Below are 72,089 nucleotides of genomic sequence, written 5' to 3' on the forward strand. Positions count from 1 at the left end.
CTCCATGTTGCAACCTCCATGTTGCAACCTCCATGATCCAACCTCCATGTTGCTACCTCCATGTTGCTACCTCCATGTTGCTACCTCCATGTTGCAACCTCCATGTTGCAACCTCCATGTTGCAACCTCTATGCTGCAACCTCCATGTTGCTACCTCCATGTTGGTACCTCCATGTTGCAACCTCCATGTTGCTACCTCCACGTGGCTACCTCCACGTTGCTACCTCCATGTTGCAACCTCCATGTTGCTACCTCCATGTTGCAACCTCCAAGTTGCAACCTCCATGTTGCTACCTCCATGTTGCAACCTCCATGTTGCTACCTCCACGTGGCTACCTCCACGTTGCTACATCCACGTGGCTACCTCCACGTTGCTACCTCCACGTTGCTACCTCCATGTTGCAACCTCCATGTTGCTACCTCCATGTTGCTACCTCCATGTTGCAACCTCCATGCTCCAACCTCCATGTTGCTACCTCCATGTTGCTACCTCCATGTTGCTACCTCCATGTTGCAACCTCCATGATCCTACCTCCATGTTGCAACCTCCACGTGGCTACCTCCATGTTGCTACCTCCATGTTGCTACCTCCATGTTGCTACCTCCATGTTGCTACCTCCCTGTTGCAACCTCCGTGTTGCAACCTCCATGTTGCTACCTCCATGTTGCAACCTCCATGCTCCAACCTCCATGTTGCTACCTCCATGTTGCAGCCTCCATGATCCAACCTCCATGTTGCTACCTCCATGCTCCAACCTCCATGTTGCAACCTCCATGTTGCAACCCCCACGTTGCTACCTCCATGTTGCAGCCTCCATGTTGCAGCCTCCATGTTGCAACCTCCATGTTGCAACCTCCATGTTGCTACCTCCATGTTGCAACCTCCATGTTGCAACCTCCATGATCCAACCTCCATGTTGCAACCTCCATGATCCAACCTCCATGTTGCAACCTCCATGTTGCTACCTCCATGCTGCTACCTCCATGTTGCTACCTCCATGTTGCAACCTCCATGTTGCTACCTCCATGTTGCAACCTCCATGTTGCAACCTCCATGTTGCTACCTCCATGTTGCTACCTCCATGTTGCAACCTCCATGTTGCAACATCTACGTGGCTAGCTCCACGTTACTACCTCCATGTTGCTACCTCCATGTTGCTACCTCCATGTTGCTACCTCCATGTTGCAACCTCCATGTTGCAACCTCTATGCTGCAACCTCCATGTTGCTACCTCCATGTTGCAACCTCCATGTTGCAACCTCTATGTTGCTACCTCCATGTTGCAACCTCCATGTTTTTACCATCGCTCTGCCAACGTCTACTCCAACACCTCGTCTGTCCTATCCAGACTATCATCCACCCCGGATGAAGACTTGGTCAGAACCGATCAATTGATAATGTTCTTTTTCAAATGATTAAGTCCTGACTTTTAAAGAGTGAGTGAGTTGGATTTTACGTCGCTATTAGCAGTATTCCAGCATTGTCACGGCGGGGAACACCAGAATTGAACTTTACACATCGTGCCCATGTGGGAAGTCGAGCCCTGGTCTTCGGCGTGATGAGTGAACACTTTACCCGCTTGTTCACGCCCATTTCCGGTGTAACAAACGTGATATTGTTGAATACTGCTAGAAGCGGCGTAAAACTAAACTCATACACTACACTTCGCTACACGGGGCAATAGGGTTAAAGCGTCTGCTCGTCACGTAGAAGACAAGGTTGATTCCTCACATGAGTTCTGTGTGTGAAGACCTTTTCTAGTATCCCCCGTCGTAATTTTGCTGAATAATGGTAAAAGCGGCGTAGATCTAAGCTCATTCACTTCATCAGAAAAACATCTAAGAAGCGCTGCTAAGGGAATACCTCCTCACGATTTGCGTCCGAATCGGATGTGGAGCTCTACATAAGGACAGCCTCGGTTGTCGCGCGTCTAACACTTAAAAGTGGTTTGAAAAACGATAGCACTCAGAAGACATTGAAACCTTTTGTAAGTACGTTAGATATGACATGGCCACAACACAATACGAAACATAAATAAATGAAGACTCTTCTTTCAAAATCTGATTCTGTGTAGAGTGAGCGTGGTGAAATAAAGCGTCGGTGTGGCATTATTTCCGTCGGATAGCAAAGAATAATCAGACAACCCAGTGATCAACACCATATTCATGCATCTACGCAATTGGGATTACGTTCACGCATGGAGACACGTGCATACAATTAGAAAGATACATTTACAAACAAATTTGTCCTACATATTTCAACATGTCAGTATGAATTCCCACAAAGACGTGTACACAAAGGTACAAGTATGGCAGTTGTTATACATGGTCGGGCATTAAACCTGCAAAGACGTTCACACAAATTTTCTTGAACGGAAACCTAACAATTCATCCACTGACGAAAAATATCGAGTTTCAAAGCAGTAACTGTGGAGTACCTGAGACAGTCACAGATAAGGAATATCTTACCTTAGGAAGGTAACGTCAGTGCAAGTGCATACTCTGAAATATAATAGGAGGCATACTTGGACCTCTGTACTACAGCTGTCCTTTCACACACAAAATCTAGACTGCATATTTGTGTCTCCATCGTTAGGTATTACCTTGTGGTTCCAAACATGAAGCAACTTGCACTAGTCCGCACTCATGCTTGTTTGCTTGTGTTAGACGAGGCAGTAGGGAAGCCTTGCTGGTAACATGAGTATCATGGGTGAAGCGCATTTCTGGTGTCGCTGTGATATCCTTTTAATATTGCTAAAATCAGTGTAAAACCCCAGCTCACTCACTCACTGAGATACCATGCCTCAGGTAAACATGGATTCCCCAGTCACCACACTGTTAACAAGGATTCCCAAGTCACCACACTGTTAACAAGGATTCCCGAGTCACCACACTGTTAACATGGATTCCCGAGTCAGCACACTGTTAACAAGGATTCCCGAGTCACCACACTGTTAACAAGGATTCCCGAGTCAGCACACTGTTAACAAGGATTCCCGAGTCAGCACACTGTTAACAAGGATTCCCGAGTCACCACACTGTTAACAGGGATTCCCGAGTCACCACACTGTTAACTTGGATTCCCGAGTCACCACACTGTTAACAAGGATTCCCAAGTCACCACACTGTTAACAAGGATTCCCGAGTCAGCACACTGTCAACAAGGATTCCCGAGTCAACACAATGTTAACATTGATTCCACAGTCAGCACACTGTTAACATGGATTCCACAGTCGGCTTAGTGTTATCATGGATTCCCCAGTCAACACAATGTTAACATGGATTCCCCAGTCAACACAATGTTAACATGGATTCTCCAGTCAACACACTGTTAACATGGATTCTCCAGTCGGCAAAATGTTAACAAGTATTCCACAGTCAGCACTCTGTTAACATGGATTCCACAGTCAGCACACTGGTAACAAGGATTCCCGAGTCACCACACTGTTAACAAGGATTCCTGAGTCACCACACTGTTAACATGGATTCCCGAGTCAGCACACTGTTAACATGGATTCCCGAGTCACCACACTGTTAACAAGGATTCCCGAGTCACCACACTGTTAACAAGGATTCCTGAGTCACCACACTGTTAACATGGATTCCCGAGTCACCACACTGTTAACAAGGATTCCCGAGTCACCACACTGTTAACAAGGATTCCCGAGTCACCACACTGTTAACTTGGATTCCCGAGTCACCACACTGTTAACAAGGATTCCCCAGTCACCACACTGTCAACAAGGATTCCCGAGTCAACACAATGTTAACATTGATTCCACAGTCAGCACACTGTTAACATGGATTCCACAGTCGGCTTAGTGTTATCATGGATTCCCCAGTCAACACAATGTTAACATGGATTCCCCAGTCAACACAATGTTAACATGGATTCTCCAGTCAACACACTGTTAACATGGATTCTCCAGTCGGCAAAATGTTAACAAGTATTCCACAGTCAGCACCCTGTTTACATGGATTCCACAGTCAGCACCCTGTTAACATGGATTCCACAGTCAGCACCCTGTTAACATGGATTCCACAGTCAGCACACTGTTAACATGGATTCCACAGTCAGCACACTGTTAACATGGATTCTCCAGTCGGCAAAATGTTAACAAGTATTCCACAGTCAGCACACTGTTAACATGGATTCCACAGTCAGCTTAGTGTTATCATGGATTCCACAGTCAGCACACTGTTAACATGGATTCCACAGTCAGCTTAGTGTTATCATGGATTCCACAGTCAGCACCCTGTTAACATGGATTCTCCAGTCAGCTTAGTGTTATCATGGATTCCACAGTCAGCACCCTGTTAACATGGATTCTCCAGTCAGCACACTGTTAACGTAGATGCAGAGGTTGACTGTTCTTGTTGAAAAGGCGAAATATTCGAAAAATATCATGGCGGGGAATAACGGTTGTTTCAACTGTTTATTGTTCAGTCAGTCCTGTCACCTTGAGGTATGGATCTTTATGATGCATTGTGTAAATGATATTGTCGGTTCATCAGCACTGGGTTTCAGATCAATCATAGTGGGGCAGAGCAAAGGCAAACAGCGCAGAGCAAAACAGACTAGAGTACACCAGAGCAGAAAGGGACAGAGCAGTACACACGAGGCTTCAACAGGACAGAGATGAGCAGAGCAGAACAGAACATATTCACGTGCACAACAGAGAACAGAAGAGAAAGGAGCTAAACACAGTAGGGTACGTCAGAATACAGACGAATAGAACAGATCAGGGAATAACAGTCTGAGAATAGAGTAGAGCAAAACCCAACGAAGGGCATAGAAGAGAAGAACGGAATTGTCTGTTCTCCCCTGTTCTGTAAACATGAGAGAGATTTAGCCAACATTTGAAGTGTTAATAGTATGTTTTATGACATGTGGTTTTGGAAGGTAGTTTGATACGCTGTGCGATCAAACACGAAGTATGATGTGTCTGAATTAAAGTGCAGGACCGTACCGTGTTCAGACAGTTGAGGCAGTGTGTGGACGTCCTGTGCAGTGCTTTGCGATGTTTTTGAATATTTATGGAGGAATGTGCCGTGTTCAGTGCTCTGGTGCAGTGATCCGTGTTGTACAGTGGAGCACGGAGTTCGGATGCGTATAGGGGTTATCGTAGTATATAGAAGTGTATGTGGTGACCTGTGATGTATAGAAAGGTCATGCAGTGTTAACCGAGCTTTGTTCAGGAATATTATGTGATTTAGGAGTTCGGGTGTACCCTGTGGCGTAAGTCCAGTGTGTACTGCAGAATTCCTGTCTAAACATAACACATGTAACTGAACATAGAATGAAACTGATTATTTTGCTCCTTTCCTACGCCATTACCATCCTTTAACAATCTCTCAGAGTCCTCTGTGTCCGAATATTACATAAAACATCACTTGTGACGCTTGTTTTCACTGAGGGAAGGTGGGGTAGCCTTGTGTTCGAGTCATTCGGTCTTCACGTCCAAACCCGAGTTCGATTCCCCACATGGGTGCAATGTGTGAAGCTCATGTTTGGTGTCCCCAGGCGGGATATTACTGGAATATTGCTAAAAGCAGCGCAATACTCACTCATTCATCAATGGAAATACGTTGAAGAACCGCATCACTCCAGGGCCCACTTGCACAAAGCGATCTTAGCGCTACGACTGTCTTAAGCCTATGTTGAAGATTGGGAGTTACAATCATTGTAGCGCTAAGATCGCTTTGTGCAAGTCAGCCCAGGTTCTTCTACCACTGTAAACCGACGTGTTGTGGTTGCCATGCCGTTTAATGCGCGGTTCCACATTTCCAAATATCTCATTAATGTTAGCATTACTAACTGAAAGATTTAAATCCATTTGGATCTATTTCATCTACTATAACACGTAGGTTCATACAATACTTGTAGACTCCCAAATCACCATTAGTGCTTGGGGAGAGACAGCACGTCCATTCCAGGGAGATAACTATACCGGCCGTGCTTTCCCGCAATCAAAGGATATTTTTCTGTTGGTTCAGAGACTGAACGTAGGAAATACAATTACAAAGAAACTGTTAAATTAACTTCGAAAAGAAGTTAGTCGGCGTTTGTAACAACTTTCATTATTTTAATATCCGCAAATTTTCAAATTTCACTTTAACACTGATAGCTAACAAGAGTTCATTAAAGTGCTGGGCTGTAATGCATCTTGTCAGTGCACATACTGCTTTTAAGTACATTTTTGTAATTTGTGTGGATCACTGAAGTATGCAGTTTGGAAATGCAATGATATTGATCTCCAAGTCATCAACATTCACAGTTCTGATAAAACGAGCCAAATGTTGATATGCACATTCCTATACGTTGTAGGACCCGTGAAAACGACTAATGTGCCACGGTTACTTATGGAATCCGAGAAGGGACATTGTCGCGTTGTTGCATTGTCGCGTTGTCGCCCTCTCAAAAACAAGCAAAATGAGGTGAAAATTTATCAAAGCGCGACAATGCGACAACGCGACATTTCGCCCATTTGTCGCATTGTCGCGTTTTGAGTAACATTTTCTCTGTTCCTCCAAAGTGCGACACGCGACAATGCGACACTTTCAAGGTCAAAATATGTCGCGTTGTCGCATTGTCGCCCTATCTAAGATGTGTAAAGAAAAACTAAACATTTACTAAAACGCGACACGCGACAATGCGACATATTGAAATGTCGCATTGTCGCGTTGTCGCCCTTTTCAATTACCGGTGCGTATGCGTAGAAAGTCAATTATAGTACGCATGCGCCTGAAAAGTTAAACTCTATTTCATACTTCAATGGTCTTTTTGCTACATCCAATGGTTTTTAAAATGAAGTAGTGTTCGAAATGGCAGTTGGGCTGCTTTTCTTGAACTTAATGCAAATCTTCATTGTTGGTTTGAAAATTATTTCATATATAAATGTAATTACCCAATGAAGTGTGTTTTAGCAGCAAGACAATTATTTGCGCAACTTTTCATTGTAATCACGGCACACGGTTGCCCTGTCATTCAAGGCGGGGCATTTGCTGTGTAGAGTTAGTCTTTTAATCACACCAGACAACTATTATCATAAGTTCGAATACCAGCACCATACACATTAATCACTTTGAACATTTCGCCGATATCCAGATGACAGCCTGTGAGAAACTGAAATATTGTTAAAATTCAAGCCACATCGGCAGAAACATCAGGTGATGTCCTCGAATGAGTCACTATGTTCCATAATGTGGCTCCTGTCACAGTTTCATGGTACAGTCCTGTCCGACGCTGATGAATTTGTCTGGGATCTGCCTCTGTTCAGCCAGCAGTGGATGGATACCACGTAGAATTAGATATCACTTAACCATCCGTCACCTCAATGACAGTTTTGGTCCACTTTGAACGTGATAATGGGAAAACGCCTTACAAATGGACTGTTAGCAGTAGGATATTAGAAACAAATGACATCACTTGGTAGAGTTGCGTACACTTGTAGTGCCAGAAACCAGCTTTCCCTCCCTCACTCCTCTTACTCTTCTCGCCGCTCCACTCCACTCACCCAAGGTGTATTGCTATAAATAGCACGGTATTTCATTACAATGATGTATTGTGATGCCCGTTTGAATCCTATATTATTAATCCTGCACATAGCCTGATTCACAATATGCCTCAAAATTTTTTCATACGGATACTAGATCCAGCGATATACATGTACTTGTATCGTTTTAAACCTACGGCTGTTATATGAAATAAAATTCAGCAAAAGGGTCAGTCTCAATAGAACCATTCCGTTAAGACGTCTTGTTTTTTGGTTCTCAAACGAATTTCTTTCAGCCTGTTCCGTACAGTTTGACCTGACATCCTCTGAAGCCCAGGTGCCCTGGCTGCTGTGCTCTCACCCGTGGGAGTACCATCACGCAACTGTAGTACCCGCATGTACCTATTTGAGCTGCAGTGGTAACTCTAGGTCTGCCTGAAAAGGGGCGGTGATTTCTTACATCTGTTTGGCTGCAACGAGCTGCAAGTCATTATATCTTGCACAGACTAACATTCAGACGCCTGGCAACAGAAGAGTTGTAAAAATACAAATCGCCTATGCGTTTCTTTTGGAGGGATGATTTATTAGAAACGATGAAATAGCTTGGTAGTATTGCGTACCCTTGAAGTGCCAGAAACCAAGTCTCCCTCCCTCCCTCCTCCTACTCTGCGACGCTCCAATCCATTCCACACGACACCTCTCCTCTACCCTCCTCCTCCTTCACTCCTCCGGCGCTCCATTCTACTCCACTCCACCCTAGCCCACTCCTCTCCGCTTCGCTCCACACCACTCCTCACTCCTCCGCCGCTGCACTCTCTCAAGGTTTGGGAAGCTTCGCAAATTGGCAAGGTATTTCAATACAATAATGTGTTGTCATGTCTGTTTTTAGTTCTATTTGAATCCTGTCTTATTAACCCTGCATATGAGATAATTCACAATATATCTCATACTTTTGGATGCTTGATCAAGTGATACTTATATACTTGTATCGTTTCAAACAGGCACCTACTGAATCATAATATTCTTCAGCAAAATGGACAGTTTGAATACGGCATTCCATTAACCACGCACCCTTAACCCACACACTAACACGGCAACATGGATGTTCATTTATCATTGTTCTGAGTTCGAATCACGGGTATCTCAGCTCTTAAAAAGCATATAAAAATATTCATGCTTGTGATAGTTTTTTGGATTCCGCCGTAACTAATAAAACGCGACACCCGACAATGCGACATTTTCACGAAATGTCGCATTGTCGCATTGTCACGCGTCGCGCTTTGTTAAAAGATTGATCACAGTATGGATTATAACATATTGACTAAAACGCGACAATGCGACAACGCGACATTTTCATGAAATGTCGCGTTGTCGCATTGTCGCGCTTTGTTAAAATTTTGACCAATGTATGTATTGTAGTTTAATGAATAAAACGCGACAATGCGACAACGCGACATTTCATCAAAATGTCACATTGTCGCATTGTCGCATTGTCGCGTGTCGCGTTTTAGTAAATATCTTATAATACATACTGTAGTCAACATTTCATCAAAATGTCGCGTTGTCGCATTGTCGTGTGTCGCGTTTTAGTAAATATCTTATAATACATACTGCAGTCAATATTTTAACAAAACGCGACGCTCGACAATGCGACATTTCATCAAAATGTCGCATTGTCGCGTGTCGCGTTTTAGTTAATATCTTATAATACATACTGTAGTCAACATTTTAACAAAGCGCGACGCGCGGTAATGCGTGAATACGACATTTCATCAAAATTTTATTAGTTACGGCGGAATGTAAAAAAAAATATTTTTAAAGGGTTCAGATAGCCAGGGATCGACATCAGAACAATGATAAATGAACGTACATCTAGTCGTGAAGTCCAGAGTGGTTGAGTGTCGTTGCTTAACGGAATGGTTCTATTGAGACTGACCCTTTTGCTGAATTTTATTTCATATAACAGCCGTAGGTTTAAAACGATACAAGTACATGTATATCGCTGGATCTAGTATCCGTATGAAAAAATGTTGAGGCATATTGTGAATCAGGCTATGTGCAGGATTAATAATATAGGATTCAAACGGGCATCACAATACATCATTGTAATGAAATACCGTGCTATTTATAGCAATACACCTTGGGTGAGTGGAGTGGAGCGGCGAGAAGAGTAAGAGGAGTGAGGGAGGGAAAGCTGGTTTCTGGCACTACAAGTGTACGCAACTCTACCAAGTGAAGTCATTTGTTTCTAACATCCTACTGCTAACAGTCCATTTGTAAGGCGTTTTCCCATTATCACGTTCAAAGTGGACCAAAACTGTCATTGAGGTGACGGATGGTTAAGTGATATCTAATTCTACGTGGTATCCATCCACTGCTGGCTGAACAGAGGCAGATCCCAGACAAATTCATCAGCGTCGGACAGGACTGTACCACGAAACTGTCAGGAGCCACATTATGGAACATAGTGACCCATTCGAGGACATCACCTGATGAATTTGAGGAACATGAAGTTAGGAACGGATTCAGGATTCGGGATTCGAATCCCTAATCTGAATATTTTCTTCTTCATATGTATGTATGTATGCATGTATGTATGTATGTATGTATGTATGTATGTATGTGTGTATGTGTGTATGTGTGTATGTATGTATGCATCTCTGTAGCTCTATCTATGTATCTATGTACCTATGTACCTATGTACCTATGTATCTGTGTATCATGTATGTATATATTTTGTATCATGTATGTGTCTATGTATCTATGTGTTCACCTATTTATGTATTTATGTATCTATGCATCTATGTATGTATATATGTATGTATCTATCTTTGCATCTCTGTATGTATCTATTTATCTATATGTCTGTCTATGGGTCAATGCATCTATGTATGTATGTATGTATGTATGTATGTATGTATGTGTGTGTGCGTGTGTACGTGCGTGTGTGCGCGCGTGCGTGCGTGCGTGCGTATGTATTTATGTATCTGTGTATGTATGTATCTATGTATGCACCTATGCATCTATGTATCTTTATCTGTATCTATGTACGTATCTATGCCTCTATGTATCTATGTATCTGTGTATCATGTATGTATGTATCATGTATCGTGTATGTATTCTATGTGTGCATCTATGCATGCATCTATGTATCTCTGTATGTATCTATGTATGTATCTCTGTATCTGTGTATCTATGCATGTGTCTATGTATCTATTTATGTATCTATGTATCTATTTATCTATATATCTGTCTATTTATCAATGCATCTATGTATGTGTGCGTGCGTGCGTGCGTGCGTGTGTGTGTATGTAGATATGTATGTATGTATCTATGTATGTATCTATGCATCTATCTGTGTATCCATGACTCTATGTATCTATGTATGTATATGTATATCCATGAATGTTTTAATTTTAGATTCGGGAATAAAATCTTAAAAACATGAACACCCAAACCTACATTTTTCCATATTTCAGCCTCAATATTGACTTTTCTTCAAAATATTCAGATTCGGGATTCGAATCCCGAATCCGAACAAAATATTCAGATTCGGGATTGAAATGCCGAAACCAGAATATGAAGAAAAACCAAACTTGAGGCTGAAATATGGGAAAATGTGGGTCCGGGTGTTCATGTGTTTACGAAAGCCAGGTTTACTAGCGGTCCCTAGTACCTTAGAATGGGTGAGATAATGTATGTTGACACTGATGTTCATAACTCCGAATCTGAACAAAATATTCAGATTCGGGATTCAAATGCCGAAACCCGAATATGAAGAAAAAACAAACTTGAGGCTGAAATAAGGAAAAATGTAGGTTTGGGTGTTCATATTTGTAAGAGTATAATCCCGAATCTGATAATAAAATATTGATAGATACATAGATAGATACACAGATACATAGATACATAGATACACAGATAAATGGATAGATACATAGATAAATAGACAGATACATAGATAGATTTGGCTTGAATTTTAACAATATTTTAGTTTTTCACAACCTGTAATCACAACCTGTCAAAAATCTCCAAATTGATTAATGTGTATGGTGCTGGTATTCGAACGTATGGTAATAACTATATGGTGTGACTAAGAGACTAACTGCTCAGCAAATTGCCCTGCCTTGAATGACAGGGGAACAGTGCGCCGTGATTACAATTAGTAGTTGCGCTACTAATTCGTTTTGCTGCTAGAACACACTTGACTGGCTAAATACATTTGCAGTATGTAAAACAATAAAGAAAGATTTGCATTAAGTTCAAGAAGAGAAGGCCCATTGCCATTTCGAGCAATACTTCATTTCAAAAACCATTGGAGGTAACGAAAGACCAGTGAAGTATGGAATAGTGTATAACATTTTCTGCGCATGCGTAGATTAATTGACTTTCTACTCATGCGCACCGGTAACAAAAAGGGCGACAACGCGACAATGCGACATACATTTTGTCGCATTGTCGCGTGTCGCGTTTCAGTTAATTTGTTAAATGCATACTATGGTCAATATTTTAATAAAGCGCGACACGTGACAGTGCGACATCGCGACATTTTGATGAAATGTCGCGTTGTCGTATTGTCGCGTCTCGCGTTTTAGTGAATTCTTACATATCTTAGATAGGGCGACAATGCGACAACGCGACATATTTTGACCTTGAAAAGTGTCGCTATGTCGCGTGTGGCACTTACGAGGAACAGAGTAAATGTTATTCGAAACGCGACATCGCGACAATGCGACAAACAGGCGAAATGTCGCGTTGTCGCATTGTCGCATTGTCGCGCTTTGGTTAATGTTCACCTCATTTTGCTTGTTTTTGAGAGGGCGACAACGCGACAATGCGACAATGTCCCTTCTCCGATTCCATAGTTACTCACTACCACGGCTATTATACCACAGCTATTCACAGTTTGCACCCATGTGGGAAGTAGAATCCTGGTTTTAGGCGTGACGAGCGAGTGACTGAAGGTTACTCCTCTGGTGATGGTATGTAGCATCCATTGTTTGTTGGTTTGAGGCAGCGGATTTCGGCGGCTTCCAGTAGTTTTCTCTTTGTGAAGTCTCGATTCTTTGTTGACAGGATTTCGACGTATTCTCCTTTAACAGTCCCTCAGAGTCCCCTATGACCTAATCTGGAAACAAAGGGAAAAAAACCAAATACTCATGACGCTTGTTTTCACTGAGGAGCGTGGGCTAGCCTTGTAGTCGAGTCATTCGCTTGTCACGCCGAAACCCGAATTCGATTCCCCACATGGGTGCAGTGTGTGAAACTCATTTTTGGTGTCTCCCGCCATGATATTGTTTGAATATTGCTAAAAGCAGTGCAATACTCACTCACTCATCAATGGATATACGTTGAAGAACCGCTTCACTTCAGGCTCTTCTACCACTGTAAGCTGTCTCGAGGTGATGTGGTTGACATACCGTTTAATGTGGCATTCCATATTTCAAAATATCTCATAATAACGAAATATTATCTACCATAACACGTCTGTTCATACAATACATTTAGACCCCAATATTGTCATCGTGCCTGTTGAGAGACAGCACATCCATTCCAGGGAGATAACTCTACCAGCCATGTTTTCACGTAAACACCTACCATGATTTTTTACGTTAGGACTAAAAGTAGGAGGTACAATTACAAAGAAATTGTTTAGGTGAACAGGTGTTAGTCTGTGTTTGTAACAACTTTCATTCTTTTAATATCCATCAATTTTCAAATTTCACTTTAACACTGATAGGCATCCGTGGCGAGCCACCTCCTCGTGGTGGGTGCTGGGTAACGCCAAGAGCTCGCCAACACTCCCGTTGTGGACCCGGGGGGATATTTGGTCCACCAACCCGTTTGCCGTGGGTTGCGGCCCTGTGTCGGTGGAGGAGGGGATCCTGGTGGTTGAGGGCATGGGAGCAGGACCAGTGTTCCTAATGCCCAATACACCACTTTGGCCCTGACTTCACCTAGACGGTTCAACCAATCGGCTGGTCATGCCAAGCCCTGTGCATAGATAATATGTAATTGCACAAAATTTGATTTGGAATTGTTTAAACTTTAGTCTTGGCACCCTTTGTTCAGAATTTTATTTGACTGGAATTTTGTTTACATGAATTCTGCCTAGAGTCTTATGCCCAGAAAGCGGTGGCTCATTGGCCAATCTGGTGGAAGAATCAATCTTTTGGTTTTTCTGCTGGAGAATATCATCTGAGTATCCTTGGTGCTGCAAGTTGGAGACCCGCTTGTGTTTAGCATAGTCCTTTGTGATACTCCGTGGTGGGTGGGGAGCTCGGATGATGAAACATATATACTACCTATGGAGTACCAAACCCCCAAAAAACGCAATAAACGTCAACTTGACAACGATGATGACGACCAACGACCTCCAACTGAATCGACTGTTGGCCACGATTTTTAGTCCTAGAAACTGTAGACAAGACGCCACTGATTCTTAACCCTTTTGCCATTTCCAAGGATATACGTGGCCTTGCAGGTGAGGTTAAAAACGTTAGACGCTTGCGTTCAGGCTCTCTGTTGGTTGAATGCAGCAGAAAACAGCAAGCAAAGAACCTCATGTCAACAGAATTATTTGTTGGAATTCCCGTCTCTATCACTGCCCACAGGACTCTGAATACCAGTGACCATAAAAAGTGTACAAATTGTTCGGGAAATCATTCGTCTTTCGCCAAAGAGTGTCCAGTCTGGAAAAAACAAATGGAAATCAATAAAATTAAATTCACCCAGAACGTCAGCTTTTCTGACGCCAAACAACTTGTGGAATCTGCTGCACATACTGAATCATTTGCATCAGTTGTAAGAACTCCTGAATATACCTCAAAAGTAAGTACCTCGTCGATACATTGCCAGACAGATTTGACGTGGGTTAAAACAAATAATGCTCGGTTTGTTGCACCCGAACAGTCTACCCAAACCTTGACATCTTCTGTCAACACTGAGGTGGTATCTAAAGCCGGGTCACAGTCCTGTAGTCAGACTTCATCTGTATCTGGAGAACAATCTTTGTCTCAGCCAACTCACAAATCACGATCAAAAACAAGCTCGAAGAATATTGTTCAAAGTAAAACTGACTCCAGAACAAAATCTTCAAAAAAGAGTGGCAGACCCCAGATGGGTTCAGAAAATCCCGTAAAATTATTCATTAAATACGGATCGCTTGAGGCCATGGAAGTGTCAGAAAACTTCCATCCCAGGGCACATAGCTTGTCGCCCTCGAAAAAGGTGAGGGGTAGATCCCCTATTAACCCACCAAAAAAGTTTATTCCAATAATATTGTACAGTGGAACTGCAGAGGATTGAGGACTAATTTACAATGAATTACAGCTATTAGTCCAAGATTTTACACCTTCAGCGTTATGTCTCCAAGAGGCATATTTAAAACAAACAGATACATTTGACCTTCGTTATTTTAATGCATATCATTGTTTTTCACCTCCGGGTGATAGGGCCACTGGAGGATCATCCATTCTAGTCAGACAAAACGTTATGCAAAGCCCTGTTCCACTTATTACTAATATGCAGGCTGTTGCAGTGAGAATTACTTTACATGTAGCGTTTACATTATGCTCTCTTTATATTTCACCGTCTTCGGCGTTTGCCAAAACCGATCTTCAAGCTCTATATGATCAGCTCCCGAAGCCCTGTATTATAATGGGAGATTTAAATGGCCACAACCCACTCTGGGGTAGTGTAACTACAAACGCTAAAGGTAAATTGTTGGAGGACTTTTGTTCTGATACTGATTTATGTATTTATAATGATGGTTCCAACACATATTTACACCCTGGTACAAGGACCTATTCTGCTCTCCACTTGTCACTCACAAATTCCGAACTACTAAATGAATTCGAATGGTCAGTCCACGATGATCTCTGTGGAAGTGACCATTTTCCTACTGTATTAAAAGCTGTAACTCCATCTGATGTTCCTCCATCATCATGGTGGAATTTTAAAAAGGCTAACTGGCCTTTATATGAAACTCTGTGTGCTGCCAAACTTAAACCTGAACGTTTTATTGACGTTCCTGATGCTATTAAGTGCTTTTCTGATGAATTGAACTCCATAGCTGATGAGTGTATACCAAATTCCTCTGCAGTTCCACATATTCGAAAACCATGGTTCAACGATGAATGCAAACAAGCTAGGAAGGCAAGGAAAAAAACAGAACATTATTTCCGTCACCATCCTATGGTGCATAATTTAAATAAATTTAAATTTTTAAATGCTAAAGCACGGCGTACTTTTAAACAGAACAAACGCCAATCTTGGCAAAATTATGTATCTAAAATAAATTCTCGGACACCCATGTCCAAGGTATGGAACATGGTCCAGAAAATTAAAGGTAAAGGTACTAAATCTAGTGTCCATCATCTTAAACATGGAGATCAATTACTTACTGATAATTCAGATATTGCTAATAAACTGGGTGAAACCCTTGCTAAACACTCTTCCTCATCAAATTATGTACCAAAATTCCAGCAATATCAAAAACAGGAAGAAAAGAAAACTATTAATTTCAATTCTGATAATGGGGAAGATTATAATGAAACTTTTTTCTATTCATGAACTCCATACTGCTCTTGATCAAGCTCATGACACTGCTGCAGGAGATGATAACATACATTATCAACTCCTGAAGCACTTACCAGAATCCTGTTTAGAGACGCTCTTATATATTTTTGATGATATTTGGACTTCAGGTAAATTTCCTTCTTCATGGCGTGACGCTATAGTAGTACCAATACCTAAACCTGGACGTGATCATACGGACCTATCCAATTATCGTCCGATTTCATTAACTAGCTGTGTTTGCAAGACCATGGAACACATGATAAATAATCGACTTGTTTGGTACTTGGAAACAAATAACCTCATTACAGATATACAATGTGGTTTCCGGCAAAACAGAAGTACAGTCGATCACTTAGTGCGTTTAGAATCATTTGTTAAAAATGCACTGATCAATAAACAACACGCTGTATCTGTCTTTTTTTATCTTGAGAAGGCATATGATACAACATGGAAATATGTCATTTTAAGGGATTTACATGCCTTCGGTTTGCGAGGTCGTTTGCCTGAATTCATAGCCAACTTTTTGAATGACAGACAGTTCCAGTTCCCTGTAGGTTCTACTGTCTGATCATTACAATCAGGATCAGGCTGTTCCTCAAGGCAGTATTTTGTCTGTCACTCTTTTTAGCATCAAGATCAACAGTTTATCTAAAGTTTTAAACGATTCAAGTGATGGATCGTTATTTGTGGATGATTTTAATATTTCTTGTCGTGGAAAAAATATGCATACTATTGAACGGCAACTGCAGCTGTGTTTAAATAGATAAATGGTGTCTTGAAAATGGCTTTAAATTTTCTAAATCAAAAACCAATTGTGTACACTTCTGCCGTAAATATAAACCGCATAAAGGCCCAGAACTATTTCTAAGTGGCACCCCTATCAAAGTTGGCAAGGAGGCTAAGTTCTTGGGACTTATTTTTGATTCACATTTGACCTTTTGGCCGCATATTAAATCCCTAAAAGCCAAATGCTTGAGGGCTCTCGATTTATTAAAGGTTGTTTCTAATTCAAAATGGGGAGGGGATCAAACTACCCTTCTTCACTTATATAGATCACTCGTGCGATCGAAACTTGATTACGGCTCCATCGTATATGGTGGAGCTTGTCAAAGCAACCTAAAACTACTTGATCCTGTGCACCACCAAGGCCTAAGACTTTGTCTCGGTTCTTTTAGAACTTCTCCTATCGACAGTCTGTACGTCGAGGCTGATGAGCCTTCTCTCAACCATCGCCGTATAAAACTATCTTTACAAGTCTTCCCTTGTTCCGCCTCTTGGGCTCAGAATAAAGCCATTTATTGCTGCTTCTAGTATTGAGCTGGAAAATATAGCTCCTTCCCGTCTTCTTTCTTCTCCTCCTTGGCAGTTGGTTAGGCCACAAGTTGACCTAACATTAACTACATTTAAAAAATCAGAAACTAATGACAAGAATATAATCAATTAAAACATAAATATAGCAAATATAAATCCTTATTTACAGATGGGTCCAAGGACGGTGGCGCAGTGGCTTGTGCCACTGTCATTGGAACCAGAACAATATCTTCTAGATTACCAGACAACAGTTCTATTTTTACAGCTGAAGCTAATGTCATACTAACGGCTCTTAAATATATTCAAAGACATCCTAAACATAAACAGTATATAATCTATTCCGACTCTCTTTCTTGCCTTCAGGCTATTAAAAATATTTCTTGTAAACATCCACTTTTAATTGATATTATTGAATTGCATAATGATCTTGCTACTGGCCAATATGACATCGTCTTTTGTTGGTTACCAAGCCACGTAGGCATTTCTAGTAACACAATGGCCGATCTTGCTGCTAAGGCAGCGCTCAACAAATGTGTGACACCACTTCTTGTTCCATACAGTGATTATAAAGGTAACATTAGATCTTATATCCATGATCTGATGCAGAAGAAGTGGGACACCCAGGTAGGCATGAATAAATTACATGAAAAAAAACCCCTATACTGGTTATTCCTACTTGGGTTGTCAGTCGCGATTTGAAGAGGTCATCTTGCGGCGATGACGTATTGGCCATACTAGATACACTCATTCACACCTATTGAAAGGTGAGGATCCTCCGTTTTGCATTTCTTGTGATGAGAGAACCACGGTCAAGCATATCCTGCTTGACTGTGTTGAATTCTCCATCATAAGGGATAAATATTTCAATGTAAAAACAGTGACGGACCTTTTTAACAGCGTAAGTTCTCATTTAATTCTTGAATTTTTAAAAGAAATTGATTTCATCGTTGAATTTTGATTATTATGTTCTGTAGATAGCTGCATTTTAATTAATGGTAGTTTAGATTAGTAACTTGAATTGTTAGTGGCTGTACCCTCAAAGGGGGTTGAAGTACCGTAAAATTATTGTCCTCCTGAGAGGGTACGTAAGTCCCAAAACATTTCATGTACATTTAGACTTCCACTGTTTTTAATTGTAGCATATGTGTATTTTTAATTTTTGACTAGATGGGACTAAATTGCTAACGGCTGAGGGGACGATGTAAATCCAACTAGGGTCCATGCAGGTAGCAAAGGTACTGTAAGTCCCCATGGTCCCTAGTATGGTGATCTACCTTCAGGTGTTGGCAATCTATAGCCTGATTTTATGTTGTATTGTCCGAATAGTGATATTAGTTTTAACTTTCCACGCTAGTTTTAATTCAAATTGTGATATCCTAGTTGTTTTACTGTCCTTCGCCGACGGATTTTATAATATACACATAGTCCTTTTCTTTGTTAAATGTTCTCGTCACAATATGGCTGTGATATTGCCGATGTGACGTTAAATATTAACTCACTCACTCTCTCACTCACTTTAACACTGATAGCTAGCAAGAGTTCGTTAAAGTGATGGACTGTAATGCAACTTGTCAGTGCATATATAGCTTTTTAGTATAGTTTCGTAATTTGTGTGGATCACTGGAGTATGCAGTTTGGAAATACATGTACAAAGATATTGATCTCCAAGTCATCAATATTCACAGTACTGATAAAACGAGGCAAATGCTGGTATGTACATTCGTACACGTTGGAGGACCCGTGGAAATCAGATAGCATTGGTCTTCAGCTACCCGTACATGTCGTGAGAGGCGACTTACGGCATCGGGTGGTCAGACTCGCTGACTTGGTTCACTCATGTCATCGTGTCCCAACTGCGTAGATGAATGCTCATGATGTTGATCACTCGATTGTCTGTTCCAGACGCGGTTATTTACAGAACGCCGCCTCATACCCGGTTTATTGGTGAGTTAGGCGTTTAACAACAAACAAACCAAAAAACCAAACCTCGTTGCAACCATTCGGGTCTTTCCGTCACTTTCATTCGGGTGGTCTCGAACTAACAAAAGGCAACAAGTGCATTCAACAGTGTTCAGATGAAGCGCCCCAGGACATGCACGTTTTGTCACATACGTCACAATGTATGCTTATTGGGCTCGAGGGAGTTATGAGAGCATGGACTATTTTGAAACATGCTACCATGCTGAGGTCATGTGTGTCAACGAATAAAGTCTTTACCTCAGGCAAGAAAGACCTATTATTCATAACCTTGTTATATTAAGGTGGTATTCAAGAACTATGGTGTTTAGTTGGTGTAGTATGCAGCACATCTGATGTGTGATAATAGCTGTGGTAGTCAGTAGCAGTGGTGTTTAGTAACCGCGGTAGTCAGTAGCTGTAGTGTTTAATAACCCTGGTAGTCAGTAGCTGTAGTGTTTAATAACCGTGGTAGTCAGTAGCTGTGGTGTTTAATAGTCGTGGTAGTCAGTAGCTGTGGTGTTTAATAACCGTGGTAGTCAGTAGCAGTGGTGTTTAATAACCGTCGTAATCAGTAACTGTGGTGTTTAATAGCCGTGGTAGTCAGTAACTGTGGTGTTTAATAGCCGTGGTAGGCAGTAGCAGTGGTGTTTAGTATCCGCTGTAGTCAGTAGCTGTGGTGTGTAATAACCCTGGTAGTGAGTAGCTGTGGTGTTTTATAACCGCGGTAGTCAGTAGCTTTGGTGTTTAATAACCGTGGTAGTCAGTAGCTGTGGTGTTTAATAACCGCGGTAGTGAGTAGCTGTGGTGTTTAATAGCTGTGGTAGTCAGTAGCTGTGATGTTAAATACCCGTGGTGTCAGTAGCTATGATGTTAAATTGCTCCGGTGTGTACCTAATAGCTGCAGTACTCTGTACCTGGGGTGTTTGATAGTCGTGGCAGTCAGTGGCTTTTATGTTTAGTAGGTGTGTAATTCTGCAGCTGTGTTTTTTAGTAAATGTTGTATTTGGTAACTTCGGTGTTAAACTGATGTGGAAGTCAGTAGTTGTGGCATTCGGTAGCTGCAGTGTTTAACAGTTGTAGTAGTCTGTCGCCATGGTGTGTAATAGCTGTGAAAGTCAGTGGATGTGGTGTTGATTAATATGCGCGTGGTATTCGGTAGCTGTCACCTGTTGTTTAATATCTGTAGACTACCCGTCGCGCTGTGCACTATCATAAAAAGTACCATTGCCACACTAATATTTCAATTTCCAAGATTTGTTTCCAAAACATTGTCAGAGTTAAGAATCTTTTTCCTCATACATGACATTAAAATCACCCCCAATAGTCTGTGCTACAAAAGAAGAATATCTCTCGTGGACTTTGAGTTTATGTCACTGTATGACATCGTAGGGATTACCAGTTGGATAAGAATCTGAGGCAATTAAGCGGCGTAAAACTGCATTCATATTCTAAGTTATCACCTTAAACATGGCTACACAGCCCTTGCCATGTTACTCACATGTGGCGACTTAGGGGACGCATGTCATCAGGTTACCATTGCCTTAGCGTAAGAAAGGGGAAAATATTATATGTTCAGTTACGTGCTATTTGTTGGCAGAAGTTCTGCAGTAAACACTGCACTTAACGCCACATGCCACATCAAACACTCCTCGGTATCATATAATATTAATGAAAAAACTCGGTTAACACTGCAACACCTCTCTATTTCTCTCAGATCACCAGATACACTTCTAAACACCACAATAACCCTGATACGTCACATCCATACTTCGTACTCTACTGTACACTACCTTTAACAACTCAGGCCAGAGCACCATAACACTGAACACGACGCATCGCTGCAAAATATCGCACAGCACTGCACAAAAACTGCCTCAACAGCCTGAACACCGCGGCCGTACGGTCCTGCACTTCAATTCAGACATATCATAGTTCTTGTTTAACCGCACAACTTCTCAAAGAACCACATGTCACCAAACATAGTACAAACATTTCAAATGTTGGCTAAATCACTCTCAGATTGTGACAGAAGAGAATAGGGGAGAACAGCGCAGAATAGACAATTCTTCTCTTCTATGGCCTCCGTTGTGTTCTGCTCTTCTCTGTTCTGTTATAGGCTGCTCTTTTCTGTTCGTCTGTGTTCTGACCTACCTTACTGTGTTCTGCTCCTGTTTCTTCTGTTCTCTGCTCTGAACCTGAATATGCTCTGCTCTGTTCTGGTATACTCGAGTCTGTTCATCTTTGCACTGATCCACTCTGTTCAGTTTGTCTCAACTCTGCCCCAACTATGCTCTGTTCTGCACTGCCTCTCCCTGTTCTTTCCTATTCCACTTTGTTCTGCTTTAATGTGTGAGGCCCATTTTCTGCTCTCCCCCGCCGTGATATTGCTGGAATATTGCTAAAAGCGGCGTAAAACCAAACTCATTCACTCACCTTGTTCCGCTTTATTCTATTGCTATTTTCTGCTACTGTGCTCTTCTGTTCTATTTTGCTCTGCTTCTCTCATCTCGGCCAACTCCATTCGTTCTCGTGCCCTGCGCATTATGCTAGTTAGTACATACAAGACATAATTAAACACAGCAGCACCCTTCTTTTCCGAGCCATTTACCTAATAGTACATATTCTGTTTTCTCGTTGTGACTACATGAAATATACAGAAAGGTAAAACGTGTCACAGAAAACATTGATCTGAAACCCATTACTGATGAACCGACAAGATATTTTATACAATGCATCATGAAGATCCGTAGCTCTAGGCGACAGGACTGACTGAACAATTAACAGGTGAAACAACCGTTATCTGAGGCAATCTACAACTACCTGTCCCCCCTGCAACACACTTGGAAGCGCCCAATTTTATCGACCGCTGTGTTGACATGGAACGTGAAAACAGAGGACAGGCATATACACTGGGCGAGTGAAAATGGCGGCACGTTACTGTGTTCGCTTCCTATCCACACTTGTCATCACGAACAGACTGTTTCTGGTTTCTACTGAAACTGTACTCGGAGAAAAAGTGGACGATGAATTTGATTTCGATGGCTTGCCTGGTGTTCAACACGAGTTTAAATTTGAAATAGCTGCAGGGAGAGAGGAGTGTTTTTTTCAGATGGCAGCGAAGGGGGCTAAACTCCACGTGTCTTATGAGGTAAGTTGACATATGGCGTCTCTCATTCCCACGTGGTGATTGTTTACAATGACAGGAAATGTTCGTCAATGTTTATCCTCTGACGAGTTAAATGCATTTGTCTGCCGGGAGTTGATTTTGTGGATTCATATGTTGAAAACTGGTGCATTTGGTTTCATGGAAAGTATTTACTTAAAACTTTTTGTTATGAACAAACTTTATAGCATCTAAATCCTTGGCACGCTGTGTCTTCAATATTAGAAATGCCGAAAGCGTACACTGCCGTCTGTTTGGATTTAAAGGACTCAAATAACTTTATTACCGGGAGTGAACAGGGTTGAGGGTGAATTTTTTAAAATGATTCCCGTTATACGGATTAAACCAATTCCGTTATACGGATACGGCTAAATGACGGAACGGATAAAACTTATTACAAGTGTTATACCCTGATTTAAGCAAGTGAGTGAATATTCCCTTCCGCCGCAGACAGCAGCACTCCAAATATTCCATTATCACGCGACTGCCTGTATTTGCAAATTTCTTCCTATATCGGTTTTAGTTTGCAGGGTATTGCCAGCTGTTTAACTGTAATTATTGTCCAAACCAACGAATGATTGAAATCATGAGCATCACCGTGCTCCACGTGGGCTCGGTAGCACGCAGTCAAGTGAGTGAGTTGGGTTTTACATAGCTTTTAGCTATATTCCAGCAATATCCAAGCAATATCATGGCGAGAGACACGAGAAATGGGCTTCACACATTTTATCCATGTGGGGAATCGAACCCGGGTGTCCAGCATGACATGTGAACGCCTTCACAACTACCCTACCGAAGTCAAAGACACTGACACGATGTATGATTGTCGCGACACCACATAGATCCCATGAGAACGCCAGGAGCCTTATTGTAGGCCTGCGTGATATATATTAACATAATATCTAGTTGGCTTTAGTCTCAAATATACTTGCACAATGAAAATACCCACAGTTATGGAGAGTGACATTTGGCAACCTTCTACTTTACCGTTTTTAGCAAACTCCCAAACTCCCATAAACGCTGACAAAACCCCACAAATGTCAATAAAGATATACAGGGGTACAGACGGTTCCAGGTCCGTAGCCTCAAGGTCTTACTGACCCACAATGATTATTTTATGTACGTCGTAAAACCCACTGAAATCATTAAAACCGTTAGTTGTCACAAACAGTACACCCAATAAATGCCCAATTGAAGGGGGCCAAATATTGAAAACCACCCCGCCATTGTCACCCATAGCAACGCGCGTACATAAAATCAAATATAATCAACAACAACACAGTTTAGCAATACTTTCTGGTGAGTATAGTTAAAAAACTGGGAACTTGCTCCCTGTGGGGATTCTGGTTGTAATTTCGCCATGGCAACATGTGCTCAATATTCGTGAAGTTCCGGGGTAGAATATGCCTTCAGCAACCCATGCTTGCCATAAAAAGCAACTATGTCGAAGAGGCAACTAACGGGATCGGGTAGTCAGGCTCGCTGATTTGGTTGACACATGTCATCGGTTCCCAGTTTCGCAGATCGATGCTCATACTGTTCATCACTGCATTGTCTGGTCCAGACTCGATTATTTACAAACTGCCGCCATACAGCTAAAATATTGCTGAGTGCGGTGTAAAACTAAACTCACTCACTCACTAGTGCTCAGATGGGTGGGTCGCTCTGTCACTTTATTGATGGTGTAGTCTCTGTAGCAGCACAACGGAATTAACTCAAAAGCGTAGCTGAACAATGAACACACACAAACAACTAAATCACGCACTTAAGCATGCATTTACATGCACATAGTGAGTGAATTACGATGAACGCCTCTTTTTGCAATATTCCTGCAATGTCACTGCGGAAATTGGCTTTGAACCGGGGTCTTCGGCGTCACAAGCTAACGCTTTAACCATTAGGCAACCTCACCATCCCTGTAATTGGTTTAACAAGACACGGAACATGAAGCGACATATCAGTGACAGCGATAGCTATCCTTTGGGTTAGGCTTCTACGGTTACACAACTTGTAGCGAGTGAGTGAGTGAGTGAAAGTTGTTTTACGCCGCATCAGCAGTTTTGTAGCGACTCGCGGCAAAAGCAGATTCTGTGATGGAGAACCATTACTTTCCTATCTGTTATCTAAGACTGTGGATCCTACAGCAAACAATTACAACTAGTGGATAGCGGGTAGTGTATAGTCAGTCCGGAGAAAAGGTCGCTAGCCATAATCAAAAGACGTTAAAAGAAGGTGCTTATTGTTTCCCTGCCTGGCGAAGTCAAGTATGTATGGTAGGGTGGTCGTGGATTGAAATTCAAATTACGTTACCATTTCTTCACTGCGATGTAATGGTACAGTTATATATGTACTGAGGTGTTCAGCAGTATTGAAGGGATAACGTTAATGTATGTGTGTGTGTCTGTGAGTGAGAGAGAAACAGATTCACTAGATGTCATATCAAGTCATTTTGAGTTAGTTACGACAGTAATTGCATTCAGTATTGGAGACCTCAGTGAATATCATCCATCACCTAGTCCACAGAAACCATACACTGGTTATGATTAAAATATGATTTATTTTACAAGTGCGACCTGACACTTCCTGTCCGGACGTCGTTGAATCTGTATTTGTAAGTTCCACTCTCACAGACATCGTTATCGATATGTCTAAGCTTAAACAGTCCAGACTGACGTAGATATATGCGATATCATTGGGCGGATACAGCGTTTGAAGGGGAGAGGGGAGGGGGGTGGGGGGTGTCACACTTCACGGGTCATATGATAAACGTAGCGGACAAAAGGGGACGTGTACGCAGCCCTGCACCAGGTATATCTCAGCTATAACTTGGGGTCATAAAATCGTGTCCAGTCTGACGTACATACAAGTTTATGCAATACCTCAGGGTTTACGGGTGTCCATGGAAGTGGGTCTAGACTGATATTGATATATGCAATATTCCAACCTTTGCAGGTGCCCATGGAAGTGGGTCTAGACTGATATTGATATATGCAATACCCCAACCTTTGCAGGTGCCCATGAAAGTGTGTCTAGACTGATATTGATATATGCAACACCTCAACTTTTGCAGGTGCCCATGAAAGTGTGTCTAGACTGATACTGATATATGCAATACCCCAACCTTTGCAGGTGCCCATGAAAGTGTGTCTAGACTGATATTGAGATATGCAATACCCCAACCTTTGCAGGTGCCCATGAAAGTGTGTCTAGACTGATACTAATATATGCAATACCCCAACCTTTGCAGGTGTCCATGAAAGTGTGTCTAGACTGATATTGATATATGCAATACCCCAACCTTTGCAGGTGCTCATGAAAGTGTGTCTAGACTGATATCGATACATGCAATACCCCAACCTTTGCAGGTGCTCATGAAAGTGTGTCTAGACTGATATCGGTACATGCAATATCTCATTTATAACGTGGGTTTATAACAGTGGACCTAGACCGATGTCGAATTATGTAACATTGATATTTCAGCTATAACAAATGGACATGAAAATGACTGTAAACTAATACGGAGATATGCAATATCTCAGGTCGAAAATTGTATTTTAGGTATACATTTTCCAAATGAGCCGAATTTATGAGACCCCCCGAAACATAGACCTTCTCTGAGTAAATACAGGTAACTTCATTGTTTGAGTGATCAGATCCCCATGTCTCACACTCTACATATCGTCAGCGTTGTTTGGTATGACCTTTCCCGACGTACCTTTTTTTTTTAACATTTCGAAACCGTGTACAAGTCATCTCACAACTCTTACTAAAAATATTACGGTGGGTCTCTGCGCATCGCGAAGGTATTTCCTAGATTGTTGCAGTGGTAACCTTCAAATCGACCCAACCTGTGACATTTGAAAAAAACACTTATGTTCGCCTCATCACGGGTCATTGTGTGATCAAGAGACATCGTGGCTCGCTCAGTAGATTAAAAGAAACCTTAAGCATTTTCATATTCACAAGCACGGCATTTATACGTCTTCCCAACAAAGACAGTCTCGAGGCAGCAATACTTAGCTGCCAGTAGGATTCGGTTGTCGAGGTGAGGAGCTGTGAATAGGCACCTGTCTTCTACAAATAATCGCCATCTTGTTTGATTGGTGTCTCGGTCAGTAGGAAGTGAACTCGTCAAAGTCGCATTGGCGAGCAAACTTCAAAGTTTTCCTGGGACTCTGGACATGCTCATGCAATGTTAGAATTATTTACTCACCCCAAACGCCATGCATGCTAGAATTAATCAAAGGATCACTATGGCATTCGTGGGACGGTGAGGTAGCCAAGTGGTTAAAGCGTTCGCTCATCAAGCCGAAGACCCGGATTAGATTCCCCACATGGGTTCAATGTGCGAAGTCCATTTCTCATGTTCCCAGCCGTAACATGGCTGGCATATTTGCTAAAGGTGGCGTAAACTCATACTCACTCACCCTGTCCTGTCATCGACTCAATGTTAAAAATCATTCTATTTTATTGAAAATATGTCTACACAAATTGGATATATTTAGTCGCTTATCTTTTGTGTTTAGGTCCACTTTGGACTTATTTCATAAATGTGTGTAACAGTCTTTTTACTTAAAAAGACACTCACAGCGCATTCTTTGTATTAAGATACTACGAAGTATCATATTAAACCTTCTTGTCATAATTTATGTGTTAATGTCACTCCCCTGCTAGTACACATACTCGCACTTGTGTACTTTATGAACTGGACCGGAGAATCAGGAAAGAAAGAGATACTTGACAATGTAAAATCAGGATTGTTACTCGCACTGGTGCATCTTTGTTAGTGTCCATGTTTACTGCTGCACTGTATTTCTAACTGCGCATTTTCAAGCCTTCTGTTCTTGTTCTGTTCATATTGCCTGTTCGGTTCTTGTCCTCTTGCCTGCCCTATTAACATAGCTTATTGTCTGTTCTATTAGTTTTCTTTTCGAGTCCTATTGTTTCTTTTTTCTGTTCATGTCCTTTTATCTGTTCTGTTAACATACATTATTGTTTGTTCTCTTCCTGTTCTTATTATGTCCTACTGTCTGTTCTGTTGTCTGTTCTATGAAAACACAGTATTGTTTGTTCCCTTCCTGTTCTTTTCATGCTCTATTGTTTGTTCTGTTCTATTGTCTACTGTATTACCACGCCGTATTGTCTGTTCTCTTCCGGTTCCTTTCATGTCCTACTTTTCTGTTCATGCCTATTGTCTGTTGTGCCAGCATGCCACAATGTCGGTTCTGATCATGTGCTAATGTACTTTTGTTTGAAAATATGAGTGATGGGTCGGATATTAGTATACACTGTAAAGCGATGACAAAATGTCTTTCGGAAACAAAATTAATTAACATATGTCCCTTGCCGTGAAAATGTAACCATAAAACCACATGGGTGTAATGTCTACATGCTTTATTACTCTCCCCAAACACGTGCTATCAAAATATTGGTTATTGTTTTTGTGTCCACGGTCTTCAGGAGGCATTTTACTGGAAAGACGAGACACGTGCATGGGGGAAGCTGTTTGTTTGCAGAGAGGGCGCGTTAAATCGGTCCAAATTTGTCCAGATTACAAAGAATCCTGTTTAAAGAATATAGAGTAAAAGACCTACCACATACACGAAAACGTACCAAACAAATAGAAAAACAATGCCCGGGCTAACGAGAATTCGGTATACATTATTTACACTCATTTTTCATGTACCCTATGTTTAGTTAAACGTTCCACATATTCAGGTGTTTTTAGAAAAAAGATGCACATGTGTCAAAATGTCTCATGGAAGGTACGATGGTATTTCATAAAAAATCAAACATGTTCAAGACAATATTTAACCGGTCAGAGTCTGATTGCGTGCCCCATTGGGGGGATCTATCATCGAAAAGTACAATTTTTACGATGGCCACGATGCCAGCCATTACTGGACCATACCTCGCTAACTGACTAACAAGACATGGGTCTAATCCTCCAAACCCCATAGCAATGCCTGTTCTAATCCTGGCCTCGACAAGATCTCGTTCAAATATTTACACGCTTGTTTTGGCGATGTGTGAACGATGCTTGGATAAGACGGCAGCCATGATGTCAGACCGGATACAAGGTCAAGGCCACATTCCCATGTCTTATCAGGGAGATTGTCAACTCATGTCATTCGGGATAAAGCGTTCATTTTCGTGTTCAGTGAGATTGACGGAGTTCTTGTAATAAGGCTGTGTTGAGGGGGCACATTTGCCCACTCAGGAAAAACGAACGGCTGATTGCCATTAACCGCAATGCCCATGAACATCAGATTTGTGAAAGTATTGCCAGTTAACACGTCTTCTCTCCCTACAGGTAGCACGAATGTTCACCGAGCATCGTTTGGCGTAAACAGTCCAAATTTTCTAATTTAAATCCAGTTTCATAACCACGAAAACAATATGACAGTTCTTAAAACACCACCATACTTTTGTACTGATTCCTTGTTAAAACAGTTTGTTTGTGTATTTTCATTGCAGCTTTACACTGACGTCCCGGGTTTGATTCCCCTCATGGTACAACCTGAGACGCTCATTTTGGTTTCCCTAGAATAGGAAAATAGATAGCTGGAATAGTGCTTGAAGCGGCTTAAAACACACTCACTCACCCACTTACTCACCTACTTATCCACCCACTCGTTCTGTCAATCACTCATTCACTCTTTGCTGTGCATCTTTGATGCTGAAGAAACATTTCCCAATTCTACACTGGCGATTCTCATAAACACCAATTGTCTGTTTATTGGCAAACTGTCGAGTCTGGAGTGTGGACGTTCACAAAATGGTGCTAACATTTCGTGAAATTTAGAAACAAACTGGAAAACAGGGACCTAAAGCACATACTCCCTTCCAGACATGTTATATATGAGTGATTGAATGTAGGTTTGTGGCGCATCATTATTTGAGATATAAGTCACGGGCGGTGATGGTTAATCGGATCATCAGTCTGCTTGGTTTTTTATGCCAAAAAATAATTGACAGACACTACGCATCAGTCTACCTGAAAAAAATGTGTACAGATGCTATGACAAGTTACTTTTTAAAATGTTGTTTACAAAATAAATACCTGTGAAACGATAATGATGAAAGTGCAACCATTAGTTTGATATTATGTTTTACAGACTAAAATAGGATCCTACAAAGACCGGCAAACAATGACTGATGGTTACAGCGGTCCCCCAATTCCGCGCCCCTCACCACCCCCACACATATACCGAACGCTGTCATTCTCTCTGTGGAAGAATGTCACACTTAATCAATGTCAAGGTCGTAATGTGCGTAATGTTATTTCCGATGTCTAATAGGCTGCCAAATGCGTAGACTTGACTCTGTGGTGACATTTGAACAAGGTTACCCCGTCGATCAGATGCTTTCGTGGTGATTAATGATGCAAAAAGGGTTTGTCAAACGAAGCCGTAAACAGAAAATGTCCGTTCTTAGGCCCCGTTTCACAAAGCAATCGTAGCGATAGGGCTGTCGTATCTCCTATATTGTAAGATTGATTTACGATAGTCTTAGCGCCATGACAGTTTTCTGAAACAGAGCCTAGGGCTTAGATTTTCGAAGCTGTCTAAGCTCTAACATAGTCGTAAGCTAATGTTTATGTATGACGCGTACAACAATCATTTTGTCAAGAGAGCTTCGAAAAGCTAGGCACCGGTGTTGAATGTAATTTACCGCGTATGTGAAATCATACATTGAAATACATTGAAATTTCTCTTCTCTACACCCCGTGCAGTGCGTTCTGGCTATCCCGTTGTGATAGACACCCAGCAGTTACTGACCGCAATAGCTGTGTACCGCAGTTCACTCCTCCGTTCATGAAATGTGATAGACCGGCTGTTTTTAGCGTCCTTTCATTCGAACCAACATGAAAAGTGAAATCTGAAGCGGAGGATGAGTCTATAGTATTTAACACAATAGGGCTGAGGTGTGATCCTGATTAGATGACGGATGATGTTGATACTGTGGGAATACGGGTTTGGGTATGGTCAAATAGAGTTATTGCAATTACTTACAGGCATTATTGCAATTACTTATAGCCACGGATGTTTAGAATTATGTGTGCCTGCTTGTACTCGCCTGGATTAACGCTTTTTTAAAATGTCAGCTCAATTAGATTCTCTTCCGCCTTCTTATATGGAAACCACACTCGGGTGCATTCCTTATTATCAAGCACCAGGCGGATAAAATAAATGTAATATTCGAAGATAATCTTTAATGGATAAATCAGCTTTTAATTCTTTGAAACACAACGTTTCGGGGTCATTTCATTCCCCTTCATCAGGTGAACTGACAGTCAACCAAGATCTTTTATGGGTAGAAGCTTCTTCTAATAATTGTTCTTTGACCCAATCTCTCACTCAAGTTTGCACATCACTTCAGCCTTTCGTCTTCTCCATCCTCTTTCGGTGGCCACAGCCTGTGGTATGCAGCACTGAGCTGAGATAAAGGTCAGGGTAACATTAACTTAATGGTGGGCGATTATGTGGTGTGTGATATTTGTGTAATGGGACTATTATACAGGAAGGAGAAGGTTGTTATAGTCTGTATCGATACATGTACTGTAGGTGATGGAGGGCATGGAATAATGTTTAGTATAATTGCTGAATATTGTGTAAGAGATGTAGCTGTATGTTCGCCTGTATATAAGGTAATCTTTAACGAACCTTATTCACTCAGTAAAGCAAAACCCATTAAACTTTCTTTGAAATATGTGTTTTGCTATTATAGGAAAAAGAATAATTCTATTCCAAATAAGGACTTCAATGCCGAAATTCACGCCACTAATAATGATTCCACCGAATTTCATTTAACTTACTCCAAACACATATATTTCATTTTAAGCCAACGCATACCGACCTTTGCCCGTGAAGGTCCGGGGTAGAATTCGGTCTTCAGCAACCCATGCTTGCCAAAAAAGGCGGCTCTGCTTGTCGTAAGAGGCGATTAACGGGATCGGTTGGTCAAGCTAGCTGACTTGGTAAACACGTCATCGGTTGCCATTTTCGCAGATCGATACTCATACTGTTGATCACTGGATTGTCTGGTCCAGACTCGATTATTTACAGACCGCCGCCATGTAGCTGGAATATTTCTGAATGCGGCGTAAATCTAAACTCACTAACTCATGCCACAATGCTGAGAGTACATTTGAAAAATGGGCTCCAAAGTTATCTTTCTTTGACGGTCACAGAACATGCTGTTTGAAACGTTCTTCACAATAACCTGGTTCTGTCTGTATTTGAGTTGCATCATCTACGTATGTTACAGTTACACTATATCTGTCAGAATTCCAAACTATCCAAACGTTGATCCCTATTAACTAATAATTCGTAACACTCCGTTCGTCACAAAGGCTGGCTTCCGCGTGCGTTTGCGTGGCGTCACCTTTGTATAGATTGATACGGAAATAACAGTTGTCTTTTCGGATGAGTCTGTTTGGTCAGGCCATGTGACGTGTTGGACAGCGTGGTCTCGTGGCCGGACGGAGTGAGTCGTAGCTGCCAGGGTCGTTCAATGGTTTGTCACGCCGAAGAACACGGTCGACTTCCCGTATGGGTACATTATATTAAACCTGTTTCTAGTGTCTCCCGCCGTGGCATTGCTGGTATGTTGCTAAATTGGGCGTAAAACTAAAATCACTCACTCAAGCTGGGTCTCTTCTTGGCTGTTTTGAGTTGAATTCCTGTTCTCTGTGCCTAGTAAATAAACATATGTCCTGACGCTGATTTTGAATGTGATGGCCAGATGCCATATTTTTGACATGAGTCAATAAACGTTACTCTCTGTGTGTTAAATGATGGGTCTCTTGGGTATATACCGAGGCCTATTGTTTCATGAGTGCAGTTAGGTGGACTGACTGTTTGGACAATAGATGGCGTCGTGAATCATCTCAGTTGCACTTCCATTGTACAAGTACAAGTGTCATTTACATTTTTGTATCCTAATTATCCGATTTTTACATTTTAAAACATTGACCAAATAACTCATTGAAATGCGATTTAGAAAAGCGTATAAACTGGCGACACTTACGATGTTTTCAATGGTCACGTTTTAGAGTGAGTGAGTGAGTTTAGTTTTACGCCGCTTTTAGCAATATTCCAGCAATATCACGGCGGGGGACACCAGAAAATGGGCTTCACACATTATACCCATGTGTGGAATGGAACCCGGGCCTTCGGCGCGACGAGCGAACGCTTCAACCACTAGGCTACCCTACCGCCCCTCACGTTTCAGAACGTTTACTATGTCTAAGATGGTAATGAAGGGTATCAAGAAACAGGAAATGTCCTGCGGAATTCAACACTGAGAAGTGTACTTGTGTGCGTGACACATTAAAATGTTGTTGGATTTCAAATTTAATCTTGAAGAGGAAGGACTATGTCGTCCCTCTGGCATCCAAGGGATTAAAGTGCTTCCAAATGCACTGTGACACATTTCTAAATCATTTGTCATGCATATACTTTTATCTTATATGAGATAACATTTTGTACTTTTTGTATACATATCATATACATTTCAATACTAAAAATAGTGTTAACATGGTACTGCACACACCTGGCGCGGAACACATCATTTTCCGTTTTATTCAGTGATACACGCGGTCTTACACATTATTTACCACAAAACAATCCCCACATGCATCACTATTGTGACGAGAATTCTCTTCAGTTTGGTCCATCGTATCCGATGACTGGGGAACATTGCGGACAACCACTAACACTAGTTTATCGGCTGATGTACACTCTCATACTGCACGATTGTGATATATGATATACAGGAAAGATTTATGTCAACAAAACTGGATTTGTACACACCCTTAAGGATATTATAGGAAAGGTGACATTGAATACTCAGATGGAGGCGGATTTAATCGCCCACTCCATCTAACCTGATACATTATGAGACGTATGTGAAATATGGTGTATCAATAGCGTCAAGTTAAAAAATATTTCAGTATTTCATGCGGCAACGTGCATGTGCGCGTGTGTGTCTGCGCACACGTGTAGTAATACTGGTCATACACTAGTCCATACTCAAGTCCATAGCTCTCTCCAAAGACCATACTGAGATAGGTCATCAGGTCATCAGGTCAACCAGGGTCGGTGGGGCAGCTTAGTGGTTCCTCGTGACGCCAAGGACAATTTCCCGGCATAAGCACAAGAAACCCAGTCACCCACTCACCCACTCACTCACTCACCTACTCACTCACTCATCCACTCACTCACTCACTCACCCACTCACTCACTCACCCACTCACTCACTCACTCGAAGCCGTCTGAGCCTTTCTATAAAGGAGCCAGTATTGTGTATATACGTCACAGTGGTCGTAGAGCTTTGTACATATGCCCCATATACAGAGGACACAGTCAGGTGACAACGTGTTCTTTTTTTTTACTGTAGTGTTTTAAAAGGCAGTTTCGCATATCTGAGTTTTTGCCTTATTCAAGCATGGATCCGGTGGTAATATCTGATAAAACACATTTGACAGTCGGATTCCCCTGGTCCGTGCCAGTTCTGAGTCAGTCGTTGCTTACCAACCAACACGGAAGAAGGTCCCGTGAAGAGCCAACCCGCAAGCTCGATTGAAAAAACCCAGACAAAGCGTTCCTCTCCAGTGTTGGTAGCTTTCCGCAGGACATCACGTTCGCCCGAGACGACTGAATTGTGATTCGTGAAGACCAAATCTTCAATAGTTCATGCCTGTTGTATGAGACAAGTACGGGATCGGGTTGTCAGGCTTGCTGACTTGGTTGACACTTCCTCGTATCCTAGACCCGTCAAGGTCCAGGGGTAGTATACGCCTTCAGCAACCCATGCTTGCCATATAATGCGACAGTGCTTGTCGTAAGAGGCGACTGACGGGATCGGGTGGTCAGGTTCGCTGACTTGACTGACACGTCATCAGTTCCCAGTTGCGTACATCGATGCTCATGTTGTTGATCACTGGATTGTCTGGTCCAGACTCGATTATATACAGACCGCCGCCATATAGGTGGAATATTGCTAAAAGCGGCGTAAAACTAAACTCACTCACTCCTCGTATCCTAACTAGTATATATATCTACTCTAACTGTAGATGACGTCAACATCTAGATTTTCTCGAGGATGGGTTGCTAAAGACCTATTCTAACCCGGATCTTCACGGGTCTTACCTCAATAACAAACAAGTTATACGAAATATACTCTTCAAAAAAGAAAGGGAACCCGAACTATTTGGATAGGAAGTGTAAACGTTATCAAACGTTTCGAGGACACACATTTGTTAGTGTTTGCTTCTAGTCGTTTGTTTTAAAATGAAAATCGTACACATACAAATTACATGCCATACACCAATCATCACCATTCAATAGCGACTAGATTCCAGATAGCTATGGTTGTAAGGAAGTGCAAATGGTGATGCACTGTCAAAACATTCACTATTATCATATCAACATTGATTAACTCCGATAAATCTCCTAAATATTTTTAATCGTAAATAAAAAAATGAAGTTCGCCTAATTTTTTAAAGAAGATGATACTATCTAAATTATCACTTATTTAACTGCCGTCAGACAGGTAGAATAATGCTGAGTTTGGAGTTAACAATAAGATCAACCAGTTATAGACAGGGAGGTCATAATGTTATCACACGAAAGCGATGACAGCTTGTGTACCACTGTCGACACCTGTTGCTGAACCATCTGTACCAAGCTGTTTACTTAATAACACGGACCAAATTAATATCATACATGCAGACCATAGACTGCCAAACTTAGTGAGTTGCTCTTGATGAACAAATACGCCCGCTCTACCTTAATTAGCAATTTTGCTGTGACACTTGTTTTTAAAATTAAAGACATTCCGATCATAAGATGCCGATGAAAAAAAATAGACGCATGTTTTAATACAATGTGAGAATATCGTCGTGTCTTAAAGTTTTTCAACTGGATATTTTGTGGTACATTGTGAATTACCCGTTGTTTTAATCATATATTTGACGTCTAGGGTGTGACTCTGTTTCCTTGTATACATTCCATGTTAAATTTTACAAACATGCCTAAACATAGCAACGGTTTCTAACTAAACAGCTGCTAGAATGTCAATACCTTCCAAACATGTTCACATGTTTGACCAGCCTACAAAATATGCATATGTTCTAATCGAACCCCGAATTCGTGTGATTGTATATTAATGCATATAGGAGACATGAACTACAAGTTAATAATGTCACAGAAAAAAAACAATCTGAAAACAGTGCATGCACAAGTTTGGTAAAATGTCATGACGTAACATCAATAATTACATGTGTCAGCTTAGTCTGTGGTAAACGCTCGGGGGCATCTGTTACCACAGCTTTCACCTGTTCGGACGATATGCTGTCAAACTTGTCAAATTGTAAAGATTATCCATTATCGATTTAAGAGATGGGATGTCGATAACAGTGATGAATGATGTCGTTGGTAATATTGGTTAACTGACTACGCACGCACGCACGCACGCACGCACGCACGCACACATACCACGTGTGTATCCTGCAGAATCAAGCTGTGTATCACCAGGTGGTCGAATGCACCTGTGTTTCTAACGGTATCGACTATGCGTCATACAACCACTTCTCTGTGCATTGATTTGGCTAAACGTGTCATTCTTGCTCCATTTAATGGATATTTGAATTTGTATTATAGATTGGTGAGATACGATTATAGAACAGGTTTCAATGAGCGGAGTTTCTCACTTTCAGTCCATTATCGGAAAAGGGTGCGCGGGTTCAGAGGGGGCGCGATTTCATATTTGGCTCATGTGCTTGAAGCGGCGATTTATTTTGTCAAAGAATGACCATGCATGCGGGTCGAAAATTTATTTATCCAACGCAAGTCGTGGACTGCAAAGGCATTCATGTCCAAGAGCAGACATGTTTATTAATGACGGTGTTGTTTGTCGCGTGGATGGTTGCGATCACGTGCAAGCGTATGTCGCACTTTTTAAAGGATGTCGCGTGGACGGAGGAGTATAGAGTTATACACGTGTTTGCATTCTTAATGATTTAATCCTGTTTAAGAACCAAGTAGTTTGGGATACACGTGAAGATCCACGTAAGAATTGGATTTCAGCATTCCACACTTGTAAGAGGCGAGTAACGGGATCGAGTGGTCAGATTCGCCGACTTTGTTGACACATGGCATCTTATAATAGTTACGTAGCTCGATGCTCATACTGTTGATCATCGGATTATCTGGTCCAGATCGTTTACAGATTACTCGAACATTACTGAGTGCGGCGTTTAATACCACACTAACAAAGCAACATCGGGGTGTTAAATGAGGAATGATGCAATCCCAACTCGCCTTGGTCCAAAGTACTATTATATATAATTATACTATTTTTCATATCTCATTTACTCAGTTCGAATCCAAAATATGCTAACTCAGATCTCGAAGACACTTCAGAATTTTCCCTGATAAGACAAAACAGAAACATATTTGCTTCGGGGAATAAAAAAAGTAAGCGATTTAAAGTGAAATTATTGGAAAACACCCAAAAAGCATAGGGATTCATGAACCCAAATCTGACACCGATTTCTCGAATGTCTGAGTTTCGACTTAAGTTAGATTTTTAACTCAGAAAGTAAAATGCATTCTCATAATAAACTGAAATCGATACTAAACTGAAACATAAACAATTTGAGTTTCGTAGATAAGTAACTTGAGTTGTACAGGACAAATCCTATGGATAGCAATGTCTAGCCACATGTTCAGTTCAACCTGATGATGGGGCTAGAACAAGCCCCGAAACGTCGTGAGAAATATATTCATGTCATTGTTATCCAAAGGGTTTGTGTCCTGAATTTCTACACCAACTTCTAAATGCCTTCAAAGAATCACAACTTTAGTTATGTTGGCTTTGTCCTTTTTGAAATGCGGTTAAGCTAGAAATTCAGCTGCTTCAAATTGTCAAACTCAGTTTGAAATTTCAGATAAATTTATCGAGAAATCGGGCCCCGATTCCTCGAAGCAAACTTAAGCTTTACTCAAATCTCAAATTGAGTTTTACAATTTGAAACAGCTGAATTTTGAACTCAACTGCATTTTTGCATTAAAGCCGAAACAACTTAACTAATTTATCCACCAAACTCCTATAGTCTGAGTTTTATGTCGATTTCAGTTTATTTTGTGAAATGCATTTTCTCAATTTTGAGTAAAACTCAGACTTAAGTCAAAACTCAGACTTCAGTTTGTTTTTGGTGTAGGTTTCAGGAGAAGAGGACTGTGGGGCTGTTAAACTTGTAATCCCACAGTCAGTTAGGGCTATATGACGCCAAGGACGCTTTGCATGAAACATGGAGTTCACACAAATCTGTTTCACCGAACCACTATTTGTTTCCAGGTTTTACGAGGGGGAGATAGGAATATCGACTTTTTCTTGAAGGACCCCTACCTCAACGTAGTGGATGAGTATTATATGAGGACAGATGGAGCTGTAGAAAAAGATATAATTGAACCAGGTAAGATATCTAGGCATTCTACTGTATGATAAAACCACGTAAAAATCCCATTTAAATACAAAACAAAATTATAATTGAACTAGGTAAGATGTCTGTGTGATTCTGTGTGATAGAACCAGGTACTACCCCATGTAAAAATCCTAGGTTGAAAAAACTATAATTAAACCAGGTAATATATGTAATATATAATATGTAAAAATCCCAAATGAAAAAATATAATCAAACCAGGTATGATATCTACGCATTTTACTGTGTGATAAAACCAGGTAAATGCCCCATGTGAAAATACCAGGCTGAAAAACTATAATTAAACCAGGTAAGATATCTATACATTTTACTAGGTGACAGAACCATGTAAATACCACATGCAAAAATCCCAGGGTGGAAAAATATTATGAAACCAGGTAAAATGTCTACGTACTTTACTGCATGTGTGATAAAACCAGGTAAAATTCCCATGTGTTTACGGGATGACAGAACACAGGAACCCGATATCGCACTGTATGTTAAACATAGACCATAGATCTACAGGCACGTCGCTTTATACTCAATACATTCGACGTGCATGTAGATCTGTGGTCTATGTTTAACATGAAGTGCGATATCGGGTTCCTGTGTGATAGAATTAGCAGAGACATCGGGAAAGGTATCGCATGATAAAACCAGGTGAAAATCCCATGTTTTAACCCGATGATAGTATCAGCAGAGTCATCAGGTAAGGTGTCAGGTGAGCTATCTCCGCATTTCCCTGTAAATATTTACGTGTTTCACTGTATTAGAGAACCAGGTAATATGTGTACCCAGTGCTTTTTTCTGTACAGGGCTACGGAGAAATGTTTATTTGTTTTAAACAGTATAATTGAACCAGATTAAATTGCTAGATGAGCTGCTATATAATAATTTTTAGTATCCACACGCGTTACTATACAAGTTGATCATGTAATATATATGCATATTCTACAGTATAGTTTAAATAGTATCTATGTATGTTACTCTGCAACAGAACCGCTATCTACGCTTGTTCCTGTACAGCTAGACCCGGTCATGTAGCTCCTTATTTTACTGATCCGTGAAGATTCGGGTTAGAATTGATCTTCATTAACCCATGCCTGTCGTAAGACCCGACTAACACGATCGGGTGGCCAGACACGCTGACTTGGTTGACACATGTCATCGGTTCCCAGTTGTGCAGATCGATGCTCATGCAGTTGATCACTGGATTGTCTGGTCCAAGCGCGATTTTACATACCGCCGCCATATAGCTGGAATATTGCCGAGTGCGGCGAGAACTAAATACAGTCTCATTTTAGTATAAAACTGAACTAGTATCTTTGTGTTACTCTTGTGACTGTACACTTGGAACTGATATTAACTGTAATGTATCTAAATAATTGACTGTATATAATTCAACTTGGTAAATTATCGGCAGATCTGATTGTGTAATATGGATGTTACGTAGCAATTCAGCAACACCAAGGCTGGATATACCGAAGATGATACGAGAGTCAAAGCCAGTTAACGCTTTCACGTCCATGCTGCTCCTGGTAGCCTCAGAAATCATGGCGTTTGTAGAATGTTAAGATGAAGATACCGATCTGTTCAGATACGATATTTTTTTCCATCCTTAGCACATGTTCATAATAAATGCATGCAATTTTGTCAAATCCCTTGTCAGAGAGTGGCAACTCGGCATGCATAATTTTATTATGTGACACAACAATTCACTCTTGGGCTGAGGCTTTTACGGACGCTTTGATACATTTCCAATCCCCGCCCAGGGCCCCGTTTCACAAAACTCTCGTAAGCCTAAGATCTCGTAACTTTTCTCGTAGCATCCGTCGCTCCTGTGTTTCAGTATAGGAGGCACAATGGCTACGAGAAAACGTACGAGATCTTAGGCTTACGAGAGTTTTGTGAAACGGGGCCCAGGTCCACAAGTTCCGTGATTCTCTTAGCTGCATGTGACTTCTGATTTTGTTGATCTCTATCTATGTCTTTGTCTTTGTCTTTCAGGAATCTACCAAGTATGTTTTGACAACACACAAAGTCGATTCAGCTCTAAATTAGTATTTTTCTATCTTGTGACGTTCGTTATGGAACAGTGGTCTAAATATGTCATGGAGGTTACGGAAATACAAGGAATTGCCTCGAATTTCTCGGTACGTATCGTAGAGTGAGTGAGTGAGTTTAGTTTTACGCCGCTTTTAGCAATATTCCAGCAATATCACGACGGGGACGCCAGAAAATGGGCTTTACACATTGTGCCGATGTGGGGAATCGAACCCGGGTGTTCGGCGTGACGAGCGAAACGTACTGTAGAGGTGATGGGGCTTCCGTCAAACCCTCTCAGGCAACGTAACATTAATGTCTATGATACAGATTTTAACAGATCTGTTTTATTTCTGTCATAATGCTATACTGACTAGCGGCCAATTATCGCCATATCATTGGGGGATTTATAAAATTACTCCGCCGTTCCTTAAATTAATGAAGCAAAATTAATCATGATACTAAATTAGCTATTCACCGATGTGTCCAGCTTGCTCTCTTCCGCCGATCATGATTTTATACAACGCGACGGAATCATGGCAGTATAAATAGATGCTTTCTCACAACTAATTGTATCTGTTATTGCCACTTATAATTTTTCATGCCATTCGAGAAATAATGTATATTTGTGTGAAACAGTAACCTCGAATAATAGTTGGAATATTCATGATAACAGCGTTAAAGAACAAATAAATAAACAACCACGGGACTAATCCACTGTCCCCTTTACGACATGCTTATATACGTAGTACATGGTCTTCTTTTGTCTTATGTATCCAGGCGTCCCTGTCGGACGTGGAGCTCTCCCTGAATGAAGTAAAGAAGCACCAGATGACGAGCCGGCTCAACGTCATCCGAGACTGGTATCTCATCATGGGTAACAACCGCTACGTGGGCTACTGGTCGGTGGCTCAGTGTGTCGTCGTGGTCGTAGCGGCAGCGTGTCAAGTTTTCTTTCTTAGACGTCTCTTTAAAGTATCCGTCGTTACTCCTTCATCTAAACCCCGTGCCTAAATAAATCATGCCTTTTATACTAAATCTGTCAAATAGTTTTCTGTTCGACTTATAGCCATGAAACATACTCAACACTCGCATATTGATCGTCCCTTTAAGTTATTTGGAGTTTGTGCCGGAATGACTCGAGCGGTCTGGAAATCATGCTTTTTTATACAAAAACTGTGGAATAGTTGTTTGTTTGACGTATTACTAAAGCCTTGAAACATACTCATCACTCGAACCCTGACCTGCTCGCCCTTTCATGTTACCTGGGGCCTTGTGCCGGAATGACACGAGCGGTCTGGAAGTTGTTAGTCCGAATCTGACAGCGCTTGTGTTCCAGTTCGTGTCTCGGAGTTTGTTACCAGCTGGTGTCATTGCGAAACAACCTGTAGGTCGATTTTCTGTAGGTTACGTAAAGGCGACAAATTGCATTCACCGTGTTCGAACCAGTGACTGACATGTACTCCAAATACAAGGACAGGTTGTTGAGGGGACCCAACTTCATCTCGTCCTACCGGGTACGCAGTCACTGCAGGTGAACAGAAACTAGAAACAAAGCGTAAATAGACTCCAAATGTAATATTTCCTGCAGTGTATATCAGGCATGAATTTCTCGAATCACTTAATTCGGATCATCCATGCATCCCATCTCCGCCACCAAGGCAGCTTGACGTGACAAATTTGCCGGACATTCATTCGATGTACGGGCAATATGGCACTGGCGTGTTGTTAATGCTATCGTTCATACAGTATAGGGAAACTTTCTATCCAGAATGGACACACAATATTTTGGTTGATCCAAAACAATCTACTTATACTTGTACATACTTTCATCACTTTTTACTTGTCATGTTGGAGTGGAGGGTATTGGCCGTCTCAGAACATGTACCAGGTAACTTAACAGTAATAATATACCGAAGGTTGTATAATTATTTCATACGTGGACTTTTTAAAATATTTTCCATATAGTTATTATTTGCAATCTGTTCGTATTTCATAGAATTATCAAAATAGATTGTGATTCTTCCCCAAGTCTTCACTAGCGTGTTACGGTCACTCAGTTTACACGGGCCTGGGAGTCACTGAACGTAGCTGTGCTGAGCTGAAATCAATGAACTTGTGTGAAAGCGTTCGAATCCCGGTTCCAGCATCAAACCCTTGAATGTTGTTTTGAGGTGTGAACACAGCTTTTAGGATTTTCCTCCCATATCACGTGATATTACAAACAATGCACAAAACAACGGGCACTAAAGTAACACTGACTTATTAATGCGTGCATTTGTTCGTTGACCAATTTAGGTAACGTTGGTGTATCAGTTATAGATTAGACAATCTAGTGATTGACATCAGGTGCTTCAAACTACCCAAATGGGAGAGCGCGACTCTGACGATACGATCTCTCCGGTCTTCCATTACGACAAACATAGGTGATGGGCAACAGTTACAAAATAGCAGAATGTTACACCTGCTGTGAAATCAAAAGACATGTCATTGTTTGAAAAAATGTCATCCAACGAGTGTACGGTGTAGGGAAGATGTTTTAATTCAGTCTTGATAAAGTCAATATATTAATATGAAAAATCATTCCCACAGAATAGTAAATCGACATAGAAGCATTATTCTGTATTACAGTGATTTCTTTTTTTTCTTTTTTCTTTTTTTCTTTTTTTTTTGTTTATTTCCATTTAAATCTAATGACGAGAAGCTGCATTCATATGGTTTTGTCTTGATTAAAGCCTGAAGAACCTAGCCAGTCGACAGAGCACCTGAAATACAAGAAGGTAACATTAAAAGTACAAACCAAGACATTGTACAGGCAGCCCTCTTGTGTCAGACAGCATGTATACGTGAAATGTTCGAAACGTTCTAAAGCAGTTTTAGCTAAAGGAGATTTCTTTGTACAATTGAGCCTGACATGACACTTTTTATCGAATTTACCACTGTTGCACTGTAAGATTATGCTCTTGTAATTACAACTCAGCTGACTTGCCACCTTGCTGACTTGCTTACAACTTGCAATTACGACTCTCCGTAAAAAAATTTTGTAACCGTTACAATACACAAGGAGGTAAATGAAACGGTATCATTTATGCATGAAAAAAATCACCTACCAAAGTTAATCGTTTCCGAAGAGATCCATTTTTCTGACACTTCACTCCAAGGGCGTTTCGTTCATGTGAGTGTTGGCACATATCCCCGGTTTCAGCTGCAGATGCTGGACGGCTAAACAGGCTGTACAAAATGTTCACAGGTTGCAGGTCATGGACACCTGAAGGGTTGCTGGTGTAACAATGAGTTTGAACTGAAATGGGATGATGAGTAAACCTTAAAATTCAACTTGAAATTATTTTGACAATATTTCGTCTTTACACAGGAAACAAAACCTATCTATTTGTACTTTCGCAGTATTGGACTTACCCGTAAACTGGAAGTTAGGATCTTCCATGCAGTATCGTGAGATCGGCCATGGAGACACGATTTCAAACAGATCAATGTTTCCGTCCGTGTTTTTACGGAGATCCTCCAAACTGGACTCCGAGCTGACCCCCTGGACACAGGTGCTCGCTGTTTTGAATTTATCAACCCATTCCTTCACCTTTTCTCTTCCTTCAACTCTCTCCACCTCAATAATAACTCTCTCCTTCCTCGAATCTCTGTGTCTCCTGCTTAGATTCTTTCTCTCAAGTTTCGACTTTCCTGGGTTGCCTTTTCGCAGAGCCAGTTGGAATCCATCTCCCAGCTGCCATCTCTTTCTTGCATCTCTGATATCTTTCTTCGCTACTTTCGGTCCATTTTTTCCTGCTTCACGTGCGTCGATGCGTGTGTTCTTGGGGCCATCCGTCATTTCACTCCTCTTTCTATCCTCTTTCACCATCTTCTCCTTCCTCTTAATGCTTTCCTGATAACTCTTCATTCTCCCCATTTCCTTTCTATGTCTACTTCCTCTTGTCTTCTCTCTCCCTTTTTTCATCAGTCTCTCAGACTCGCCGCTACCACCACCAACCTTTCTCGACTTCCAAACTCTGGAGTCATCCATCCATTCCGGCAATGGCTCAAAATCGTCAGGTGGTATATAGAATATCCGTGGCATCCTTGAAACGAATACATGGTCTATATTATATCAAAAGAAAAATTAATATATCTTCTCATTCATATTTACGATAGATTACATGTGAGTCAAATGTCCACATTATGTGCAATGTAGCTTGCCTTATGCCCCATGTATATGCTGATCATGAATTCATACTGGCCTTGAATAGTAGTCCCGGGGTAGAATAGGCCTTCAGCAACCCATGCTTGCCATAAAAGGTGACTATGCTTGTCGTAAGAGGCGACTTACGGGATCGAGTGGTCAGGCTCGTTTACTTGGCTGACACATGTCATCGGTTCACAATCGCAGATCGATGCTCATGTTGTTGATCACTGGATTGTCTGGTTCAGACTCGATTATTTACAGACCACCGCCATATATCTGGAATATTGCTGAGTGCAGCGTAAAACTTAACTCACTCACTCACTTGAATAGTAGGTGGCATAATAGTTAATGCTTTCACTCACCACGTGGTAGGTCGTGGTTCGATTCCCAACACTGACCCACTGTATAAAGACCATTTTTGATATGTCTGAACTATTTCTAAAACGTTCAAGTTGACCCCGGAAGGGTCTCAACCAAAAAGGTACTAGAATTTGTACCTTACTAAGAAAGTGAAATCCCAAATATGACATATGTTGCATTTGACCACTTGGCATCGTGTAATCACGTTAAAGTTGACCTTGCAATACGGAATGTTACTCAGTTATGGCATGATGGCATTTGTTTCCTTGTGTGAATATTAAAATATATCAATTAGATAATGACCTGATATGAAGTACTTACTTTGCAGTTGTCGGTGACACAGTCAAAACAGATAACTAGTTGATCTTGTCGTATTTCACGTTCAACTTCTTTCCAAGCCTGCACTGATCACCATGAACAGAACAATAGGCCCTCTCACCTAGCAACCGCATCCCATCGTGCTCTGCGTGTGGGTATCTGTGACGTCATTCGAATTGTGACGACAAACACTATTAATATGACGTCGTTAACAAGACTGCGCTCGTCAGCCTGCCAGGAGTGAGCCGTAGGAGAGTGCTTGATTATTGTGATTTTATATAAAGAAGGAAACTTGTACTTTTTAGAGGATTAGAACGCTGACTCACTGTTTGGTGGGGAGACTTAAGATAATTATGGCAATATATAAGGAACCCTTTAGCATACGTTTTGTGTTTATGAATTGTTTTACGCCGCACTCAGCCTTATTTCAGCTTTGTGACGACGGTCTGAAAATAATCGAGTCCGAACTAGATACTCCAGTGATTAACAGAAACAGCATCAATCTACGCAACTGGGATACGATGACAAGTGTTAACCAAGTCAGCGAGTCTGACCACCCAATCCGGTTAGACTCCTCTTACGACAAGTCTCTCCCGTATCTACTTATGGGTCTTAGTGTCTGTAAACCGTCTGTTCATTTATGATGAAATGCTTTCCCCGAAATTAAATCTCTAGGTATATTAACAAAACAAACAAGCCCCAACAAAACAAAACAAAAACAACAAACAAGAAAAACATAAACTAAAAACAAAAGAAAATGAAAACACACACACAAAGTCGATTTATATGTAAAAATATATGTATATATTTTATTTGCTAATATATAAGTATATAAATCGCCAGGACAGCTGTAGTATATATGTGATTGTGCCATCAGTAAAAATGTCTAGGTGAACATATTTTTATGTGTTAATTGATCCTTACCAAGAGGCACTGACCTTTACATGGTGATGATACGTATTTATTTCAACAATTTGATCTTACGGCGGCAATACACACGTGCAATAAGGCACATTTTGCGAGTTCCGTGCTACCCTCCGATTTCCGTATTGAACGGATGCCGAATATACTTTTTCGGCAGAACTCAGCTGAAAGACGTTCTGGTTACTTACGAGTGTCGTTACTTGACACATTACAGTTATTACTTGAAAGTTGCTTTCTGTCAAATATTATTCTACTTTATGTCTTTCAGCATCATAACCTGGCACTACATTAATCACGTCCGGCTCAGGAATGTTATCTCATACATACACGGGTGATACGTCCCCTAGGCGGACTGATACATAGTTGATACATCGTGCAGAAGTTGCCATAGTGATGTTTAGAGTTAGATTATCACAGTCTGTGAGGGCTTAGATATAAATGTAGAAAGTCATATTAGTGCGTATATGGACCTTATGCTTTGAATGAAACGATTTCCAGCTTAGAGAAAAACAACGAGTTGTTCCTCGGCTAACGTTTCATCTTCGTTCGAAGTATCGTAGAATGCGGCCCACATCATTCAGTCCAACCTGTCCACTTCCAGTATTCGAGTATAATGTTACCCACGACCTTTGTCGACATATCTGTACCGAGAAGCAAAAAGCGTGGTACCCAAACTCCCCCTCCCCCTGCTGCAGTATTGGTGAAAGCGGCGTAAAATCAAACCCACTCACTAACCGTATCTTCCATACCACTGACGTCACAGTGGGCGATGCTGGTAAGTCAAAATGATTAGTACGTAAGATCCGAATGCACTAATATGACGGTCTATTATGTATTCGCCCGACCGATTGACTGAATATATATTGTATTCCGTCAGGCTACAGACGAGTTGACGTATCTGTAACTGGCTCCTTGTTACAGCCATCTTCGCCCTCCTCCACCTCCACCTCCGCCTTGTCCACAGCCCACGGCTGCAGCTCTCCACGGGCCATCGTGCTGAACACCAAAGTTCCCAGGACGCAGAATCCTGCACACACGTAGAAGACGTTCCTCCATTCTTCCTGGGATTTCTGTGGAGAGTGAGTTTGACTGAATAGACATGGGCAATTCGTACGAGTTTTGTCAGAACTAGCTGACTTGGAGAATGAAAATTCCACGAAAGACAAATGCATGATTAGAACCACCGACAAGCAGATTCACGAAGCCGCCCATCAAACGAATGGGTGAGTGAGTTTAGTTGTACGCCGGACTCGACAATGTTCCGGCTATATGGCGACGATATGTAAATAACCGAGTGTGGACCTGACAATCCAGTGATCAACAGCATGAGCATCTATCCAGGCAGTTGGTATACGATGACATGTGTTAACCAAGTTAGCTAGTTCAGGACTGAAACTGATCCTTTGCCGCACGAGACGACAGAATAGATCAGGGATCGGGATCGTTGCCTTCCTTACAAACTGCCGCCGTAGCTGAGAGGAACGTTGACAATACATTAAAAGTTGAGGAATCCTCCACTTACGTTTGGCGTCATGGCCCCTGCTATGACAGGTGCCACCATTCCAGGGATCGTGGCAGCAGCGTTAGTTATGCCGAAGAGGATACCAGCGTATCTGTAGCAAAACACCCACACTTATATACGGATACTAATGTGCAAAAACATAAACTTAACTGACGCACACAGGAATATACACAATGTTTGTCACAATCAAAAGACCTTTTACGTTCTTTCTGGGCGAAGAATTATCCCCAAACACCAGGCTTCCTTCAAACTATGTTTGACAAACCGAAACAGATGAACCTTTAACCCAACTGCAGTCTTGAATTAAAATTCAGGTATAATTTCTTCATTTCTAATCGGTTTCACACTGTGTGATATATATATATATATAACGTCATTCTCATTGTGTGTATGACAAGAATCTTGACACAAAAGACTTCAGTACGATACAATCAGTACGATACAATCAAACACAAATATAATATTTTTTGCAATTAGTAATTGGTTATCAGTACACGATATATTCGCATACTGTATACTGATACACGATATGTCCTCACACTACATGTCAATACAAGGTTTCTCAGCACACTGCATATTAACACACGATATATCCACGCAGTGTATATCAATACACGATATATCCGAACACTGTATATCAGTATTTTGCAAGGATGGCAAACAGGAAAATCGGTTTTCAGCTGAAAAAACTTTATATTGTGACATCGAATAGGAGTTCTAATGATTCATAAGATTGATCATTTTGAAATAAATTTCGACGGAAGTACTCGGATCCACTGAAAATTGCCATCCCTGATTTTGTAACGCCACATCCCACAAACACGACTAGTAAAAAGATTGACAATAACCTCCAATCAGAACTATGTTAATATCTATTTATTCCTAATTGCCTTTCCACGCGCATTTTAAAACAAAGCAGTACAGCACATCAAGTGCTTTCCATTCTTTAATTAACAAGATAAGAAAGGCTTACCTTGGAGCGAAGTCCACAGTGTTGACAACGAAACCACCATACGCGAAGCCGGCAAACCACATTCCTATTGTTAACAAAACTATGGCAACATAACGGTCCTCCACGTTCACAAACCCTGTCCCGATCAGACAAGCTCCTGATCCGATGAACGCTGAAATCGAAAATAAGATGGTCATGTAAAATGAGTGTAAACAGATACATGAAATATATCAATCTGATCAATCTAAACTATACAAGTTAATCGGAACCTATAGTGTTAATTACCCGTGACGGTCCCATGTAGAATAGACCTTCAGCAACCCATGCTTGCCACAAAAGGCGACTCTGCTTGTAAGAGCGGCTAACGGGATCGGGTGGTCAGGCTCGCTGACTCGGTTGACACGTCATCGATTCCCAAATTGCTCAGATCGATGCATATGCTGTTGCTCACTGGATTGTCTTGTCCAAACTCGACTACATGTATATACAGACCGCCACCATATAACTGGAATATTGCTGACTGCGACGTAAAACTAAACTCTCTCACTCACTATATTGTTAAAAATAAATATTAACAGAACATGAAATGAATCAACGACACAGATCTACCGGCTTTCACGACAATCCGTGAAGCGGTACAACACTTTAAGCATAACACAAACATGTACTACAATTTACATAAAGGCTTTTTCCGAATCCAATATAGGATTATCTATACAGACCGATTCCCTGGAACACCTTCCGGGTGACCGTAGTGCTGAGGTATTTCCTTGACCGGACGAAGTCAGCCATCTGACCAGCCAACATTCCGGATACGGCTTGGCTCAGATAGGGAATAGACGACAGCAAGCCGTTCTTGAGAAGAAAATCAAACGAATGTCATTCAAAGTATCCATGGTGGGCGCAACACAGACATCCTTACTTACATCTCACATCTTTAAAATACTAACTTACACAGACATCTTACAAAAAACACTAAATTCTATCCCGATCTGGGATTCAAGTCCACAATTTATTTCGATAAAGCATTGGTCGAGTGTAATCAGATACGCACCTCGGCAATGTTGAAATTCAGCGCTTCGTTAAGGAATGTCGGTATGTCTGTCATCAGTGTGTATATTACCCAGTTGTAACACACTTGTGCGATTAGACATGCCCACATCGCCTGTGATGTCAGCAAGGCAGCCCATGGAGTGGACAGCGTCTGAATAACACAGTGATAGTTCGTGAATAACCTAATTTACGTATGACTCGAATCTGTTCATTAAGGAAATAAGGACCGATTCGCTCTTTCGGTGCTCGTTCGTTCTTCTTCAGGAATCAATATGTCCCACTTCATTTCTCCGATTGTATCAATGCTTTTTTGTTCTCGAATAATTTCACAATACAAAACCCAAACTTTTGTTGTATCAGCTGTATTTGTTTTGAATTGGTCACTGAGTAGGGTCTCTGGATTTCTCTCTGTTTATGACTGAGCATGCGTTGTTACTGCAGATTTTGATTCAAGATTTCACTGGTCATTCATTCTGGACAAGTAGAACACATTCATTCTGGACAAGTAGAACACATTCATTCTGGCCAAGTAGAACACATCTATACTGGCCAAGTAGGACAGGCACTGCACACTGCCATGACTGCCAACCATAACATGGTCGCAAGTCGCAGAAATGAGTTACAAAAATAGAATCGCCCCTCCTTTTCGTGACCCACTCCGTAACTACTCATCCCTTTTCGTGACCCACTCCATTCGTAACTACTCGTCCCTTTCCGTGACCCACTCCATTCGTAACTACTCGTCCCTTTTCGTGACCCACTGCATTCGTAACTACTCGTCCTTTTTCGTAACCTTATTCTCGAAACTTTCGTAGGCCTCAGAATTCTTAACTAGCCAATGTGTTTCCAGAATACCTAATTTCTTCTTTGAGGGTACGGAAAGGGACGAGTAGCCACGAATGGACCCACTCGTGTTATTCCGGGATAAGCAGAATACGGAATTTAAGCGAGAGAGAGAGACTGACTGACGAGTTGGTTGTCGTAGAACACCAAGAACGGCATTTTTCACTAAACCTATGATATTGGAAATGACGCTTTCGCTTCATAATGCTTACTGGGTTGAGCATTAAGCAACTATATAACGCATTGCTATAAACAGATACAAGGACGACACCTGTTTCTTTTCCCCTATACTGGATGTGATGTAGTTCCTCTCTCTCTCCGAGATACGAGTGTGTTCATCCGGCGAGCTGGCGACCGTAAAATACCATAGTGCGCACCATAGCAGCGATATGCCACCTGTAGACAGGAGATAACCAGTTGGGTTCCAAAATAGCTGATATCAGTTTGTTCTTTGGAGTATGAGGCCACATACTGATATGATAGATTTGATATCAACGTCATTAACTGATGGTATGGCCAAAAGGATACTGATTAGTTGGCTTTATTTGAAGAAATCTTTTATTTCCCTCCCTCAATTTTAGAAACAATGTTTTCGTTGCGAGCGGATGATTTAGCGTCAAGGATGGCTCAGCAATGTTTTAGTTATGTCACAATCTACAGTACTAGGAATATTTTATGCACATTGTAGTGGCTCTGCCACATTCAAATCCCAATAAAAAACACAGTCATCTGTTCAGGGTAGCGTTTTCAATATACCAGCGCGTTATAAATGTGATGATGATGATGATGATGATGATGCATTTTCTTGTTAACAAAGACGAATATAAAAAATAATCGGTTACTAAAAGCATCCATGTAGAGAATACCTGATTATAACGATTTGCGACTGCGAGATGAGTACAGTGGAGACTCGTTTATGATGAATAAACAATGGAAGTAATAATCGGTTGGACTAAAAATGATCTGTTCATTTAAAAAATCGGAATATGTTTTATGTCTTGCCTGTAACATAGAAGATGGATCCCCAGCCATTGTCGAAGCCATATATACACATGAACCCCGATATAGCGAACGTTGCTATACTGCCAAACTGGGGTCCTGGAATTGAAAATATTTATAACATGGAAACACGCTTTTACTCCTCTTCGTTGCAAACATTCCAGTCAATATGGTAACCATCAAGGTATCAAGATTGATATGTTTTTTATATTTGTAAATGATGGAACAATTATTTTTAGAAACACTTCATATGATTTTTTATGGGTCAAAGTACACGGACGCCAAGACAGACATGTCTTGTCTTATCCCCAAAACTGACCAGGCCAGACCAGGAATTTAAACGGTACGCTGGGTTTATTTTTACGTCTTTTTGACGGTGATCGAATCACGAACCACCCACTCTTGAACCAAACGCCACTGACGCGGGCAAAATGCATTCAACATGGACAATCACCAGAATACTCGCGAGAACACCATGATTAACTGAAGGCATTTTACTAATTGCTGTTGCACTTGTTCAACACCATGATAAGTCAAGACATTTTATTAATATAAATGTTCGACACCTTGTATTGACTTCTATGATTCCATAAATATGCGCATAAAATCTATGAAAATGAACTTCTAAATCTGATTTACCTGAATAACAGACAGCAGTGAGTTTTGACCTCTCTAATGGCGGCGCCCATCTGCCCCACATGGATTGGAGACTCGGGAAGTAGACTCCCTGGGGAAAGTTAAGTTTAACATTTAAGGATCGAAGTTGTATTTGTCATCAACTGATGAGGGTCAACCAATATAACTTTGAATGTGAAACATAAACTTCATAATTAAAACAGAACTACTGGCAATCAAGGATACGTTGAGTGCCGACCTGACAATTGACTCATTAGCATGTATGAGTGCCGCGAATTGGCGCTTGCCATTGTGAGCGAAGGGCCCCAAGTTGTCCGCGATGAAGTTAGTGTGATGGTCTAGTGTGATGCTTGATTGCCAGTAAGCTGTGTGTTGACGTAAAGAGATGTATTGGTAAATTCCATTCGGAGTTACGCCCCTGTGTTAAAAGATACAAAATGGCGACTTCATTCACTCGAAATGAAAGTTGGACCCCAGATGTGAACGTTGCTTGGAATCGGGTGCGTGAATGAGGTGTTCGCGGGCTAGACGACCTGCTAATGACCCAGTTTGAACTTGAGTCGCCGCGTTTGGAATGCTCGATCGCTCACACGTCAGTGTGGAGCTTCGTGATTCTGTTTGGTGAGTACAGCATTCTCTGTTGAAATGTCCAGTGACTGACGTCATAAGCATCGATCACCGCAACAGCGATACATGCCAGCCACCCTATCCTGCCTCTTCCGTGTCTCTTCCGTGAAGCACGCCTTTCTGAAAACCAGTTCTAGCCCAGATCTTCAGTATGGTATCATAATCCCTCTTCCCGGAACGAAGGACAAGTAATACTCCAGCTATATGGCGGTGGCCTGTAGGTACTGCGAGATGAAATGGGGTGTAACGTCGTACTTAAAGTAGTTCGCTAGTATGACGACGTGCATGCAGGTGTATGTATGGCCGCTTGTATTTGCCCAGATTTATACTGCTGGCTCACTGAGATACCAGCTCGCAGCTAAGCATGAATACCCCACTCAGACGCATTATACTGACTCTGAGCGGACCAGGGCTCCGTTTCACAATGCTCTCGTAAACCTAATAATTCGTAACTATTCTTTAGCATTCGTAGCTCCTGTATTACAGTGTGGGAGGTTCAATGGCTACGAGAAAACTTACGAGATCTTAGGCTTACTAAAGGTTTGTGAAACGGGCTCTGGTCTTTGTACCCATTAATGCCGAGCGCCTGGCAGGGACCAACAAGTACCATATTTTACGTGGTTTGGTATGACGCTGCCGGGAGGAGGGCGGCTGCGGTGGTCTGTAAATAATCAAGTCTGGACACGACAATCCAGTGATCGACATCATAAGCATTGATCTAAGCAACTTGTGTCAAACAAGTGTTCGTATGTCAACCAGAATTCAAGTGAAGCCAACCTGCCTTGTGGATGACAACACAGCCAGTAGCGCAATCAGGAAGAAATAAACCCATTTAATAAACTGGCTGTCTTACATTGGACACGTGTTCTGCCTTCAGGAGTGGCTTCGGGTAGACTAAAACTGTGGGAATTTAAATCCCCTTTTCTTGTTGGTTCTGTCTGTATTAAGTGTTCACTGTAATAATTTTGTTTGATATGACACTAGAACCGTTTGGACAGTGAATTTGTATTTTTAGTAATAACTGAGACAATGTGCAACTAGAAATAAATAAATAAATAAAAACAAAAACAAAACAAAAAACTTCACAGAGAAACGTATGTAAATAATAGTTTTAGGCTTGAACACCATCCCTACCTGGGAGATTCCAAGGATCACACGAAACACATACACCAGATAGATGGAAGTACGGGCGCCGATTGGTAGAAGCAGTGAGACGATCGAGCCAATGAGCAGCCCAACAAACATGACTCTCTTTCCGCCAAATCTACTGGCCAGTATTCCCGCGGGAATTTGTGTTATGATGTATCCATAGAAATACGCGCTGAGAATTCCTGACTGCTCTCCCTTGGTCCAGTAGAACTCGGCATGCTGGAAATATAGGTGTGAAGTACAATGAGGTATTTATTAGGCTTACACTGCAGACCCTACCGTTGAAATATGTTGATAGATAGGTCATGGAGCAACTTGTCTACCGGGGCTGGGACAGTTGGGCTTTTTTCACCACGGTGTCCCACCATCCATTACCCTACCCGGATACCCGTTGTGTTAATTCCTGACATCAAATTTGTAAGAAATCCCAGTATATTCTTCAGCACGGAGGCTAAAAGTTTGAGCTTTCCAATATCTTCATCACGTGTTATATTCAAAATGGGTGACTGTAATTATGTTTAAATCTTCAAAGGCAATACAACCTTTTAATCATGAAAAAGTAACATATTATATTGTTTACTATATTGGTCACATGATCATAACGGGTCATAACGGTCCAACATGTTACCCACCCGTCCCGGGTATCCGGGTTACCTGTTTATCTGTTAAGATTAATAATTCTCGTGTGTGTGACAAATGCAGTACAAGGCAAGGCATGACACTCAAAAAGAGCCGATTCCTCCTGGCAAGACGTTGAATACGCACACATCACGAGTGTTACAACTGCCAACAAAACCCTCTGATGCGAGGTGCACAGGGCATCTTGAATTGCTATTTAGTACCTTTTCTGCATGAACATTTTAAAGATATGCATTGGAAATGAACAATAAACTGTGAAGTACACTGAAGTATAAAAGAAAGTGCACGGCTGGTAATAGAAGTGTTCTAATTCGAGTTAAGGTAGATCATTTTGAAAAGTGCATTGATTATTGTCACTTATAATCCCATAAGTGGTTGATTCAAATGGTTATTCCCTAATTAACAGGTGTGTACTTTCTCTTGTATTTCAGTTTATTACCAGATCGTCGAGTAAGAAATCCTAAGGTAATGATATGTTATGACGGACCTATTTCAGCCTGTGCCACTCTGCCAATCCTGAGTAATGAAACCTGTGACAATAATATTAACACCGAACCATATTGGTGACTTACCTCCGATATCGACGTCGTTACGTTGCTGTCGGTGTCGTTGACCATGCACACGATGGCGACGCTGAGATTGACACGAGCAGCGTTCATCATGATGCCCCCGAGCAACCCAGCGTACGCCAGGAGCCATCGTTGTGAGAGCAAGCATGACACTACAGAGAAATACAAACGCCTGAATAACATAGGGAGGAAAGGGGGTACAAACATTTGGAAACAGCTTGTGTTGTAATGTCACCAAGTGGTTCTGTTTTACTGTTTTATGTCTTGTAATAGATAAAAACCAGTACTGTTTTACAGCGCTTTTAGCAACATTGTCATAGTATCACCAGTCCATTCAGGTGTTCACTCCACTGAGGAAACGAACCCGTTCGTACACCATGACGAGGTAACACTTTAATCACAAGGCTACCCCGTATCCACATATGTTGTATATATGCCAAAAGTATGTTTGAAAAAGGGAGAGTGTCCGCTTTTAGATGTAAGTGATGTTGGTCATAATATTATGTTATTTTTGCTATGATTGTAACAGAAAGTTTCTGCGAAACTTTCTTTTCCTCAAGGGTGAGAGTGTTACGAGTGTGTATTTTCTGCATGTTTTGTTATTAATTCAGTAATAATTATTATTGGGTCACAATGTTTAGTGTTTTGAATAATAATTGTAATGGGTCACATTTCGTATAATAGATGATCCGCATTTTTAGGATTCATGTTTTCCGGAAATTATCTGCCCTTGGCTGTCTATTATTTGACTTCCGGGAGACATTGTTTCGAGGGCATTCTACAGTGTTGGCGATGGCCGTAGGTGATGGAACTTTCGGGAAATGACTGAAAGTATATATAAAGGCTAGTTGCCGTGTTGTTGGGGACACACACAGACATTCATTCGCTGGTGTTTATGTCTGTCTGCCTCTGCCAACGCTTCAACTTCAGAACCGCTGTCAGTCCGATCGCTGTGTTACGTTCTGTACAACTGTTTCTCTCTCAATGTCTGAATATTTTAAACTTGTCTTTGTTCTGTTTTGCTGGTTCACGGGGGATGTCTTACACCTTTTGAAGCATTTTGTTCTGCGATGATCATGTCCTCATTTGTCACTAACCAATATGCCAAGAAATGCCACAAGCATAGCCCATTGTTTTAAGTATGTTATCAAAAAGGTGTGTTAACCACTGATTTGGTCCAAATTAGATTTTAACATTGTATTAGTTTGAAATTCTGCAAAGCCATTTAGAAACTAGTGTCGCGGATAGCAAATTCTTTATTTGTTTCTCACAACGTTTCTGGGCTAGTTCTTGCCCCTTGTTCAGGTGGATAACGATCACAGTGAAAAGTACAGTATGTAGTGTTCTAAGCTGTTATCCATAAATTTGTGCTTGTGCTATATTCTTTTCAAAAGACATAAACTTCATGAAACATAATGCTTATACTAAGTCCTGGAACAAAGATAAGTAGACAAATATTCTTAAAATGTTCTGTTTGTAAACGTAATGCCAAAACATCCTGAATTTGGTACCTTCGAGGAAAGTAGGCGGGCATTGTCCTCCCGATTTTGCTCATCAGAAAGTTACTCGATATCATTCCTTATTTGTGTATGAACATTGATTATCGATCCCGCAATAAGTATTAGAAACTATTGTTTGATTGGCTGTTAGCAGAAGCCTGTGTGCATTGCTTTCAATGTTTAACAGCTTGTGATTAACAGGAACTAACGTGCCCAAAATGTTGACCATCAACATTGGGGGTCCAAGGTCAACAGACTTGTAAAGATCTGGGTTTGAATTGGTCTTCAGCGACACATGCCGGTATCGGCGACTAAAGGGATAAATTGTCACACTCGCTGATTTGGTTGACACATGTCAATCCAGTTGCTTAGATTGATGCTCATGCTATTGGCCACTGGATTGTCTGGTCCAGACTAGCTGACATTACTGAAATATTGCTGAGTGCGTCGGTAAACAATGAACAAAACACTCGCACAAAACCTATCGCGAACTTTGGGATCGAATGATCCGGAGCCAGATACTGCGAAGTCCAGATCAGACAATCGAATCAAATTGTTGCGATGTTGGCTGGACCTAATCAGAACACTGGGAGACGCCGTGGATACACAGTGGATAGCGTGCACAGTAGGATAGCGTTTCCTCGAGTGGATGAATAATCGCCAATCGCGCTGATTGAAGAGATCCAAAAAGGTCGATTGCCCCCGGAGAGCGGAAGGTCGCGGCATTGATGGGTATAGGGACTGGTCGTCTCGGAGTCAAAATAATGTATCTGAGTGGGGTATCATAGAAGCTTCATCGAACAGTATCACTTCACGTGAAATAATATGTGAGTGAGTTCACTTTAACGCCACACTCAGCAATATTCCAGCTATATGGCAGCAGTCTGTAAATAATCGTGTCTGGACCAGACAACCCATGATCAACAGCATGAGCATCGATCTACGAAATCAATGGATACAATGTCATGTTAGTGAGCTTGACCCGATCCCGTTTGTCGCCTCTTACGACAAGCATGGGTTGTTGAAGATCAGTTCCAGCCCGGGTCTTCTTGGGTCTTGTGTTAAATAAAGACGACATATTGCGTTTACCATAACACTCTCTCTAAGTTATACCTACATGAAAATGCAGAAGGAGACTTCTCATCGTTCGATTCGTCCTCCTCCTTGCTCGACATCTTGTATGTAACTACATAGTATGTACATGTAAGTAGCAAAGCTTTGCCAGATCACTGTGAATTGACGTTTCTGAGAGCAAACACATTACGCCTGCATCTCGATATCTCTAGATACAATGGTGTTTATGATATTGCGCTTTAACTGATGAACCATGAGGTTGCAGATGTTTTCAGAGTAACGCAGGCTATGTCAGATATGTTATCAAGTGTCCGTTGCAATGGTAAGCGCTTGGTAAACAAATAGATGTAAACTGATGCCAAAAAGAGACTTTGATGGTTACTCAATCGAGTGCTCATCTTGCCTTGCATTTTGGTTTGTCAGAAATCGAGGTTTCGACACACATACTTCATTCAGTGAAACTCGTTGAGTCTGGTGGTGTTAGCCAAGAAATACCCTTAAAGGATAATTACTCAATCTGTTAGCTGCTTATACTCTCAAAAATGTTTGAGATATTAAAATAAACTTGTCGTGAAAGGTCGTGAGAAAAAACTTAAACACGAATCATGACAGACGGATGTTTAAATAAAACCATGCACTCTAACACAGCACGTGGATCTAGTGGGTGGGGTGTCGTGGTATATTTGTGACACTTCAGCAGAAGGTTATCATTTATCAGGTGGCTTTGGGCTTTAATTAGTGCTGTTGGATTTTCTTTATCCACAGTATTCAAAGCCACGAATCATTCTCAACATTCTGAAGTGGCCTGGACATGTAGAGGCGCCCTAACGAACGCCACGCTAGCGTCAACGTGAGACAACATGGCTGGCATGGGGTGGGGCTGTATCGGGTGGTATCACTATGGCAACCAGAATAACACTACATGATGCCCACAGAATAGCCAGTGCCTCTCAATGGACACTTTGGCCAAGCAAGGGTCGGACAATAGCACCTGTGACATTTTTGCTTGGTAAGTTCTTTAAATGGTATTACCGCCGAATAATGTCTAATAATTTATACAAATGGTGTGTCTACTTCGTAATTTATGTGCTGAAATGCAAATAAAACGTCGTAATGTTGGAAATGACTTTTCAGAATCAATGGCGTATTTGAACCTACTTTTTCAAAAAATATTCACCAGAAGTCAAGATTGAGGAAACATTAATCGTGGTCGTATAGCCTGATTTGCGAAATAAAGATTTCTTTGAGGTTAGACACAACAAGCACAACCAACACAACACTGAAATCGAGATCCATGTGCAGTACGCATTCATTCAGACTGACATTGCCATTTTGAATGGCAATCGTTGACGTGTTTTCTGAACATAGCAGGTATGGCCAGGTTAACGAGTGATCAATGACAAGAAGCCATGTCTGAACGTCCGACTCATTGCTAATGACTTCAGTTGCAACGTAGGAACCATACATCGTCTCGGACGGCGATACTACGCCACCATCAACACTGATGACCGTCGTCGTAGTGGTCGACCCCGTGTAACAAGACGTCGCCATGACCATCATCAGCACCTCTCGTAGACCTAGCTGCTGTGTCCAGGAAACATGCGAATTAATGTTCACATCTGGAGTTTATGAAAAAATAAATTCAAATGCTCAATTAATACTTAAATGTCTTTTCCAAAATTACGGCTTTTCTTTTACTTTTGAGTGTATAATTGGTTCAAGAGTCAAACCACCATACTGTTTCTCGCCAATGATATATAATCAGACAAATGCATCTGATATGCAGGAGACAGTGTGTATGAAAAGAGGGCACAGTGGTGTCCAGGGGCGATAACCCTGACATCCAACGTCCCAAAAGCATTAACACTTCACCAAAGCGGAAGCCAGAATAACTTCGCGGTAGTCTGTGCGTGGCGGTATGACAACCGATCAGAGTTTTTTTAAAAAAAACTGAGGATGAATTATTCAGTTCAGTAAGGAACAGCAACAATAAGCTTAGTTATGTCTCTTTTTCTAATTCAAGGAATATAATAACAGCCTTGAACTTAAAGAACCCATAACATTAAAGGCAAAGTACAGATCTTAATGTGAGATGAAAAGGTGTCAATTCACGTGTATGCGTGCGAGTGAGCGAACGTACGTGTTCGTGTGTGCTGAGTGTATTTTGGATAATATTTCTTTTTGGAAGAGTTGAGAGTTATTCCCCTTGGAAACACGGTGCTGTTTGTTTCCAGCAATAATTAATTAACCTCTCACGAAAGTTTTCATTTTCCTTTCTTTTCATTGTGTGCCAGCTTGTCCAAGTTGGTGTTACGTTTATAATGATAACCCATCGATGTTTCCACATTGAGCAATGTCTGTATTGTTCTTCCATACTGAGATATGATGACGGCTTGAATGTTGTTTTACATGTGAGAGTGCATCTGTAAGAAGACCGTTAATAAAGGTAACTGGGCCAAACAAAATAAAATATTTAAGTAGACAAGTCTACCCAGTCTCGACTACCTTCCACTCCACTTAACAGTCTTCATTTGGTTCAAAGAGCAATGTTGGACTAAGTCATTGACTGACACAGAAATATACGTCTGATCATGCTGTATATTCATGCAGTGCTTTAATAACGTCTGATCAAACTGGGCATGCATGCACTGGCACAATAGAATGTACGTATATACTATACACCGTTATATTGAGACAATGACGTTCACGTTTTCTGTGGTATGCTGACCTTCACCCTGTTAACCAGTAGATTCCACCAACCTCCTATCTTGTTGTACGTGTTACGGATCTAAATATGTTTCACCGATAACCTATGACAAGCAAAAATGTTTATAGGTCACTGTTTTAAATACCAGCGTCGCGCGAGCTCATGCACAAATAATTTGTTAGGGTGGTGTCTTTGCGATGTCAAATCAGTGCAGCACGTTTCTGTATACTTCGTCCATTGCGCAGTATAGACCGTCCAACACCCCAGAGGCGGAGACCACGTGACCAGACAACATTCTGGACAGGGACAACATGGCCGACAGCAGGCCATTCTTAAGTGGAAAAAAGAAACGAATGTTAATTAGAATTAGTTATTAGTATGATATTATGACATTGGACATTGGATTATAAACCTAATCATGACCATGGAGCCATTTTCTTTCCATGTCAGGCGAACATTGCACCAATGTGGAGCATGGACGCGGGTGTTCGCTGTTACACTTTTGACCACTAAGCCACCCCACCCCCTCAGCCCACTGCCCCATCTTTCAGCATTCATTCTAGCAATATTCTAGGTATGTGGTGACGATCTCACTCTGTACGGACTGGACTCACAGACATTTTATGGTCTGTGTTGGACCAGACAATCCAGTGATCAAAAGATGACATGTGTAACCAAGTCAGCCAGCCTGACCACCCGATCATGTTCGTCGAGGGTCTTTACAAATATGGTTTGAAGTGAAGAAGGTGCGGGTTTGGGGTACGTAACGATCGCCAACACACAGGTTTTACACCCTTGTGTGTGATACAGCGGACTCGTGAAGGTCCCGGGGTAGAATAGGCCTTCAACAAGGCGACTAATGGGATCGGGTGGTCAGGTTCGCTGATTTGGTTGACACATGTCATCGGTTCCCAATTGCGCAGATCAATGCTCATAATGTTGATCACTGGATTGTCTGGTTCAGACTTGATTGTTTATTGACCGCCGCCATATAGCTGGAATATTGCTGAGTGCGGCGTAAAACTAAACGCACTCACTCACCCACTGCTTTTACTGCCAGTAATATAATCTACAAACATTTCATTTTATTCATGTAATTCTTAATAAAAGCACCAATAGCATGCAAATAACTGATATTACAGTGTTGTCTGTTTACGAATATTGCTTTAATTTGCTAATATCATTTACTAATAGAACACTTATCAGACATATTACTATATAATACTATATGAAGGATATAATAGCGAAGCTGTCAAACGCTGTGCATTTATGACACATATTTAATCATTCTAAATAAACTGGGGGCGTTGTGACTACCCCTCAGAGTTCTGGGTCGATCTACACCCTCTCGGGTAACATGAGCATGTGCTAATTTTATCGACTGGACTGTTTTGAAGAGAGATAATTCACCGTCTCTTCCTGTCTCCCGTTTGACATTGCAAACTTTTGTAGTCAGTAGGCAAACGTTGTGAAGTTTTATCAATGACACAGTGTCAGCACAGTCAACAGCATTAAGTTCCACCGCCACTACGTATAACCTCATTATATGTGTGTTGTTTATCTGTACTAGGTCAGATGAGGCCAGCATCATGTACAGTAAACGTGTGGCCGGGGTGAACATGACAGCAAGGCGACTAACGGGAGGGTTTTTACTTATTTTTGTGAGTCCTCTAGTAATAGTTGGGTTAGTTTTTGTAAATAATTCTAGTATATATCAATTTAGAAATATTATTTGGGATGCGGAACGGAAGGAACTCTTACCATTACCTTTAGAGCCAGCCTAGAGAGAATCAATGAACTTTGATAACCTCAGAGTATCAGCAGCAAAATGCTATCTTTTGTTATTGTGAATTTCTGCTTGCTTTAATAAATATGTGTCCTTAATTTTGTTTTGTTCCGTCGTGATTCAAGTGACATTTGGGAAATAACGTGACTGGCCACAAGCGTAGTGATTGGTGGAAACAGGGTTATATAGGTGGGACAGATTGTTGTGCCAGCCAAGGTTGAGGAGTTAAGCTTAGACATTAGGACCTTACACAGAGAGCACACTGGGCCACTTTTGGGCTGGTGTTATGATTCATTATGAATGGTTGGGGATGGATGGCTTGGCCATGTACTCCCAGTCTTGTGGATCATAAGTTGGCTGATATTCTAGGTCTATGACAACACAAAGATTTTGATAAGTGTGTGAATATGTTGAAGAGGAGAGATTGTCAGTCCATTTTGTACAGTGGAGATGTTATAGGCACCAGCAAAGAGTGGCAACATGAAAATATACTATATTCCGAAAACGTATGGGTCATTGAATGCGCGTTTCAGGTGGGGGTGATTTAGGAGATAAACATCATGTGTTGCCAATTTCCGGGTGTTATTGAGTATTTGAAGCAAGGGAATGTTTCATTTGAAACCTCCGACACGACGGAGGTTTCAAATGAAACATTCCCTTGCTTCAAATACTCAATAACACCCGGAAATTGGCCAACACATGATGTTTATCGACATTGTAAACACGAAAGTAAGCCAAAGGGTTTTACTGTCTGCACTCGTTTACATCGAGTACGGGTACAGCAGTAAAGTGTCATCAACAGGCCGTTTCAGCTGGTTCCCATGGTAACGTCTGGAGTTGCTCATTTGAGACGTCATTCTGACTTTACGCCACAATATGATTTGAATGACGTCACCACTGTTGATGACACAACAAAACAATTGTTTACGTGTCAATACTCAGTGAATAGTCTTGCAGTTTCCGGGAATCTAATACCATTTGATCATGTTTTTCGACCCATACCCAAGAATCTGTGCCAAGGGGATCACACCAGGACTGAAATCACCCAACCGTAAAATGGTGATAGATAAAGAGGACCTGTAGTTTAGAACTTGTCTACGTCAGTTAGCTTCAAGTATTCAGAATATGTCCCTCTAGATTCATATAATTGGACATTATGTCTGTATGGTTATGTAAGTTGGAACTGTTAATAGCATTAGGAAGATAGTTAGAACAACTTTGAAAATGAGTCCCACGCTGCCTCTAGATACAAACCTAATTCACCATTTTCATTGAAAACACCGAACTTTAGAGATCAACCATTCGTTTATTAATGTTGACAGGAAAACTGTCCCAGCAATATTATAACAATCCACATATTTTCAATGCATATGGAAATATGGAGACAGACACAGTCGACTGAAATCGTTCTTATGTAAGAAGATCTCCTTGTCGTAACCCGGTAGGTGACCAAATGCGTATCTGTAAATGTCCAGCTGCATGTGCGCTGAATGTAGACCGCCCGGCGACTTTAGTGCAGTCTTCAGTGACCTCTCAACTGTAGCTGAAGCAAGCTTGAGGCGCTCCCTGCAAACGGGAGGGCAACTGTAGTCTTCCAGCAGATGGGCAGGAATGTGGCCTTTGGGTTCCCAGGTAGCCTCTTCCAGAGGGTAGTCCGCCCACTCCACTAGGTAGAGCAGGCCCTTTAATTGAAAAATGTAATTTGGATTAATATTACCCAATCAAACATTTATGGCAAGTATTAATATATTCATTTAACTCACAATATAACAGGGGTTCAAAAAGAACATCGACGACGCCCGGGCAACTCATTTTCAATTACTGCTCAATATATAGTCCACTAAACATTAACATCAAGTACCATGTTGATTTATTCTTTCATAATTACATCACCATGATTATGTCATAAAAATCAGGGCAAATGGAAAATGTAGACAGGTCATGATACTTTCTTGAAGACAATTGGTTTTTGGCAAGTGGCTTTTAATAAACTGTGGGCTTTGTGGTCGTTTCAGTTACTTTTGAAACCTATCCATGTTGTTATATATAACTGAATAATGACAATTTCAAACATATTCAAAAACGAACCGGTAAACCTCTACACGACATAGGGAAGTGAGCAAAATGTATGTATGTATGCTAATTTGTGCAGATAATTAGGAAAATACAATACAGTAACAAATACTGCATTGTGTCTAAATATAGCGCTTTGTCGCACAGAAATATCAAGGAACTTGTTGATTGAAAAAGAGATGAAATGCATCTTTAAAAGCACCTTAAACATTTTTTTGGGTCTCTTCTGTTATTATCAAGATATATCATAGTATGAACATACCTGACGAGACTTGCGCTTCCAAATCACTCTCTGTACTGGATAGACTCCAACTGAGACACGGATGCTAACACATTTGCTCAGGGCAAAGGATTGTCCTTCATGGAGCTGTCTGTAGTTTGTCACTGTTCGCGGTCGAAGTTCCATTTTTAACATATGTCTAACTGATTACACCAATGACATTCTACGAGCTTTTAGAGCTTATGCTTTCAATCCAATTTAAACACAACATAAACAGCCGTTCATTGCTTTCATTGTCCCAACTGTCATATTGAGGTATTGTACAAGCAATGTTGTTACAGAAATTAGAATCGGGCAGGTGTAACTCTAATACGCTTACTGATGTTTTGATATCAATCAAGGATCAGTATAGGCACACATAATCTGACAGAGACAGAATCCACTATTATAAACATTTCCTGATTGACTTAACTTTGTTGAGAAAACAGCACTGTTCTGTTTTTACCGATGTGTTTCCGTAACACCTATGGAAACTGATTGTCATGAAACAGACAAAGAAATTCATAAACTGCCGCTACCACCAGCAAAATGTGTTAAGTTAAGCATTCCCATATGATATATAAAGCTGGTAGCACGTGTGGTCGTGTTTATGTGTCTGCGTGCGTGTGTGTGGTGTGTATATGCAAGTAGACACTGTTGTAATTTTTTTTAGTTGAGTAATGGAACATGTTTTAATTCTCATAGTTATGACACACTTCATATGTATGATCAAAACCTGATACTCAGAACTGATACATTCTTACTTTCACCATCAAGCATGCGTTGTCAAGAACTAAAGCTAATTATGAGCGCTCGTGGTGTGACACTGCGGGGTGCCATGCAAAGGCTTTTGGTCCAAAGGCGACCCACATGTGTTGTTATCTCTGTAATGAAGGGCATTAAAATATTCAGAAGATAGAACTGAAAGTCCTATGACATGACGAGTAGCATGCCCTTGTTTGCACGGTTGGTTGCACATGAATGTGCATGAAGCGCCAACTGGGCCATGGCACAAATAGTTGGACATGAATCAGATTACAGAACACGGTGACTTTTGGTTTACAATTTGAAATAGAATCAGTCGAAAATTGCCACCAGGCATTTTGGTATTCTGTCATGTTGGATGATTGGCCTTCTCAGTGATGAGAGGTGACCTGTGCCTTGTGTTATGCTGATGACATTTACTTATATTGTACTTTTTTATGTTTTTAAGTATGTAGCACACACAAGTCTATTTGAATGGTAGAGCCTTTTGAGCCCATTAATTAGGATTGGGGTAGTTGTTTTTTTAGGTCAGTTTGATAAGTGACATATGACACTCATACGTGTGATTACCAAATGTGTCATCATGCAGTTGGTCATCACTGTGTTTAATAGTGTTGTAGCATGGCAAGGTAGATAATACCTGTGGCTCATTCCCTAGATTGGTGTATGAAGATGGGATATGTGTGGTGAAATTGAGGCTGCAATAAATTGCTGTTCCACATAGAATACATATTGCTAGTGCGGGGGGTTGGGGAACTACAGGATTAGATATTGACAGTCTTGACATAGATGATGTCACATTATTTCATGCACTTCCATATGAGCTATATGTAAGACATAAGTTACACATCAGTACTGAGCAATTTAATTTGCTTAAAGTGTTTTGCAAAAAATAAGTAAATAAAGAAAATTTTCAAAAATACCTATTTTCAGCGAAAAAGTTTCATATTCATTCAGATCAAACTGTATTTATTTCTGGAGGATATATGACTATACACGTGTGAGTACAGACTCGCTCAAATCATTATGCAAGCAAAAGGTCAACTGTTGAAAGTGAAGTTAGCTTATTTTATCAATAAACCTTTTGGTGACAAATTATGCACGTATATCGGAGAGTATATGACGTAAATTATTATCATGACGTTAAAAATAATTTGGCAAGCATGGAAACGTCACTTTGCCAGATATACAGTAGTTTACTTTGAAATCATGTAATGATGTATCTACTTCCAAGAATGATGCATGAAAAAATTTGAGGGAAATGGAAATACACGAACAATTTCTTACCTTGTAAATTACATGTTTATTAGTGTATAATACAGTACAACTTGCATACCAAAAATAAAGACAGATATATAGCATACATAGATATACAATGCATACAATTCATACATTTTTGTTAACCATACAGTTTCCTTTATTAAACAATACAGTAATAATACAATAATGACGTGCACCATTTTTTGTAGACAAACGTACAAGAAAAAGAATTTTGCAATATTTCCATTACCGAACCGGTCTATTCATGTAAATGTGATAACAGGCTCCACGTATATAGCCTACTTGACGGCGGCCCCTAGCCTAGTACAGATGAACAGCATGAACACACATAAGCTGATATTACGCTTAGTGTCGGGTGGTCAGACTCGCTGACTTGGTTGACACATGTCATCGGTTCCCAATTGTGCAGATCGATGCTCATCTTGTTGGTCACTGGATTGTCTGGTCCAGACTCGATTATTGACAGACCGCCGCCATATAGCTGGAATATTGCTGACTGCGTCGTAAAACTAAACGTACTCACTCACTTAGTGGCGATGGAAACAGTTGACTGGATTAACACTGTGTCACTGATATAACTTCACCAAGCTTGCCAATTGACTACAAAAGTTTGTAATATTAGACGAGAGACGAGCAGAGACGGTGAATTGCCTGTCTTGAAAACAGTTCATTCGATAAAACGAACGCATGCACACGACCCCTGAAACAGTGTAAAATAGCAACGAACAATTAGGACGCCACCATCTTGCTAAGGGGGGCTTCTCTGCTTCCCCCTCCTCGGCCTCCCGTTCGCAAGCTTGAGATCCTGTTTCGCTGCCCGGCCCAGCGGTATCATCTTCCGCTAGCTCGGGTTAGACTAAGGCTTAGTCTCTGAATATATATAATTATGATAGTAACAAACAAACCCATCTTAACTGCAAAAGAGACCCAGGGAGACCAGAGATCCTAAACTTGAGGAAATCTAGACTTGCTTCATTTAAGGCGTTTCGCACTGCAGAGGGGGCTTGGCATCAGGCAAAATACACAGGCTTGTTCACATTTCTGCCACTACCAACTTCTAGAATATCGCCCAAACAGTTTATTGTCTTCATAGACAAGAAATCTGATGACCCAAAGAAACCAGGATACATCCCAACTCTCTTCCCTTCTCGTCAGAAACAAATCAAGCGACGAACCAATTGAACCTGAATTCATCCAAAGCTAAGTCACCTGCAGCAAAGCGTGTCTGCCGCAAGATCTTCCCCGATGGATCAGTTTTAGCTCCTGACTCTGACACCGTACTTCCCTACCAGACCACTAACGACAAACTATCTTCTCCTTGTGTCTCAGCGCTGAAAGTCTCTGACCTGCTCCTGAAAACTTTACACCTGCTCCTGAAAACTCCGCACCTGCTTCTGAAAACTCTACACCTGCTTCTGAAAACTCTGCACCTGCTTCTGAAAACTCCTCACCTGCTTTTGAAAACTCTGCACCTGCTTCTGAAGAAGAGCCACAAGTCATACCATCTCGGACTATGTGTATCCAGTGACGAGATGTTGAGATTAAAACTTCAGCTTCAGCATCTTCAACACGAAAATGAAATTCTGAAAAAGAAGACTCCGTGTTTATCTAGCTTTAAGGACAATGATGCCAATTTCCACTACATGACCAATCTACCAAAGGAAGGCTTATCTACTGGAGACATCAGCAGTCGTCAGTCAACACTTGTCTTCCCTCTATGAAACCTGGGAAGGAAGGCACACTTAACTTCCAAGAGGAAATATTTCTTGTGCTTGTGCGACTTATGCGTGGCATGGAGTTAAGAGACATGTATTTGAGAACTGGAGTCAGTGTACCTACTTTGTCAAGAATCTTCACATCCTGGATCAGCTTCATGAACAACGAATCAACTGGCTATTTTGAGATGGTGGCAGTTGATTTCAGTCATGTGCAGACAATGCCATGTATGGACCCATTTCCAGAGGTAGCAATAACACTTGATTGTACAGAACTGTTCTCACGGCACCCTATGGACCTTCAGGCACGAAAAGAAACATTTTCAAACTACAAACACCATGACACTGTGAAATTTCTAGAATGGGCCCACATCAAACGGTGAATTTTGTGTCAGCAGCTTGAGGAAGAAGAGCTACAGACAAGCACATAACACTCACCAGTGAGAAGCTCATGTCCAACCTTGCATCCAGGTTCCAGTGTCATGGCAGACCGGGACTTCCTTCTGACAGACGAATTCTGCCAAGTTGGTGTGGAGATGATTATATCACATTTCAAGAGCAGAGAAAGGCCTCAGTTCTCTGGTACTGAAGCTTGGCGCTCAACGCAAATCAGCAGTGCACGTATACACATAGAACGTGTCATCCGACGCATGAACACTTTCCACATTCCTGAGAAATCCATTCGAATGGACCAAAAGAATATCACTGAACAAACGTTTAGAGTTTGTCCATACTTTGTTAATCTGCAAAGACCTATTTTACATGATTGAGAATGTACTATCATATTGTATGCATATGATTTGTCGGTGTGATGGAAAAGAAAGGTGAAAATAGTAAAGCAACACAGGAGGAGAGGCTGATTGATGTATTTACAACCAGTGTGATCTCTTTTTGTCAACACCACACATGCATACTTGTAAATGTTATGGATCATTTAACATGACGATGGTACATGCATATTGGAAAATGTACAGACAAGATGATGTTATGATTACACAATACTATTTTGAAACAAAGAGTAGTCCCAAATATAACATGTTTCCTCTTCCTCATGTTCTATTGTAAAACATACATGCTCATACTGATATGGAATAGTACAGGCACATTGAAAATAAACTCTCACAAGCTTCATATTTTGCAGTCTTAACTAATTAAGACTATTCTGATTCATGTTATATTTGAGCTTGATGACACTTGTACATATATTGTTCAATTTGTGAATATATAAGTGAACATTTACAGGAAATCATTTGCCATGACAAAATAAAGTTCTGTAAAACATGTACAAGTACTGAGGTGGGCAGGTATTTTTTTATCAGGGCATTTACTTATATATCACACTGAATCCACTCTCTTTCCCACCTCATATGTAAATATGGCTAAGTATGATTCCTACATGTCATGTGAAACCACAAGCGTATATGATTGAGTGAGTAATAAATCTGATTTTCATGCAACTTATCTTGTTCTTTTTTTGTCAAAGAGGACTGCATGTCACCATATGTAATTTAACATATATTAAGCACACGTACATAACGCATGTTACAGCTGTCACTTATGGGAGTACAGGATCTCTATGACTACAACAGATAATAATCCACATTGTTTTCACCACAATACTTATCGGTAACCACTCAGTGAGATAAATACTACTCACACTTTTAGCTAACGTACCTGAAGTTTATCAAAGACGTAAGCAGAATAGAGTGCATATTGAGGATGCATATTGTTTCTCATGAAAACATTGCGAGGATTAATCTCGCCCACAGCTTAAAATATGTGTCTCAACACAAACACTCCACATCAAAAGCAAGAGTTCCTGCAGCCAGCACAGAACCAATCAGCTGCAACCGCAGCCATGGCAGCTGTGTAGCTAACACGAGGCCAGCAGTACCAGTTGTCTGCTGTGGCATACGCACATGAACAGTCACATGCCACAACAACATTGCTGTTGTCCACTGCAATGTCATTTGCCTCGGGTAGAACTTTGTGGCAGATGACACAGTTGGCCTGGGTGGTCTTGATGTACATGAAGACCTGTCTGTTTCACCTCCAGAGACCCGTGTAGACATTTCTGGCGTGACACATGGGCATTCCAGGCCACCTACCCGTAGCGTAGTCCATACTTTAAGCTTGGTGCTGAGGTGGTGTGCTGATGGGGTTGGCACCAAGTCGGTAGCCCATGACATCTCGGACAAAGACATCTGGATCTGCCTTCCTCGTCGCCATGTAGCGGACGATCTGGCCGAATTTGCTGGAGGTCAAACTGCCATACTTCTGCCGGAACCACTCCAGGTTTTTCCTTTGGCCGAGAGTGAGAGAGGGGATGAGATCAGATGAAGAATATGGAAAAGACGAAAGGAAGGCATCAACTTTAGACAGGAAAGAGGGATGTGTAGCATCAGGGAAAGCCTTGTGACGTAGTGAGGCGATAGGTAGAGAATGGCTGGTGATGGTGACTTCAGAAGAGTAGGCAAGACCCTGTGCAAGAAGGCTGGTAGTTGGAGGCAGGCTTGATAGTGCAGAACCAGGTTGGACGTTGCTGGGGAACCTGGGTGGGTCAAGGGCATAGACTGCAGGGCAGACCCATCCAAGATGACTTTTTGCCCGGATCAGGCCAGCTCTGAATTCACTTGCCTCCTCAGCAGTGCGAGGCTTGATTGCGTTGGTAACTCCAGTTCTCCTCCTCTTCTTGGGCTGATCAGGGTTACCAATGTCTTGGAACCGCTTGGGTGTGACTGTCGCAGCTGTAATGTAATGAAATAAACTTCAACATTTGTAAACAATTACAATTACTTATTGCCAAACATCCATATTAAAATGGGTGCATCGAATGTTATTGTTGATTGACAGCACATTTCTCACTAGCACATATGTAAATGTTATTTACCCACCCAATATCACCATGCTTTTATTAGCCAAGAAGAAATTGAAGAGAAGATCATGGTTTACTATTTCACACAACTGAATCTGTAAATGGCCAATGTCCAATATAAGATGAACAAGCCTTTCTAACAATTCTAAAATCTTCATAACCCTAAAGTTTAAAGCAGAAATCGATGCTGCTTAAAATACATTTTCACAAGCATTTTCATTTCAATATTTCATGAACTTCAAACAATGACAAGTGACCAAATTAATACTGACGTTTCGGGTCAATCCATGGACACAGCTTGTCCGTACAGGCAGCTTCACCTGGAGCGGTCTGTACTCCATGTGCTTGCCATTTCGCCAAGAGGCATAGCACAGACCCGATGTGACCACAAGCCTGGGTGGATCTGGAGAACAAATTAGATAATCTTAGAGAAACTGTTATCGTTTCACATACAGCGTTACAGTTCTTTTAAGCATGATATATAGATATGAGTTTCTTTAATACACTTGCCAAGATGAAACATACAAACATATGATGTTTATTTCTGTAAAACAGAGAATCTGATATTACAATGTTTAATTCTTTACATTGTATATTTACAGTGCTAATACATGACATGCACAGTATGATGTACCAGTGTGCTTGCCATGGCCCCAGATGAGAAACCTTGACATCGTCTGACTGTGTGCTTTGCGAGAGATTGCACCTTGTCTGAATGCAATAAAAATCCGAGTGTTCTGGGTGTTCAGTTACAAGGACTGAATGGATGTTGTCCTTCAGCTGACAGGTTCGGGAAATTTTGTACGTCTTCAGCTGACTCTTATCCAAAATGTTACACCCAAAGAGATATTTCTTCACAACACTCTCATCGATGTCAGGCAGCGGAGAAATGTCCAAAGTCTTGAGGCGGAGAAGGTGCAAAGGGGAGAGTTTCCGAAGAGCAGAGATCTGCTCTGCACTTAGTCGCTCTTCTCCTATGCTCAAAAACCCACTGTCAGGAGAAGCAGTCCCAGTGAAAGTGACACGGGCTGTCCTTGGTAAGGTGTTGGAGATATGGTGTCTTACACACAAAGCCGTAAGTTCGTTTCCACCGTAGGGGGTATATTGTTCTAACATGAGCAGAAAAATGTTTTGCAACATGTCTTGCAGTCTGGCTAGCATTCAGTCTTCCTAAAGCTTGGTCCCTCTGTTCCACTGATAATTGTGGCATGTCGCTGTTGTCGAACA

At 41.2% G+C, this 72,089-nt stretch overlaps 4 protein-coding genes across 4 annotated transcripts; 2 read left to right on the forward strand and 2 right to left on the reverse strand.

Moving 5' to 3' along the window:
• Positions 1 to 60: 60 nt before the first annotated feature.
• On the forward strand, positions 61 to 1,416 carry LOC137268815 (putative proline-rich protein 21). Its single transcript, XM_067803379.1, has one exon. The coding sequence runs from the start codon at positions 61 to 63 to the stop codon at positions 1,414 to 1,416; it is 1,356 nt and encodes a 451-aa protein (XP_067659480.1).
• Positions 1,417 to 22,184: 20,768 nt separating this feature from the next.
• Positions 22,185 to 41,080, forward strand: LOC137268349 (transmembrane emp24 domain-containing protein 5-like). The gene is made up of 4 exons (XM_067802903.1): positions 22,185 to 22,494; positions 37,876 to 37,993; positions 40,007 to 40,152; positions 40,823 to 41,080. Exons 1-4 carry the CDS (start codon positions 22,270 to 22,272, stop codon positions 41,054 to 41,056), a joined length of 723 nt encoding a protein of 240 aa, XP_067659004.1. The 5' UTR covers positions 22,185 to 22,269; the 3' UTR covers positions 41,057 to 41,080.
• Positions 41,081 to 42,771: 1,691 nt separating this feature from the next.
• LOC137268818 (uncharacterized) lies at positions 42,772 to 44,935 on the reverse strand. The gene is made up of 4 exons (XM_067803381.1): positions 44,919 to 44,935; positions 43,460 to 44,133; positions 43,153 to 43,343; positions 42,772 to 42,807 (listed from the first exon to the last, which is right to left on the reverse strand). Exons 2-4 carry the CDS (start codon positions 44,130 to 44,132, stop codon positions 42,772 to 42,774), a joined length of 900 nt encoding a protein of 299 aa, XP_067659482.1. The 5' UTR covers position 44,133; positions 44,919 to 44,935.
• Positions 44,936 to 45,696: 761 nt separating this feature from the next.
• On the reverse strand, positions 45,697 to 57,565 carry LOC137268399 (sialin-like). Its single transcript, XM_067802967.1, has 11 exons — positions 57,445 to 57,565; positions 54,832 to 54,980; positions 53,606 to 53,839; positions 51,848 to 51,935; positions 51,212 to 51,307; positions 50,481 to 50,605; positions 49,368 to 49,517; positions 49,036 to 49,168; positions 48,335 to 48,485; positions 47,362 to 47,452; positions 45,697 to 46,909 (listed from the first exon to the last, which is right to left on the reverse strand). The coding sequence occupies exons 1-11, from the start codon at positions 57,500 to 57,502 to the stop codon at positions 46,718 to 46,720; spliced, it is 1,467 nt and encodes a 488-aa protein (XP_067659068.1). The 5' UTR covers positions 57,503 to 57,565; the 3' UTR covers positions 45,697 to 46,717.
• Positions 57,566 to 72,089: the final 14,524 nt, after the last annotated feature.

Source organism: Haliotis asinina, chromosome 16 (assembly GCF_037392515.1).
Source record: "Haliotis asinina isolate JCU_RB_2024 chromosome 16, JCU_Hal_asi_v2, whole genome shotgun sequence".
NCBI classification, from domain to species: domain Eukaryota; kingdom Metazoa; phylum Mollusca; class Gastropoda; order Lepetellida; family Haliotidae; genus Haliotis; species Haliotis asinina.

Excerpts from the sequence above, each read along its gene's own strand:
- LOC137268815 (XM_067803379.1), top strand. The coding sequence starts at position 61 with ATGTTGCTACCTCCATGTTGCTACCTCCATGTTGCAACCTCCATGTTG.
- LOC137268349 (XM_067802903.1), top strand. The coding sequence starts at position 22,270 with ATGGCGGCACGTTACTGTGTTCGCTTCCTATCCACACTTGTCATCACG. Across the intron at positions 22,495-37,875 it reads AACTCCACGTGTCTTATGAG|GTTTTACGAGGGGGAGATAG; the intron begins GTAAGTTGACAT and ends ATTTGTTTCCAG. Across the intron at positions 37,994-40,006 it reads AAAAGATATAATTGAACCAG|GAATCTACCAAGTATGTTTT; the intron begins GTAAGATATCTA and ends TTTGTCTTTCAG.
- LOC137268818 (XM_067803381.1), bottom strand. The coding sequence starts at position 44,132 with ATGCCACGGATATTCTATATACCACCTGACGATTTTGAGCCATTGCCG. Across the intron at positions 43,344-43,459 it reads TCCTAACTTCCAGTTTACGG|TTCAAACTCATTGTTACACC; the intron begins GTAAGTCCAATA and ends ATCCCATTTCAG. Across the intron at positions 42,808-43,152 it reads TTCGGAAACGATTAACTTTG|GTGCTCTGTCGACTGGCTAG; the intron begins GTAGGTGATTTT and ends CTTGTATTTCAG.
- LOC137268399 (XM_067802967.1), bottom strand. The coding sequence starts at position 57,502 with ATGTCGAGCAAGGAGGAGGACGAATCGAACGATGAGAAGTCTCCTTCT. Across the intron at positions 48,486-49,035 it reads GAAGGTGTTCCAGGGAATCG|CGTTCATCGGATCAGGAGCT; the intron begins GTCTGTATAGAT and ends TTTCGATTTCAG. Across the intron at positions 47,453-48,334 it reads ACTGTGGACTTCGCTCCAAG|ATACGCTGGTATCCTCTTCG; the intron begins GTAAGCCTTTCT and ends GTTTTGCTACAG.